General features: G+C 35.2%; 3 protein-coding genes across 6 annotated transcripts in view; 2 read left to right on the top strand and 1 right to left on the bottom strand.

Annotated features, from left to right (window-relative positions):
• The window catches only part of LOC101263675 (2-phytyl-1,4-beta-naphthoquinone methyltransferase, chloroplastic), a 7576-nt gene extending 145 nt beyond the window's left edge, over positions 1 to 7431 (top strand). Inside the window, exons 1-7 of one of the 4 annotated variants that reach the window (XM_004251938.5) lie at positions 1 to 39; positions 135 to 199; positions 3724 to 3814; positions 5216 to 5304; positions 5537 to 5732; positions 6399 to 6498; positions 7138 to 7431. The exon at positions 1 to 39 is cut by the window's left edge and continues 145 nt beyond it. In XM_004251938.5, the coding sequence (XP_004251986.1) occupies positions 1 to 39; positions 135 to 199; positions 3724 to 3814; positions 5216 to 5304; positions 5537 to 5732; positions 6399 to 6498; positions 7138 to 7238 (681 nt within the window). In that variant the 3' untranslated portion in view covers positions 7239 to 7431. Of the gene's footprint in view, positions 40 to 134; positions 200 to 3723; positions 3815 to 5198; positions 5305 to 5536; positions 5733 to 6398; positions 6499 to 7137 lie in introns of those variants that run through there. The other 3 variants (XM_010315692.4, XM_019211656.3, XM_010315693.4) reach the window with 3 other exon arrangements.
• A 23749-nt stretch (positions 7432 to 31180) lies between these two features.
• LOC101263189 (la-related protein 6B) lies at positions 31181 to 43553 on the top strand. The gene is made up of 10 exons (XM_004251937.5): positions 31181 to 31754; positions 40677 to 40758; positions 40862 to 40956; positions 41113 to 41184; positions 41346 to 41425; positions 41525 to 41624; positions 41957 to 42004; positions 42092 to 42160; positions 42579 to 42725; positions 42913 to 43553. Exons 1-10 carry the CDS (start codon positions 31365 to 31367, stop codon positions 43249 to 43251), a joined length of 1422 nt encoding a protein of 473 aa, XP_004251985.1. The 5' UTR covers positions 31181 to 31364; the 3' UTR covers positions 43252 to 43553.
• A 783-nt stretch (positions 43554 to 44336) lies between these two features.
• LOC101262693 (probable uridine nucleosidase 2) lies at positions 44337 to 58403 on the bottom strand. Its single transcript, XM_004251935.5, has 9 exons — positions 58089 to 58403; positions 57729 to 57844; positions 57484 to 57543; positions 50112 to 50297; positions 49670 to 49774; positions 49478 to 49574; positions 47721 to 47828; positions 47497 to 47632; positions 44337 to 44759 (listed from the first exon to the last, which is right to left on the bottom strand). Exons 1-9 carry the CDS (start codon positions 58135 to 58137, stop codon positions 44651 to 44653), a joined length of 966 nt encoding a protein of 321 aa, XP_004251983.1. The 5' UTR covers positions 58138 to 58403; the 3' UTR covers positions 44337 to 44650.
• Between the last annotated feature and the right edge of the window lie 13686 nt (positions 58404 to 72089).

Here is a 72089-nt window from a genome sequence, read left to right as displayed (position 1 = left end):
CAAGCCCTGTTTAACCGCATTGCCCCTGTTTATGATAATGTGCGCACTGCGCTACCTCTCCTCCATTCACTATTCCATTTGTCACTTCCTTCATAGCTATATGTTTATTGTTTGCACAATTTTAATGCTTGCAGTTGAATGATCTTCTCAGTTTGGGCCAACACCGCATATGGAAAAGAATGGCTGTTTCCTGGAGCGGGTAAAACCTATTCCCCTTTCTCCTATTTAATAATCCCTCTAGTTCATATTAGGTTAATTGTTCGAAATAAATGAATTATTCAATGTTTTAGAGAATTGTTGAGTTTTTCTCCATATTTAATATGAGTTTATTCACTACTTTATATTTTCTAAGGAAATAGGTGTGTCATTTTTGTACAAAGAGGGGGTTCGAACCCACAATTCTAGTGTGAAAAGCATTTCCATATTTCCTTCCTTACCACTAAATCGTTAATCAATTTTCTTAGAGGTTCACAAGTTAATATGGGCAATGGCCATAGATAAATGATAAATAGTGCAAAAGTGCATAGAAACATGACGTATACTTATATATTTATTTAATTTTCTAGTACAAATACATGGTCCTACTGGGTTCATTCGAATTCACAAACCTGCACCTAGCTCCCCCTCTTTCAACAGTTCACTTAATATGAACTAAGACAGAGTACTGTTTATGTCCCATTAAACATGATACTGGAGACAATAAATTTCATGTCAAGAAAAATATTGTAACAGTAGTAGTATTCCATTTTAATACAGTGAATATTACAATCTCTATAATTCCTCTTTTCTGAAATAAGTTTATGGCCTTTGAGCTTTGATCTTGAACTTGATTTATATGTGAACTCAAGGTGCTTTGAGTTTGATTTTGAATTATAACCTTGAACTAAAATGTGGATTTGATTTAGTTGTCACAAGTGCTTTGATGACCGCCACGCAGAATAATTATCTCAGGAACAAGTAACTTTGATCTTGATGTCTTGGTATTTGATTTGCCTTCGTTTTTGATCGTTTAGTATTTGAAACTTGTAGAGGAATTATTTAATGTTTTGTAGCTTGTTGATCCACAAGCTTTCTGTTGTTTATTTCTCTGAAGTCTTGTCCCTTGTTTGAATTATGAGTATCCCTATTTATAGTTATGAAAGACAGAGAGTCTGAAACAAATTCAGAGAACTATTCTGCTTTGCATTTTGTGGATTCTAAGGTTGAAGAGAAACAATATATGTTTTTGAAGGCAAAAAAAGTCATATTCAGTGGTAAAAAACAACTGTATTTATAATCTTTACAATTTGGCATAAGGAGAACTTGTAAAAGGATATAGATCAATATCTTGATTTCCTAGATATTTAAGGAAGAAGCATGCAATGGTTGGGCTGGCTGAGTTTCTCTTTCTACTGTAATTTCTGTACAATCTTGGTGCATCATTAATAAATTTTATCCTACATTGAAAAAGAGTTGTGGGGGAGAAGAGTTGTGATGATGACAAACTCGTTTCTTTGATAAGTTGACTTGAATCACTGGCCAATCAAGTTGAAAGTGAAAAGACTACATTTGATTGGTCGGATCATGCCACTTGTACATATCTTACATTTTCATTAGCCTTTGATTCGACTAGGGATGTCACATTATTTTGGCTTGTTCATTTAACTTGATGTGCCTCGTCAATTTACATTTAACACAAGTTTGGCCCCTAGAATAAGACGACATGTTGGCTAACGAAGTGACTCATAATTTGTATCCCAAATAAATGGATTAGCCCAATGAAACTGAATCTTTAGTCAAATTTATATTTTCTGGACTCAAATAGTTTATCAAATTATATTAGTCAACAATATTTATTTGGACTAATACATCTTGGATTTAAAATGTAGTCCATATTTTATGAATTTGAATCCAATTGAATTTAAATGCTTACAGTAACCATTGGATATGACATTGATGTCAAAATTTTCTCTTTGAGTGTATATTTTTTTTTGGGAAAAGGGTCAAAAATATCCCCCAACTTTGATTTATTGTTTAAATTTACCCTCGCCATTATAATAAAGTTAATTTTACCCCTCGCTGTTAAAATAAAGTTAATTTTACCCCTTCCATTACTAAATTCACCAAATTTACCCCTTATTAGACGAATTGACCCAAGTTGACCCGTTTTTTTTTTAAAACCTTATTCCTTATTTTAACCAAATAACCCGACCCTGTTTAAAATAACCCGACCCCATTCTCCCAAATCTCCATTTACAAAGGCAATAGACTGCCACTCAATAGTCGGGAAATTTGAAGGCCCCGAAGGTGATGGAGCTTGGGAACTCTATGGAGGACAAAATCTGTTAAGATGGTGATCCAAAAAATGAACTCCAGTATCTATCTATCTTCGTGTCTCTCAGGTGATTATATGTTCGGAACTGAACTCTACCGAGTTTTTTTTGCTTCTACGCTTTTGATTGTGCACTGATACTACCACTAACTTATTAGTGGAAAGAGATGGTGTTGCTTTCTTATTAAGTAAACATTTACGCAAAGAATGGTGTCTCATTCTAATGATGCAGATTAGCAGAATTAAGGGTGCATTTCTTACTAAGGAAAATATTTTTTTTAAAAAAAATAAATATTTTTAATTTATTAATACAAATATTATTTTAAAATAAATGGAGATTTGAGAGAATGGGTAAATGGGTATAGGAGATTTGGAAGAATGGGTCGAGTTATTTTAAATAGAGTCGGGTTATTGGGTTAAAATAAGGAATAGGGTTTTTAAAAAGAATTTCGGGTCAATTTGGGTCAATCCGTCTAATGAGGGGTGAATTTGGAGAATTTAGTAACAGGAGGGGTAAAATTAACTTTATTTTAACGGCGAGGGTAAATTTAAACAATAATTCGAAGTTGGGGGTATTTTTGATCCTTTTCCCTTTTTTTTTCCATATACATTTATAAAAGTGATTTTTAGATTTAAAAACAATAAATATGTAAACCAGAAAATTGAGTAGTGTTGTCCCAGTAGAGACTGATATTACATAATCTCACCTGTTTCTTTGGGACCATTCATATTTTGCTTAATGAAGAGAAATGCCATATGCTTTCATCTGACAGTATCTTTTGTCCTATTGGTCCTTCATACAATTCGAGAAAAATGGAAGCTTCTTTTCTGTCTGCAAATGTTGCCCATGATTTAAATAGTATAAACAACGTACCCAATGAAATTACACAAGTGGGGTCTTGGAAGGGTAGAGTGGATACAAACATTATCCCTACCTCATGGAGGTAGAGAGGTGTTTCTGAAGGACCCTTGGCTTAAGCATTATATATCTATATTTTGTATATTAAATACTTAGATCGGATGAACCCACATGAAAGAGCTGCATCTCTCACTAGGTAAAGCATGAGATGCTTGTGCATTGTAAATAAATTAATAATGGTCAATATTGAAATAAAATATTTTTTGGTAAGTGAAAACATGCCGGACATTAGGAATGTGTTTAAGTTATCCGGACTAATATGTCATTTTCCTTTTGATAGGCCATGCTTACGATAAACTGTAGTTCGCTGTTTAATTGATGGAAAAATTGTTACAGTGTTAGTGCGCCTTATTTAAATCCATTCAAATGGGAAAAAGAGACAGAGGACAGATGAAATTTCCGCATCTTGTACTCTGTTCTTGATCATATAAATCTTGGATTTGGACTATGTTTACGTCCTAGTTAAGCTGGAACAATTGAACTTGTATTGCAGAGCTAAAGAAGGGGACACTGTACTAGATATCTGTTGTGGAAGTGGGGATTTGACGTTTCTTCTGTCTGAAAAAGTTGGACCCCATGGCAAGGTCCCCTTCTCTTTCTTTTTGCTGTCTCTGGTTTGCTTTTATTCTCTTTTTCATTCTTATGTTCTTCCATTGTGTAATTGCGGTTTTTAGTTACTATTCGCCATTTCAGAAGCAACTCAGTTTTTCATTGACCATTCTGAGAAATTCAATAAGCTGATCTGAGCAGATGGCTCTATGGAATACCAAGATTTCAAGACAGTCAATTTTCCTTTCTTTTGTTAGAAATGAAAACAATAAGAAAAATAGGAAAGATAGGATATGAGTGACTGTGGCGTTTGACTATCACCTGGAGATAAGAAGTTAAGAAAGATAATATTCTTACAAGGAGGAGAGAAAAACTTGTGCCCCATTAACTGTTTTATAGCACCTGTTGTTTTGTTATCAAGAGATCATTTTAACGTTGTTGAATCTTCTTCACTGTTGTGAGAATCAGAAATTTACTTATTTCTGTTCAATTACCTTTTTTTCTAATCGACACCCTTCATAACGTAGCAAATTAATGTGTCTCTTTATGCGTCTGTTTCTGCATAATGAAAATCTCATTGTAGAAAACCGGGGCTCCTACAACTTAGCATAGGAGAAGCCATCTCTGGCATAATTCTTTTAGTATTTTTTACTCATTGAAAAAGGGAAAAACAAGAAATTATTGAATGATCTTGAAACTGGTGATATTGTCACTTCTAGTTTGAATAGCTCCTGATTTGTTAGGTCGCTTTTTTTAGCTGTGTTTTACCTGTTCTCCTCTGGTGAGCATTTATGGAATAACATCATCTAGCAGTTCACAAGTTCTCTGGAGTAGTGTTCATGTTTTACTTATTTCAATTCAGCTTACCCTGTCCTATGTTATTACTGAACTTTCTGAATGTCAAATGCATTTTAATATGTGAAGCACATACAAATTTTAGCTTGTTGCACTGAGATTTTTCAGGGTAATAATTATTATTGAGACCTAAATTGTTGCTTCTTCTAAAGATTATTGGCTTCATGATATTTCTGATGTCAATCTCTTGCCTGATAATTAATGTTTCTTTTTGTTGTCCTTCCGTGATCTTCATGCTTTTGGGTCTTCAGGTTGCTAATGTCCATTGCTTTCATTTGAGTTTAGCTCCCGATGAAAAGAAATCTGCTCTTTACACCTATTTATATGTTCCTTTTTTTGTTTCAAACATTAAATAAAAATCTGCTCGCGGCGGAGCCACACAATTCTTATTTCTTATGTCACTAAATTAAGTGTTTTCTCTTTTATTGACTATATTTTGCAAGCTTTGTATCTACACAAGTTTTTGTAATGTAACTGGATTACATGATCGAAGCAGTTTAGGCTAGTTATCTTAATTTCTGAATTTTCGGATGTCAAATTTTACTGAGTTGGCCTTTTCATTAGTATGTGTGGCTTTGCAGGCGGTCGGTCTTGATTTCTCAAATGAACAATTATTAATCGCTTCGACTCGGCAGAAATTACGTTCAAAGACATGTTACAAGAACATCAAGTGAGCATTGGTAATTAAACTGTCAATATAACAGATAATGTTTGGAAGGTTATTTGCCAACACATTTAGCAAAATCCACTTGTGAAAATAAAATCTAGTCAAGTTCCAAATGGTTTCACACACTACGTTTGCCAGTTAAACGTGTATTATCTTCCGTACTCTTACTCCTTCCAATTAATTTTTTATGTTCCCTGAGTACGGTGAGAGATTAATACATTATGATATTATGAAGGTGGATGGAGGGCAATGCACTTGATTTACCTTTTCCTGACTCCTCCTTTGATGCTGTTACTATTGGCTATGGGTTACGCAATGTGGTAGATAGACATAGAGCTATGACAGAGATATGTCGAGTTATGAAACCAGGCTCAACATTATCTGTTCTTGACTTCAATAAGAGTATCAACCCCTTGAGCACCACAGTTCAGGTAGTTGTTGGCAGGTTAATACTTTTTCTCCACCACCACAAATTGTATGAAGTTATTGGTTTCAAATCTTTTGTTTTATCTGATGTAGAACTTTCTGTGCTTTAAGGATGCATCCCTGTCTTTTTTAAGGATGTAGTCAGTAAATAACTTTTGGTCTATATTCAGAACATGTTGTTAGTTGTTACTTAGCAAAACTGATGCAACAATTGAAACATAATACTCTTGAAGCTTATCATGTTCTTTTAGGGTGTAGGAAAAGTGGGGGCAGCGGAAGGGGTAAATTACTATATGATACAGAAGAGAAATAGTGATCTTCACCCATCATAAGTTGGGTAGTTCAAATGTGACTGGATATCAACTGTAGTAGAGCTCAAGAATATTACTCCACATAATATCAGCAAAGTTTCCATCCACTGAAACTGCATCCACATACATTCTCTGCTCATTCTCTGTACAGTTGGGACCACTTTTCTTCACAAGTTGAAAAGCAAGCCACTTCCCTATCCATCAAATTCCAGGGATTAATCTGTTATTCTGCATTATGGACGATTTCAGAATCTCCATCTCAGATTATTATTTGGCAAACTTCTTAATGTTTTCTTTTTCAGCTTATCATGAGTAGTAGTATTACAACATTTGTCTAATTTTGTTTTGTGTTCTGTTTAGGAAATGATGATCGACAATATAGTTGTTCCTGTAGCGAGTGGTTATGGCCTAGAAAATGAGTACAAATACTTGAAAAGCTCTATCAAGGACTTTCTGACAGGTCTGATCTTTTCACCACTATAGTTTAAGCAGTTTTAATTGATTCACTTTTGCTGTAAGCAGTTCTGAAGCCTTCTGCATGCATTATGTTGTGATATGTTATTTAAATTTTGTATTTAGAAATGAAGTAACATGAGTAACCTCTCTGCCTTAAATAAATTTTATTTTATACACCTCTCAAACAGATAAAAATTACTCTTTCATGCTTTCTTCATTGTCTCCTGGAGAAAAACATGCTATTCAATTGGCATGTATTTCTCAACTCTCTTTTGGTTCAACTTTATTCGTCTCCCTTGCTTTCTTACAAAAATACTTTATTAGAACTGGAGGCTCTATCGGGGAGAAAAATTGAGAAAATAATGGTGCATGAGAATACTGAGCTGAAGAAGAAAATAGATAAATCCTGACTTCCCATCCATCAGCTCTTGTAACTGTAAAAAGTTTTTTTAAAAAAAGAAAGGTAAACGTAAGACAGCAATTAGAGAGCAGACTGAAGTTGACATCAAATTCTCTTACTTGATGAAATGAATAAGAAGAAAAGAACCTTAATTTTGGGAAATTGACTAATCTCTTTACCTTCTTCCAATATTCTTGCCTGTTGTGTCTTTAATACATGGTAAATGGATGATTTGTGATACAGGAAACGAGTTAGAGAAGCTGGCTCTTGAAGTAGGATTTTCCACTGCCGAACATTTTGAGATAGGATTTGGATTTATGGGAAATTTGGTAGCCATTCGATAGAATGACTTCAGGTGCTTCATCTTCCAATTGCCTTCACAAGCGAGAAAAGATGCAGTAAGAAGAGGAATGAGCGGTATTTGCCTATAGATAATAGTATACTTCTTCCATTGATTTCAAGTCATGTTTATTGGTGTACTGAGTATTTCACCCTGACTGACTGAAGATATGTGATATAATATATTCTGCACCATTATTTGTTGCCTGTTTCCTATTCCTTTCCCCCCTCTCTTTTTGCACTATGCTATGAAAGATGCTTTAATAAGTGCTTGCTATAGTTTTCAGAAAAATCTGTTCTGTCGTAGCTAATCCCCTATCGCCCCCAAGGTCTAGCTCAAGTGGCAAAAGGTGGAGGATTTGTGACTTAGGTCACAGGTTCAAGCCCCGCACCATGCAAAGTAAAGTTTGGTATTTAAGTGGAGAAGTGTAGAGGGGCAGACCCATTATCCACTGAGTTTAGAAGGCTGTGATTGGTCCAAAGGGCGGGTCACATACGGACTTCTCGATTATCAAAAAGAAAAACAAAATACTAACCCCCTATCCCGTGCCATTTTGCTCTTTTTTTGGCCCCAAAACCTTGCGGAAAAGAGGGACAAACCGAAACTCCCTGGAAAACAGAGATGTTCAAAGAGAAAATGTATAGCAGATCAATTATTGTGATTCAATATGTAATGTGTGTGATTTTTGTCCCACAAAAGAGATTGTTCAGATACTTAGAAAGGAAGTGTCTATGTTGTTAATTCATACACTCCCTTAATGACATTGTATGTTATAGGCCTTTGGTGTTTCACTATTAGGGGGCGTTTGGTAGGCTGCATTAAAAGAAATAATTCATGTATTATATATGTGGTATAATTTAATACTGTATTTGGTAGGATTGTGAGCTATGTATAACTAATCCATGGATTAGTTAATACATCGTACATGGTAATATGTGATGCATTACTAATACCTTTCATTTGGAGGTATTAGTAATACATAGCATATAATACCATGGGATAAGCACATAAAGACAAAAATATCCCTAAAATCTTTTTAATTTTTATTTTAATTGCTTGATTTTATGTTTTATATTTGTACTAGTAAAACTATTTAAATAAATTAGTTTACGAATTATTTAGAGAGACTTATTTGTAACTAAATATATCTAATTCAAATCAATACAAATTTAAAATGTGAGTTATTTAACATTTACTAATTAAAAGACAAATATATCACTAATTATTCGTATTTTGAACAATTTAAAAAAATTACATACACATTAAAATTATAACTTGCAATTTTATGTGTAAATGTACATGGTTTATTTAATTTTCCAATTGTTGACCGTCTTTATAATTTTAAAAGTAGTTGGTTTATCTTTTTTAAATTTAAAAATTGACATTTTATTAGTGATAAATTTTTAAGATGAAAATTATTTATCCTCAAATAATTCAAGTAGAAAATTGAAAGCATGACAACAAAATTATTCTTCTCATAGCTAGTTAGAATGTCATAAAAGAATTTTTTTCCGATAATTATCAGTGCACTTAAATCTAATGGATGGGGTTCCATATTCATGAAAAGTCAGGTTTGAACCATGTTACGCTTGACCCAATTACATAATAATATAAGGGTATAATTGAAAAAGAGATTTTAAATAATTTGATTTCAAATACAAGCTGAGATTGAAAACAATGAACTAAACACTTGATAAAAATAAATCATACATTACTAATCCATGCGTTATTCATTTTGTATCAAACGATCCCTAAATGCTGTGTTTAATCTGCTGATTAACTTGTGAAATATCTACTTACATGAGACAACTTGCAGAATGATGATGATATTGTCTAGACAAGTATGGGGGATAAGATTGCTGATTGTGAAGAGGTTAAGGTATGTGCCAGTAGGAGGGAATTATCATCTTATGGGGTTATGTATATATCTTGAAAGGGAGGAGTTATGCTATGGCCTATGAGTAGCATAATAGTGGCTGTATGCTGCAAGTTTTGGGAACTGATACATTTTTGAAACAACCTCTCTACTTCCCAAGGAAGGAGTAAGGTTCTACTCTCTTAACACTGCACTTATAGAATTATACTCAATAAGTTATTGTTGGAATGATAGTTTTAGAACAATGAAGCGATTAACTTTCCCAAAAGGTCTTTAAAATCACAAACTGTAGTGATTGCGAAACTACTATTTACTACTTCAACTTCGAAATATGTGGCTACTAAATAGAGGTTCTTAAACAGGGTAAATGAGTGATGGCATGACTATGGTGAGGGGTACACCTTTTTTTTTATACTCTTTCATAAGTTGAAAATTCTAAAGAAAGATATCACCACTTGGAGTAAGGAAGTGTTTTGACAATTTGAATCAAGAACAAGGCTCTGAATAACTATTACTTTTTTGGTCAAAAAGAGATTTATATATAGATTGACACTGAAATATTAAGTTAAACGTAGTACTAGCACTATTAGAAAAGTGTATTTTACATGAGATATTATTTGTGGAAAATTATAGCTCGTAAATTTTCTTGCGAAAATTTTAAATTTCTCAATATTAAAATATATTACTTATAAAAATTATATTCCCAACAAATTTAACAGCTAAAGTTGGAACCATTGTGCACAAAATTAGTTTCTGGGAAATTTATCCGCAGGAATAATATCTCTAGCTAAATCCTCAGGAACATGTATCATTTTTTTTTTGTTAAAAAAAAAAATTCTTTTTAGGCTGTAGGAAAATTCCATTTTGTCCAAAAAAATTATTTTGGGAATTTACCTAGACACTTTATTACCTTGGGAAGTAATTGGGGATTTAGGAATTATTAGATCAATAATCTTTTAGATGATTGGATTCTTTTATACTTATAATTTTTTTTTGGATTATAGATCAATTAAAAACTCAATTAGAACTTTAGGAATTGCAAAGTGATTGTAAGATCCACTAAGAGCTCGTTTGGATGGGCTTAAAAATTGATCAAACTGACTTAAAAAGTTAATTTTTGACTTATTAGAATATTTGGTAAGTATCGTAGTAACTTATTTTAAGTCAAAAATGACTTAGAGCCTATTTGGATAGAATTAAAAGCTGGTCAAACTGACTTAAACGTCGATTTTTGACTTATTAGAGTATTTGACAAATATCAAAATAACTTATTTTAAGTAAAAAATGACTTATTTTAAGCCAAAAGCTAAAAGGTATGTGAGGGGTGCTTTTTTTTTCCAACTTAAACGTCATTTTATGTTGACCGTATACATAATCTTTTTATCCTTAATTCTTTTATTATTTTTTTATTATTATTATTTTATTTTATTATTATTATTATTATTATAATTATTAATATTTTATTATTATTATTGTTTATTTTATTATTCTTTATTACTATTATTATTATTATTATATTGTTATTATTATTAGTTTTATTATTATATATTATTATTATTATTATTATTCTATTATTATAATTATTATTATTTATTTCATTATTCTTTATTATTATTATTATTATATATTATATGTTATTATATATTATTATTATTTTATACATTATTGATTATTATTATTATTATTTATTTTATACATTATTATTTATTATTATTATTATTATTATTTATTATTATTAATATTTTATGCATTATTATTTATTATTATTTTATGATCATCATTATTATTATTATTATTATATTATTATTATATTTCATTAGTATTATAATTTTCATATTGTTATATTAATATTATTTATAATTAATTATTTTTTTCTATTATTTTTTGTTTATTTTATCATTCTCTATTATTATAATTATATTATTATTATTATTATTATATATTATTATTATTATTATTATTATTTTCATATTATTATATTATTATTATTAGTTATTAATACTATTATTTATTATTATATATAATTATTATTATTATAATATATTATTATTATAATTATTATTTATAAACAATTTGTAATAATAAAGAAACATCTGAATGATAACAAAATATAATTACTTATGGATGTAAAATACAAATTAATTTTGTTTCATTTTTTTAAGTATAAAAATCTTAAATTAATTAACTTTTATCATGTCAACAACTTTTAAGGGTATTTCAGACATTTTGATAAAAAAATGTGTTTACCAGCACTTATTTGTCAAACACATCAACAATTTTTTTTAACTTTAGCACTTTTATCCAAACACATAACTACTTATCTTAAAAATAAGGATAATGCACAAGTACCCCCTCAACCTATGCCCGAAATCTTAGACACACTTATACTATACTAAGGTCCTATTACCCCCTGAACTTATTTTATTAATAATTTTTTACCCCTTTTTGGCCTACGTGACATTATTTTCTGGGCCCAATGCTGGTTGACTCTTTTTTTTCAAGATAGTGTCACTTAGGCTGAAAAGGGGTAGAAAATTACTTATAAAATAAGTTCGGGGGGGGGGGGGGGGTAATAGGACGTTAGTATAGTATAAGTGTGTCTTTGGGATTTCGGACATAGATTGAGAGAGTACTTGTGCATTTTCCCTAAAAATAAGTTTCAGCACTTTCAAAAGTATTTTTTAAAATCTACTTTTTTTTTAACTCCATCCAAACGGGCTCTAAGACTCATTTTCCTCCTCTCTAACTCACTTTAAAACCCACTAAAGCTTCTCTCTAAAACTCACGTGCAAAAGCAATGGTGAAAATGATCTGAATTAGTATATATAGTTCTAAGCTCATACAAAGCTCATCTCAAAACTCTCCTAGTGGACCTCATGCTTCTCTCCAATTGAATTTTTCCGAAGTAAAGGATTACAGATCAAAATATTTGCTTGTCAATCTACCCAAAAATCGAAGTTAATCTACAAATTTCAAGTTCTGTGAGTGTCACGCTACGAGCACCCCGAGACGTGGACATGGGACCTAGAATCACAAGTGATCCCAAGCTAATCCTGCTGGCATGATCATGAGCATACTAGAGATAATAAACTGATGCGGAAGGTAAATTATCATTAAAATGAAAAGATAGGAAAATACCCATATACTTTAATTGAGATACATGAAACTGATAAGTTTAATACAAAAACATATTAACTCAATACTAAGTTGAAACTAACTATGCCTAAAAATAGCCTCTAATTGACTAGAAATGTTGGGACAGGCCCCAGCTAAGTCTAGCAAAAATTGAAACTAAAGGACTAAAATACTGAAAATAAACTCATGACTATTGTCCTCAAAAAATGAGGACTCACCACTGATTCTGCTGAACTGGAGATCGGAATCGATCTAAGCATGATCTGGATGCTGAGAACCTAAACCTATATCTCGAGAAGATGGAGCACACGTATGCGTCAGTTTTTGAAAAGTACCGAGCATGTAGGATAGAGTAAAGCTGAAAAAAACATGTTGAAGCCGAATTTAAACGTGATATACTGGATGCAATGACCAAATTTATAACATGTTGAAGCCGAATACTAACTGGACTGTAAATATGGTCAATGCAATAGAGTCTGATTGAACTGAAGGAGATACTAATAACCGATAATAAAACCACATGCGCTAAATGTGGAGTCCGGTGTATACGCCCTATCGAGAGGACCCAATATACCCTGCCAGAGGTATAAAGGCATGCTAGCGTAATTACTAAACGGATGCCTACAAAGGGGACTTACAACCTACTTGGCTAGTAGTTCTGGGACTACTTAGGTAAGCTAAACCCTAGTCCAACTCGGTATTATGCTACTCCCAATGAATTTAGCGGTTAACTGATTATGACTAAGTTTCTGTAAATTCTGGATAGATCAAACTGAACATGCAAACTAAGAATGCAAGAATTAATCTGATAATGATGCATTAATAATTGAGCATGTATATCTGAAGTAACTGAAATATCTGACCTAGCATGTGTAATTCAAAAAATTAAAAAAATTCCAACAAGTACTTGAATATTCCACTAACAATGACTAATAATCAAATGAATTAAACTAACTAAATTGAAGCCATGGAAATGAGGAGGTTTCACCAACTGTTGATGGAAAGAGTTCTTACTGAAGCATCTGCTATCATGGGTATATGAAATGTAAGGTATATAAAACTAACAGAACGAAACATCAAATTTTAATTGAGTACATAAGCTAAAAAGTAATTCATCTGAAAGTAGAGCATGTAAATGTAATGAAAACAGATAAACCTTTACAACAGAGAGAATACAATATATCAAAGGATAAATGCACAAAAATTGTGTAGTGCGGTTACCTCTCCTATATGATTTGCTAATTATTGCATAGGAGCGGAGGTTTTACCCTGTGCATACTCAAAGGGTAGCGGCTGCAGGTTACCCTTGTCATAAAAGATAGTATATTTTACTTTTCTTGGAGAGTTCCTCTAACGGGCAACCATCACTATGAATCTCTTGATGATACAACGTCTAGCCCATGTTTTCACAGCCATCATATAGTTTGTTAGAGCATATGAAAAAAATGAATTTATGGATCCATATTAAAAGCCCTCAACAAAGTTGGGTTAGGAGCCACAAGAACTAGCGAAAGGATCCTATCTGTGCAGTCTGCACAGTTTTTAGGGTTTGAGTTATTTGAACTCTTGCTCAAATTGATGTTCAATACTCCTTCTAAAAACATGCATTTATGATATATATATATATATATATATATATATATATATATATATATAGAGAGAGAGAGAGAGAGAGAGAGAGAGAGAGAGAGTTAATACTAAAAAGTACTTGTTTATTAGGTTACCAAAAATCTTGCACATAACCACGTTACATCATCTAAAGATGTATCTTGAATGTGATCATCTATATTTAGGATAGTACTAGTCCTTTTGAATTGATCTAGTCTTGCTTTTAAAAGACATATTTTGTATCAATTAGTGCAAAGTATGAATTAGAATAAGTTTCTTAGAGCATAGTTCTATGCATGATCTAGAACATGAAAGAAGGTCATTTTTATTAAACTAGGTAAATTATCCGCGCTTCGCGTGGTGGTGAATTACGTCAATAATGTACTTTTGAACATTGATAATATAATTATTTTTTAGTGGGTACAGTCTTACGATAAATTGTCAGAATATTCTACCCAAAGATGAAAGAAATATTTTTTTAATCTTAAAACCAAATTTTTTTAATTCTATGTGTATGCATTTTGTTATTAAGTCTTTATTTAACTATAGTTATTAATCACCAAAGTCTTTAAAAAAATGTAAATTGTTTCATTGTCTATATTTGTATTTTTAAAAAGTGGTACAAACATTTTATTCATTAATTGTGAGATTTTTTCTCCTATTCAAGGCCTCTACATACAGAAACAGAATATTTTACATCTTTTATAATTAATTAACTACTTGATAAGTTAATTAAAATTTAAAAACACATTTCATGGAGTTCGATGGAATAACGTATGCCGCTCAAATTGGATTAAATGATGTTTTGCCAAGTCTACTATTCAAAATCATTCGCAGCCGATGACACTACTTTGATAGCCAAAAGACATGTTTTGTTGTTTATGTTTCGATAAATATGGTTAAATAACTTTTAAAAAAATTGCGACTTTTAATCTAATATTTATATGGATATAATTATTTCTTTACTATTTGATTAATATGGATTCATCCTACTTTGAGGGGTAGTTCATCGACTCCAATCCAAAATTTTAACCCCAAGCTTTTTATCAAGGTTGAGTAATATGCTTACCATCCCATATTCCTTTATTTTTTGCATGTCACTAATCAACTGAATGTTTCTATAAGATAGAAAGTTGAATAACTAAGACTCCAAGGTAGTGTGGAACCACCATAACTTTTGAACACTCAAAAGCCCCTTCTTAGACATCACATGGATCTTTTAGCCACTGAAAACTTTATAAAGATTAAAGTCATTTATTTTACAAGTTTCATTACAAGAAAACTGTGAATTACATGGAGATTTTTTTTGGAAAATTGTATGAAAATTTGTAGGAAAATAAGTTTCATAAGGATTTTCATACTAGTTCCTAGGAAAATCCCTATGTAATTTACACTTTTTTTTAGTGTTTATGAATTCTAATCTACATGACACCATTAGTCTAATGATTACATCAAACTCTTGATTAACATATTTTTACTTCAACATAATGATCAAAAGCATAAATATAAACAACAAAGTTTAAAACATTTACTCAAAAATAACAATTAATAACATTAGCATAAATTAATAACCGTAAAACATACCAGAATCTGTAACAATAGAATAAAACAGATAGAAAAATATCGATCACACTGAATGTACATTGTCCCCTTAAGAAAATTATTCTCTTCTCTAGTACCTAAGGTTTTAAGAAATAGCTAGATCCTCTCAAGATAGAATAATTCTATTTACCAGTGTATTGATACAAAAATAATAGTACAAGTGAGTCACTCAACAAGAGCAAAGTACATGAATAATTAATTGTGTAGAAGAAAAAGAAGTTAAGATTTTTCGTTGTTTTAAAATGAGAGAAAATTCCTCTATTTATAGACAACAAAAGTTTGTGTTAGTAAATTCTTATTGTGCCTTTATAGGAAAAGTCACACCGCTTTTAAAAAGTCACAACTTTTCATAAAAATCACAATTTTTCATAAAAGTCTCAATTCTTCATAAAAGTTGCAACTGTTCATAAAAGCCGCAACTTTTTATAAAAGTCACAATTTTTCATAAAAATCACAACTAGTTTTGAAAATAAATGAATTAAAAGGAAAGTCTCGTCTGTGGTGGTGCCACGTAGGCGGGTCAAGAGTTCTCTTTTATATATATATTAGGTAATTTGTCTGCGCTTCGTGTGGTCATAAATAATAATTGCATAGAACTTGCAAATTATTTTTTCCTAATATCCATGCATTAAAATTAATGGAAAAATAGGTTCTTAAAAAATATTAGAGCAATATTCCATCATGAATTTAATTATTTGTCGTTATCACTTATCACATAACTCAAGAACCTCTACAGAATGAATTAGTCACTAAATAATAAATCATTGGTTCTTTAATCAACATTGAAAGGAAATAAAGAAGAAAATAAGAATATATATACAGAGGCATTCCCTAATAAAAAAAAACATTTAAGTTGCATACATTATACAATTGCCCTAATAAAAAGAAACGTTTAAGTTGCATACATTATACAATTGTGATATATGTCTTAGGAGAAAATTTCAAAAATGTTAACATATTTAAAAAAATAAATTACACTTGAACATAAAAGCAGCTATAACTTTTGAATTTGCATAATGAATTTCTTCAATTGATAAGTGAGAAATTTCATATCTATTGAAAAATAAATAATATGTAAGGTTATGTATAGTAATTTTAATTTATAAAATTCAATATAGAAATCAACCCATGAATTTCTTTAAATGTCACGAACCAAAACGAGCCGCGAGTGGCACCCACACTTATCCTACTATGTGAGCGAACCAACCAATCTAAACCCCAACATTTCAACCATAATAAACAGAATATAATGCGGAAGACTTAAAACTCAATAATATAACCAATAAATAACTTCTAAAATTCAAAACTTATTATTATCCCCAAAATCTGGAAGTCATCATCACAAGAACATCTATCCCCAAATTACTAAATCTAAGAGTATCTAAGAAGCTAAAATAAGTAAAAGAGATGGTCCATGTCCGAACTTCAAGACATCAAGACACGAAGGAAAGAATCCAGTCCAAGCTAGGAATAATAGCTCACCCTGAAGTCTGATTATGCTGAAGTCTGGCTAGAGTTGCGGTTGAGTCGAAGTCGATGGCACGTTTGCTGCACTCCGCAAATAACAAAGAAAGAAACATACAAGTAGGGGGTCAGTACAAGGCACAAGTACTGAGTAGATATCATCGGTCAACTCAAAATAGAAAGCAATATATATCAGATAATAACATAAAATCGACTACCACACTCAACAGATAACAACAACAAGTACCATAACCATTGGCCACAACTCAAGCACATCTATGAGGACTCACGCCTCCATACTATACTCGTTTGGGAAATAGGTTCTTTAAATTGAGTATATTAACATAATTCAAGATTCATTCTTTTTACTATTCTGGTGTCGGAACGTGACACTCCGATCCTCCTCATACTATCCGGGTGTCGGAACGTGACACTCCGATCCTCTACTATCCTAGTGTCGGAACGTGACACCCGATCCACTACTACTATCCTGGTGTCGGAACGTGACACCCGATCCACTACTACTATCCTGGTGTCGGAACGTGACACCCGATCCATTACTACTATCCTGGTGTCGGAACGTGACACCCGATCCACTAATACTATCCTGGTGTCGGAACGTGACACCCGATCTACTAATACTATCCTGGTGTCGGAACGTGACACCCGATCCACTACTACTATCCTGGTGTCGGAACGTGACACCCGATCCACTAATACTATCCTGGTGTCGGAACGTGACACTCGATCCACTACTACTATCCTGGTGTCGAAACGTGACACCCGATCCATTAACCTCATTCTTTTAGTTCATCAAGCCTTCTTTTATACCAAGGCATCAGCATTAACAGAGAGGGTTTTAGGTTTAAGCTTCACAACCTCATCTTTCCAACCCATTACAATTACATAATCACATCATGCAAGCATACAATTAAGCATATAGAAGACTTTACAATACTACCAATACATATCATTCGCTATTAAGAGTTTACTATGAAATAGCATAAACCATAACCTACCTCCACCGAAGAATCGTGATCAAGAAATCTACTTCTCCAATGCTTTGCTTTCCTCTTCGTTTCTCCCCTCTTCTCGTTCGTTCTCCCCTCTTTTCTCTGTTCTTTCTATTTTTCCTTATTCAAACTCTTTTTCTTTTACCCTAATTACCATATAATTAAGTATAAAAGATGGTAAAAGTAACTCACTATTTATTCCAAGGTTGTCTCCTTTAACCCCCAAGTAATTGAATTATTAACATTAAACCACTAACTTTATAATTATAAGCAGAAATAGTCCAAAACGCCCCTTAAAACATTTAACAGAAATCTGACCCAGTCAGGGTTACGCAGCCTATGACGGCCTGTCGTGCCTGCGACGGTCCGTCCTGCTTCTTCCGTCACAAAGTTCAGAGACTCAATTCATTAAAGAGTCTGTGACGGTCCGTCTTGCCTACGACGGTCCGTCCTGCTCTTCCGTCGCGAAGTTTGGAGAGTTGTTCTCAGTACCCAATTTTTTCCAGAGTCTAAGTGTTTTGGAACGAGACACCCTCGACAGTCCGTCGTGCCCATGACGGTCCGTCGTGGGATCCGTCGACTCAGACAGTTATTACAAGAAATAAACTCTACTGCTCAAAACGACTAAACAGGTCGTTACAATAGATTCCAATTTACCCATCGTTCGTCCCCGAACAATCACAAGAAGAAAAACAAGGACGAAAAGGAGTACCTGAATCTGTAAACAGGTGTGGGTATGTTTCTTGCATATCGGCCTCCTTCTCTCAAGTGGACTCTTCAACTGGTCGATTCTTCCATTGAACTTTGATGGATGCAATCTCCCTTGATCTCAACTTGCGGACTTCTCTATCTAAAATGGCAACAGGCTCCTCCTCATAAGACAAATTCTCATCAAGAAGAACTGAATCCCAACGAATGATGTAGTTTCCATCCCCATGGTATATTTTCAACATAGACACATGAAATACCGGGTGCACTCCTGACAGTCCTGGGGGTAAGGCTAATTCATAAGCTACCTCCCCCATGCGTTTCAGAACTTCAAATGGACCAATGTACCTCGGACTAAGCTTACCTCGCTTACCGAACCGCATCACCCCTTTCATGGGCGACACCTTCAGCAAGACTTGCTCACCCTCCATAAACTCCAAGTCTCTAACCTTTCGATCTGCATATTCTTTCTGTCTACTTTGAGCCGCTAAAAGCTTTTCTTGAATGCATTTCACTTTATCTAACGATTCCCTCAGAAGGTTAGTACCCCAAGGTCTAACCTCAAATGCATCAAACCACCCAATGGGAGACCTACATCTTCTACCATACAGTGCCTCAAATGGGGCCATATCAATACTTGAGTGATAGCTATTGTTGTATGAGAACTCTGCTAAGGGTAAGAAGTTATCCCATTGACCACCAAATTCTATCACACATGCACGAAGCATATCCTCCAAAACCTGAATCGTTCGCTCAGACTGACCATCGGTCTGAGGGTGAAATGCGGTACTAAGATCCAACCTAGTACCTAATTCGGCATGCAATGTTCTCCAAAACTTAGAAGTAAATTGCGTACCCCTATCTGATATGATGGAGAGTGGAACTCCATGCAATCGAACAATTTCTGAGATATAAAGTTTGGCTAACTTCTCCGCATTGTAAGTCACCTTGACCGGAATGAAATGAGCAGACTTAGTTAATCTGTCAACAATTACCCAAATGGAGTCATACTTACCCATTGTCTTTGGAAGACCAACCACGAAGTCCATTGCAATTCTCTCCCACTTCCATTCAGAAATGGGCATTCTCTGAAGTGTCCCTCCAGGCCTCTGGTGTTCATACTTTACCTGCTGACAATTCGGGCATTGAGCAACAAAATCAACAATGTCATGCTTCATCCTACTCCACCAAAAATGTTGTTTTAGGTCACGGTACATCTTGGTTGCACCAGGATGTATAGAATACCTTGAACTATGAGCCTCTGTAAGAATAGTGTGAATCAAATCATCGACGCGGGGTACACATACCCTTCCCTTCATCCTCAACACACCTTCCTCATCGATTTTTGCTTCTTTAGCCTCTCCTTGCAATACCTTATCTCGAATCCGGATCAGTTTCTCATCAGTAAACTGTTTTCCCTTAATCTTGTCAAGAAAGGAAGATCTTGCCTCCACACAGGCCAAAAATCCTCCCTTCTCATTTACTCCTAGCCTCATGAGGTCATTAGCCAGAGTCTGAACCTCTCTAGCCAATGGGCGTCTGGAAACCTGTAAGTGAGCTAGGCTTCCCATGCTCCCTGCTTTTCTACTTAACGCATCTGCCACAACGTTAGCTTTTCCCGGATGATACAAAATAGTGATATCGTAGTCCTTCAGTAGTTCCATCCATCTCCTCTGTCTCAGATTCAAATCTCTCTGAGTAAAGACATACTGTAGACTACGATGATCCGTATAGACTTCACACTTAACGCCATATAGATAATGTCTCCATTGCTTTAATGCAAACATTACTGCAGCCAACTCCAAATCATGGGTCGGATAATTACGTTCATGCACCTTTAATTGCCTCGAAGCATAAGCAATTACATTCTTCTCTTGCATTAGCACTGCACCCAATCCAAAATAGGATGCATCACAATAAACAATGAAATTCTTACCTTCCACTGGCAGGGTAAGAATTGGTGCAGTAGTTAACAAGGTCTTGAGTTTCTGAAAGCATTCTTCACACTCGTCTTACCATACAAATGGAACACCCTGCTTAGTCAAATTTGTCAATTGGGAAGCAACGGAGGAAAATCCCTTGACAAATCGACGGTAGTAGCTAGCTAAACCAACAAAGCTCCTTACCTCTGTAACATTAGTAGGTCTTACCCAACTCTTCACTGCTTCGATCTTAGAAGGATCCACCATCACTCTATCCTTAGAAACCACATGCCCCAAGAAGGACACTTAATCTAGCCAAAACTCACACTTGGAGAATTTGGTATAAAGCTTTTTCTCCCTCAACATTTCCAATACAATTCTTAAGTGCTCCTCATGTTCTTTCCTGCTCTTTGAGTATACCAATATATCATCGATGAATACAATGACAAAGAGGTCCAGATATGGCTTAAAAATCCCGTTCATCAAGCTCATGAAAGCAGCAGGGGCATTCGTAAGTCCAAAAGACATTACTAAGAACTCATAATGTCCATACCTGGTCCGAAAAGCAGTCTTTGGCATATCCGTTCCCCGTATTTTCAATTGATGATAACCAGATCTCAAATCAATTTTTGAGAAGGTACAAGCACCTTGTAACTGATCGAGCAAATCATCGATGCGAGGAAGAGGATACCTGTTCTTAATAGTTACCTTATTCATTTGTCTGTAGTCTATGCACATCCGAAAACTTCCATCCTTCTTCTTCACAAACAAAACAGGATCACCCCAAGGGGATGCACTTGGTCTAATAAAGCATTTGCTTAACAACTCTTAAAGTTGGGCCTTTAACTCTCTTAACTCAGCGAAAGCCATCCTATAAGGGGGTATGGAAATGGGGCGAGTACCCGGCTCCAGATCAATACAGAAATCAATATCTCTATCCGGTAGCATACCAGGAAGGTCTGTAGGAAACACATCCAGAAACTCACGGAATATCGAAACCGACTCAATCGAAGGTACTTGAGTAGTATCATCCCTGAGGTGTGCCAAGAAAGCTAAACAACCCTTACTAACCATTCTCTTAGCACGAAGAAAGGAGATAATACAAACTGGAGTGGAAGTGTAGTCACCCTCCCACACTAACGGATCTGGCCCAAGCTTGGCCAACGTTACAGTTTTAGCATTACAATCTAAGATTGCAAAATTTGGAGAAAGCCAAGTCACACCCAGAATTACATCGAAGTCAACCATTTCTAGGATAACCAAGTCTACATGAGTATTGCTCCCCACAAAAGTCACAAGACAAGACCTATACACCTTTTCAACTATCACTAACTCATCCACCGGAGTAGAAACACGAATAGGCGTGTCAAGCAAATCACAATGTAAATCAAAACTAGTAGCAAATGAGGAAGATACATAAGAAAATATGGATCCAGGATCAAACAATACAGAAGCCATGCAATCACAAACCAAAAGATTACCTGTGATGACAGCATCTAATGTCTCCGCTTCAGATCTCCCAGGGAAAGCATAACAATGGGCCCTATCACCTGTCTGTCTGTTGCCCCTGCCATGTTGTGCTGTAGAAGTTCCAGTTTGCCCGCCACCCCGGTTGATTTGGTGACCACCATTACCTCGGCCACCACGTTCTCCAGAATAGAGGCCTCTTCCATGACCACCTCTACCTCTGACTATTGGGGGCTTGTAACTCTGTTTTGGACAATATCTCTTAATATGCCCAATTTCTCCACATCCATAACACTCTTTGGGTTCAAGCATAGGTCTCTGTGCGAACGACGGAGTCTTGGGATAACCTCCAAACTCAGAGAAATGTTGACCGGTCTGCGGTGGACCCCCAGCTACAGTCTGCAGTGAAGACTGAATAGGTCGGGCTGGGTAACCTCCTGCACCCTGTCCTCTGGAGTAAGAACCATTAAACTCACCTCCCTTACGAAACTTCTTAGTTGCTGATGCCATGGTGAAGTCATCTGGCTTCACTCCCTCCACCTCTATCACAAAGTCTACCACTTCCTGAAAGGATTTTGCTGCAGTAGATACCTGTAAGGCTGGAATCTGCAAATCTGACCTCAATCCCTTCACAAAACAGCGAATCCGCTCTTGTGGACTGAAGCAAAGCTGGTTGGCATACCTAGATAATGCACGAAACTTAGCCTCATATGCAGTAATCGACATCCTGCCTTGCTCTAGGCTCAGGAACTCATCTCTCCTCATATCCCTCAAAGTCCGGGGTATATACTTCTCCATAAACAAGCTAGAGCTGGTTGACACTCAACATATGATCGCCACCACATTTTAGCGTTCCCTTGAAATTGATAGGTCACAAACTCGACGCCAAATCGTTCTATTATACCCATCTTGTGTAGTAGCTCATGACAATCAACCAAAAAATCATAGGCATCCTCAGATTCAGCACCCTTGAAGACTGGAGGTTTCAATTTCAAGAACTTACTGAAAAGTTCATGCTGATCACTTGTCATTATAGGCCCTGTAGTCAACCTAGGAAACGTGCCTATTTCCAATGAGGCATCCATGCGGGGAGCCACAGCAGCTGCATGTTGTACTCCCGGAACCTGAGGTGCTGGTGCAGAAAACACTGGAGGTGTCTGGCCTTGATCAGATAACCCGCTAAGATAAGCAAGAACCTGATTAATCATCTCTAGGGTAGGTTGGGGTGGTAATTCCTCACTCTGCACTTGTTGATTCTCCCCTTCCTCACCCTCTCTTAATACTTCCTCAGTCGATGGAGGAGTCACCGCTCTAGTACTAGCTGGGCCCGGTGCTTGTCCTCTTCCTCTAGAGGACGTCCTCCCGCGACCTCTACCACGGCCTCTTGCCACTGCTCCTCTTCGAGCTACAGCCCTAGTGGCTGGATCAGACGCATCTTGTCTTCTCGGTGTTGGTGTTGACGCAGTTGTTGCTCTAGTTCTAACCATCTGCGAAATAGAGTGAAGATGGTCAGATACCAATTAGTATCACCTAGATACCAATTGGATCCAAGTAATAGCACGAAAGAAAGAACAGAATTTTCCTAAAGTCCTATAGCCCCTCAAAGAAAAGTAAAGGCGTCCCCCTACCGTTCCTCAAGACTCTACTAGACTCGTTCTTGTGTGATGAGATCAACGAACCTAATGCTCTGATACCAAGTTTGTCACGACCCAAAACGAGCCGCGACTGGCACCCACACTTATCCTACTATGTGAGTGAACCAACCAATCTAAACCCCAACATTTCAACCATAATAAACAGAATATAATGCGGAAGACTTAAAACTCGATAATATAACCAATAAATAACTTCTAAAATTCAAAACTTATTATTATCCCCAAAATCTGGAAGTCATCATCACAAGAACATCTATCCTCAAATTACTAAATCTAAGAGTATCTAAGAAACTAAAATAAGTAAAAGAGATGGTCCATGTCCGAACTTCAAGACATCAAGACGCGAAGGAAAGAATCTAGTCCAAGCTAGGAACAATAGCTCACCCTAAAGTCTGATTATGCTGAAGTCTGGCTAGAGTTGCGGTTGAGTCGAAATCGATGGCACGTTTGCTGCACTCCGCAAATAACAAAGAAAGAAACATACAAGTAAGGGGTCAGTACAAGGCACAAGTACTGAGTAGATACCATCGGCCAACTCAAAATAGAAAGCAATATATATCATATAATAACATAAAATCGACTACCATACTCAACAGATAACAACAACAAGTACCATAACCATTGGCCACAACTCAAGCACATCTATGAGGACTCACGCCTCCACACTATACTCGTTTGGGAATTAAGTTCTTTAAATTGAGTATATTAACATAATTCAAGATCCATTCTTTTTACTATCCTGGTGTCGAAACGTGACACTCCGATCCTCCTCATACTATCCTGGTGTCGGAACGTGAAACTCCGATCCTCTACTATCCTGGTGTCAGAACGTGACACCCGATCCACTAGTACTATCCTGGTGTCGGAACGTGACACTCGATCCACTACTACTATCCTGGTTTCGGAACGTGACACCCGATCCACTAATACTATCCTGGTGTCGGAACGTGACACCCGATCCACTACTACTATCCTGGTGTCGGAACGTGACACCCGATCCACTAATACTATCCTGGTGTCAGAACGTGACACCCGATCCACTACTACTATCCTGGTGTCGGAACGTGACACCCGATCCACTAATACTATCCTGGTGTCGGAACGTGACACCCGATCCACTACTACTATCCTGGTGTCGAAACGTGACACCCGATCCATTAACCTCATTCTTTTAGTTCATCAAGCCTTCTTTTACACCAAGGCATCAGCATTAACAGAGAGGGTTTTAGGTTTAAGCTTCACAACCTCATCTTTCCAACCCATTACAATTACATAATCACATCATGCAAGCATACAATTAAGCATATAGAAGACTTTACAATACTACCAATACATATCATTCGCTATTAAGAGTTTACTATGAAATAGCATAAACCATAACCTACCTCCACCGAAGAATCGTGATCAAGAAATCTACTTCTCCAATGCTTTGCTTTCCTCTTCGTTTCTCCCCTCTTCTCGTTCGTTCTCCCCTCTTTTCTCTGTTCTTTCTATTTTTCCTTATTCAAACTCTTTTTCTTTTACCCTAATTACCATATAATTAAGTATAAAAGATGGTAAAAGTAACCCACTATTTATTTCAACGTTGTCTCCTTTAATCCCCAAGTAATTGAATTATTAACATTAAACCACTAACTTTATAATTATAAGCAGGAATAGTCCAAAACGCCCCTTAAAACATTTAACAGAAATCCGACCCAGTCAGGGTTATGCAGCCTGTGACGGCCCGTCGTGTCTGCGACGGTCCGTCCTGCTTCTTCCGTCACAAAGTTGAGAGACTCAATTCATTAAAGAGTCTGTGACGGCCCGTCGTGCCTACGACGGTCCGTCCTGCTCTTCCGTCGCGAAGTTCGGAGAGTTGTTCTCAGTACCCAATTTTTTCCAGAGTCTAAGTGTTTTGGAACGAGACACCCTCGACGGTCCGTCGTGCCCATGACGGTCCGTCGTGGGATCCGTCGACTCAGACAGTTATTACAAGAAATAAACTCTACTGCTCAAAACGACTAAACAGGTCGTTACATTAAACTAAGTAGAATAATTATTTTCTGCATAATCAATATATGTATATATGTGTATATGTTAAACTTAACTGGATACAATAACTTTGCAGAAATATAAACAACAAAATTTAAAATATGTACTCAAAACAAGAATTAATATCATAAGCATAAAATAATGAGCGTAAAAAACATACCAGGATATGTAAAAATAGAATGAAATAGAAAGAAAAAAATCGAGTCCACTTAATGCACAATGTCCCTTTTGAGAAAACTATTCCCTTCAAATACAATAGGTTTAAAGAATTACATCATCTCTTGATGGAACAATTTTATCATTCACTTATTGATGTAAAAACAGTGGTGTTAGTAAGTTACTCAACAAGAGAAAAGTACACAAATATTTAATTTTGTGCATGTAGAAGAAGAAGATCAGAAATTTATTGTTTAAAATGAGAGGAAATCCCACTATTTATAGACAACAAAGGGTAGTGTGAACAAATATTTATTGTGCCTTATCAGAAAGGTCACAACTATTTAAAAAAGTTACAACCCTTCAAAAAATTCACAACCTTTCATAAAAGTCGCAACTTTTCATTAAAGTCACAATTTTTTATAAAAATCGCAACTTTTGATAAAAGTCGCAACTATTCAATATAGTCATAGTTTTTCATAAAAGTCACATATTTTCATGAAAGAGAAAGAGTGATTTTACAAATAAATAAATTAAAAATAATTCTTGCTTTTGATGACGCCACGTAAAAGGGCCTATAATTCTCTTTTATATAAATATACGATATATGATATCCAAGCAAGCAACCATTCTAATTATAAAGGTGAATTTGTATACATTTAACTTAGTTTATACTCAAATTCTTATTTAGCCTCTAGAAACCATATTCAAATATAGTGTGGCCACCGTGGGGACTCATGATAATACATAAGAAATAATTCAAATAAGTCACAACGTGTAATAAACCGGACTCGAAAGGTCACTTTTGATTATATAGTTAATTAATTAATGAGTAAATTATTTATTATCAATAATAATAGGCTAAATTTGAAATATTAGAAAAAAAACGATTAGTAGAAACTATTACATTTAATATATAATTTATTTACCTGTGTGGATGCTACGTAAACAGAGAAGTACGAACTGCTCCTCTCATTTAAAGGTTATTTCAGGTTAAATTTTACTGATTTGTATATAGTTGCATTAATTGCTCCTTCACATGCCTGAATTAATTGCCCACATATACAAATATAAGTTATAATAATAATATTTGAGAATTAGATTGATTTTAGGTTATGCTAAATGTACTGTTTCTTCTTTTCCTTTTTAAATGATTTTATAATCCTATCATTATAAAAATTGTAGAAAGTTGATGTATGTTATTAAAAGATTTCCTGAAAAATTAAAGGTAGTTTTTTTGCACTTTTCTGTAGTTAAAGTTAGTGGGTTAGTAACTTGAATTTGATTTTGGATTTTTATTTTTATAGTTATTGAATATAATTCAAGTTTTAATATAGGGATGTACAATTAAAAATAAGGTGTATTATATTATATGAAAATTATTAGAGTTATAGTATTTGGAGAAATAATGACTTAGCCCTAGGATTAAAACTTCAAAAATATGATAATTGGAATGTTAGTTGACATCAAGATTTAGGAACTTGATTATAAACTTGAGTGAATTTTTGGGTCAAGGCTAGACCCATAGTAATATGGGTGTTGTTAGTTTTAAAATTTATCATGGTATTTAATGTGAATAGATTGCTTTGAGTTATTAGTACAACAAAAAGGAAAGACTCGACTCTCATAGTGATTTTTCGACTATTTGAGGCAAGTGTATTTTTAAACACTTGTTAAGTGTATGAAATTCGTGTATTTTCTTGTGGTATGTGTTTGGAAGTAATGGAATTTGGTGGGGTTGACTTGTCCACCTTTATTAATTCTAATGATGAAAAGGGATAATAAAAGGCAATGTGATTGATTGTTTGTGTGTGATGGGTTGAGATGATACGAGTACCAGTGTTATAAAGGCAAGATTTATTACTATAGAAATGAGGATTGTAATCCGAGAATGTCAAAACATATGAGTATTAGTTGATATATTATTGACTTGATTTATTATGTCTGATTCTGTTCTTTACTGAACTCGTATAATTGTGATATTTGAGGTGATTATATGTCATAGAGACATTTGATTTATTGAGATGTTGCATCATCCCCTTTATTTGATATCATATTGTGCACATGCATTGACATGAGATTAGGTATGAGTAAAGGTCTAACACGTGAAGATCGTCCGTGTTGAGACCGAGTTATGATTATTTGGGCACGTGGATATCGTCTGTGCGATGGAGAAGTTATTATAATTTGGGCACGTGGAGATCGTCCGTGCGTAATGTGTTTGATTTATGATAATGTGTTGGGTCATCCGCACAAACACGTGGAGATAGTCCGTGTCGGTATATGGACCTCGTGAGTCGCCCATGGGTCATGAATTCTTGATGTATTTCCGAGGAGTATCATGTATATATGGTTGAGAGATTACTTGGTATTTTGAGGCATAACATTTCATGGTGTCATGTTGCATTGCATTCCATGACATCCTTCATTCTTGATAATTATTGTAATTTATTGATGGTTGGAAAATACTTGATATTTGGCTACTTCTATTTGATGAATGTGACAATCATATTTTGGGGGTATTTTTGAATTTATTATAAAATTTCTATATTTTATTGAAATTGTTGAGTTTTAGGCAAACTTGTCTTGGTGGGATAAGACGAGTGTATCATGTCCATTTTTGGATCACAAGGAGTTTGCAACATATGAGTTGAAAATTAACATTTTTGAAGTGTTTGTCTTCTCTTTTGGAATACATAATCATCTGAAAATAAAAAATAAAAAAACCAGAGATCTCACATAATAGAAACATAGACAACTTAATTAGAGAAACTTAGACATCTCATATTAGAGAAACACAAATATCTCAAATAGAAAAAACCTAGACACCTCATAATAGAGAAGATTATGAACACTTAAGGATCATGAATTTTTAACACAGTATAGGAGCCACAATAACTGAAAAAAGTGCATAAAATTTGAATTGACAACTATCAACCACCGTCTCATCATTTTTTTTTACTGGAAACATGCTTAGAACGCTCATACAAGCTCATAAATGGAGAGGGGAGAGAAGCCTTATTTGATTGTTGAAAATCGTAGAATTCCTGTAAAAGTTATATTCGATTTGCTATCATTGAAAAGTAATCAATGTTAATAGCACATGTTTAATTGAGGAATATTCATACTTAAACTTGGATATAACTTAATTACCTTGATGTTTGGAAGAGAGAAAATGAGCTTAAGAATTATGGAGATCAATTTCATGATAAAAGAGTTATGAAAAATGAAAATAAAATTACACTTTAGACTTGTATAGAAGTTCAGTGTCATTAACATACCATCAATCTTTCAAATCTTATTTATTTTATCTTTGGTTAACAATTTATGGCTCTTTTGCTAGCTAAGAAGAGGAATGCATGTATTAAAACCTACATAAATAATATCACGTTTGATAATTGGTTAGGAGGTAAGTTAATCACACATAAAATTAATAAGATGTTTGATTTATAATTTAAAAACTCATAAAACTATTCGATATATAAGTTATGAGAGAATTCATGTATTACTTTACGAAAGAATGTAGGTTGAATAAGTAATACATAAATAACTAAATCTTGCATTACTAATCTCTACATAAAATAATTTACGAATTAACTCATAATTAATTCATATATTATCAATACATGCATAACTCTAATAACCAACTAACAAATGTCCCCTTAATACACTAAGATCCTTAAGACTTTAAGCTCAAACACAACCTCCTTCTCTCAATTTTAGATAAATTCGTCCACGTCGAGTTAGTCATGCACTAATGCAGAGATATGGAGTGTTATAAAAAGGGAAAATAACACTTGTATCCTAACAAACAACTATTTCCTTATTTTCATACCCTATATGTTTTTAACTATTAATGTGTGTTTGATACTATTAAAGTATATAGATAGTTTGATGATATCAAAGAAAAGAAACATTGCTAATTCTATGAAAAAACTACTCATTATCGTAAGTATATATATATATTTTGATAGTATCAAGGATGAAGAAGTAGTGGTTGGTGAATAGAACAAGAAGACAGTCACATAAAATATTTGGATTGTGAGTCCAATAAGGATAAATATATTGAATTAGGTTCAATTTATGTAGTTTTCTCTTGTAAAAATACTCGTTATATCCACCTTGTTCCCCAACTCATACAATAACAACACCAACTACAATATAATAAAATTGTTGGTAAATTTTCATAAATAAAATCTGAAAAAAAGTAAATATACACCAATCTAATCACTAGCTCGTGAAGAAGGGTCAAAAATACCTCTGAACTATAAGAAAGGTCTAAATATACTCTTCATTCATCTTTCGATTTAAAAATACCCTTCTATTTATTTATTTTTTGGTCTAAAATTATCCTTCCATTCACCTTTTTGCTCACTTATACCATTGAAACTAACAACTGTCTCTTTATTTTATTTATTTTGATAATTTTATTATGTTTCGTTCTCTTTATTGAATGAAATAAAATCTCCATCTCAGCTAGCTAGATAGTTTCCCAATATTTATCCAAGCCAAAAAGAATATACTTCTTCAAGACCTCAATTATTTTTGTTAGAAAATCTAATAGTTTTTTTATATTTATTGTAAATTTTTTTTGGATTCGCCTCCTCTTCATTTCTCTCTCTATTTTTCACAAATTTTTATTTGGATTGAAGACACGTGTCATAAGAAAAAATTAACAGCTAAATTTTAATTAATTAAATTAAATTTTAAATATGATATAAATAATTGATAAAGTTATAATCATAATACTATTATCTTATCCATTGTATATTATATTTATTTCTCTCTTTTCCTATTATTATTTCCCCTACCGACGACCCACAACATCTATATTCTTTTTCTTCTTTCCAATGAGTTGTTAAAAGATTATAGGTAAAATTATTCAATGCCCATTTTTTTTTAAAAAAAAGATAGACTTTGTTTAGGATTTGTGATAACATAATATGTCCCTATAATTGTGGCATTATTAATATTTTTTTAAATACATTAATTATCTAAAACAAATTTCTTAAAAAAACTATAGAAAGTAGAAATTATTAGATATAAAAAATATATTTTATTGGACTTGAAAATATATTGTTTTGATTTATTGAAATGAAGAAAAACTCAATAGAGATCAATTTTTATCTTATTTAATAAAAAAATGATCCATAATAAGTATTTTAAAAAATAAAATAAAGAAAGGATTGTTGGTTTCAACGATATAATTAAATAAAAAAGGTGAATGAAAAATATCTTTAAACTAAAAAGACTATATTTTTAAATTAAAAGATTAATAAAGAGTATTTTAAAATTTTTTCCAATAATTTAGAATATTTTTGACGATCTTCCTAATAAAAATTTATAAAAAAGGTGTGAGGAAGTCAATGATTGGTCTCTAAAGGGAGAGTATAAATTAGTAAACGAACAGATCATCGAAATATCCTCTCCACTGTTTCTTTTCTCCTCTTCTTCTTCTTCACCTTCAATTTGTGTCGCTTGGAACCCTAGATGGCTATGGAAGAAGAATATTCAGTTTCTGTAGATTCTCACACTTCATCTTCTGCATCTCTCACTTACAATATCGATTCCTCTTCTTCTAATACAAGCAAACTTAACGCTCAAGCTCCTGCTTTCCTTCCTAGAACATCTTCTGGACGTGTCTATGCTACCCGTGCTGCTCCGCTTCATCAGATCACAACTCATATTGCCATACAGAATCAGTTCCTTTATGCCCCTCAATTGTCACTACAGTCTCCTCAGTCGCCTTACTATGGCGGTGGTGGTGTTGCTAGAAGATTTGTTGATCAAGAGGTTGCTGCCGCTACTACTGCTGATGCCGATATTTCAGCTAAGAATGGTGGGTTAACTGAAGAAGCTGCTCAGAAAATCGTTAATCAGGTATTTATTTTGTATGTTTTAGTGCTTGTTAAAGTTGTATACTGGTAAATTTGTTGATATATTGGCAGGTTATTAATGAATCTAGGTGCTATATTAAATTAAGAGGAGAAAACACTCATAATATATTCAATTTGGATTATTACACATTATTGATATTAGGGTTAAATGTTAGAATTTCATTTTTTTCTTTAATTAAAACCTTAACTCCGAGATCAGTTTCAATAAACTTTGGAATAAACTAAAAGATACCCAAATCCTAAATTGATCTGCACATCAGATATCACTAAGAATGGAGAGTAAAAAACTTACTTTAATGAGAAAACAAAATTAATTAATTAAATTGGAGCGGACATTCCATCATATTTTACACTAATAGCTTTGTTTTTTTCAGTGTTGGTAAGTTGGAGATGCATTGACAGATAAATTTAAAGAAGTTTCAAACAAGCAATTGGATTCACTTTTTTACAAATTCAGCTTTTGATTTATAGATATTAAATACAACAAAAGGAGGAAATATAAAGAAGGGAAAAAGCTCCAATATGTCATTGAACTGTTAGAAAAGGCTCATTTATGTCATCCGTTAAAAGTTTGGTTCATCTATGTCATTATTGTTAAAGAAAAAACTCATTCATGCCATTATTTTTTGACAGTGGTTTTGCAAAACCATTTTTAACACTTGGCCAGTTATAGTTCGGCCACGTTGTAAATCGAATTTTTGATACATGTGGATTATACCAATCCCTTTTTAGCATATGGATCAGCTGCCTTCTTCTTTCCTCCTTTCTTGCTTTTGGAAATTCGCTTGTTCTTACCGATTGCCATGGTCGAGCTTTAGTGATTGACAATGTACCGAAATGAAAAAAATAAGCTATAAAATTACATTGAAAATAAATTGATAGAAGAAGATGATAGTGGAAAAATTAAGTTCATGGGTTAGGAAATGTGTAAAACTCATCCGATTGCCCAAGAAGTGAAAGAGGGTCGAGAAGGATCTTTGGGTTATAGGTTTTTTTAAAATTTGGGTGGGTCTTTACTTGGGTGAGTTATTTTAATTCAATTTTTGAGAATTTCAATTTTTTTTAATATATAAAAAAATAACGACGTGGCCGTGGCCACGTGTTAAAATGGTTTTGCAAAATCACTATTAAAAAATAATGGCATGAATGAGCCTTTTCTTAAACGGTAATGACAGAGATGAGTCAAACTTTGAATGGATGACATAAATGAGCCTTTTCTAAAAGTTTGAAAGCATATTTGAGCCTTTTCCCTATAAAGAAAGAAGAAATTTTGAAAAACTCGATACTGACATGGTGCACATGTTTCTTTTTTAATGTTCATCTTATATACCTCTTAACGATTAGTTACTCTTCTATGTCTTAATTAATTACTCCACGTTGACAACAACTTTCACATTTCGATCAATAATTTTACACGTGATCATGCTACGGAAATTTACTCAAGCACCTTTATTTTCCTAAGTCAATTCGTTTACTTCAAACTTTGTACTTCACAAAGAGGTACACAAGCTGGCTAGAGCTCATAAAAGCAAAATGAATATGTTCCTACTTCGATCTATTCTCACTGTTTACCAAGAAAAAAATTTCGGATCTATGACATTGCTTGGATAGAAATCCACCAGAAAAATCATCCACATAACCATCAGTTTTCACAAACCAGGAGATACAAGATTCTAGAAAACATATGTAGAATGATGCATACCTTTACCATTTTTAGAAATATGAAAGTTGTTTATATATTAGTACAAACATTTTGTAGCTATCATTCTTAAAATTAGTTTTAATCTCTAATTTTTGGCAAAAGAACAAAACATTAATTAAAATTAAAAGGAAACATGTCAGGCCATAAGGAGAGATGGAAGATTGTCCCTGCTCGCATCTGGTGGACAATATGGAAGGAAAGGAACCAAAGTTGTTTTGAAAACAAGAGTATTCCTTTCCAGAGCTCAAAACTGAATTGCCTTATAACCTTTTATTTTTGGTGTAACTGTGTACTCCCCAGAAAGGTGGAGGATATTACTCACTTTTTAGATAGTTTAGGAGGAGTAAAGGTGATAGATATAATTGATTTTGCTAACTTTAAACTCCTGATGAGTTACTACTGAAATACACTATTGGTGTATTTTGTCTATAAAATGTCAACTTTCTCAAAAAAAAAAAACTTATTAAGCAACATAAGACAGTGAAACACTACCACTTCCGCTGCTTGAAAATATATCCTCACCAGATCCAATCAATAGATCGTGATAGATAGAAAGATGCCAGGATAAGCAATCGTCCATAGAATAGGATACAGTTGAGTATTTCCATTAGTATGCTTTTAAGAGATTAGCCACCAAAAAAAAGAACGTTGGGAGACACTTACACTCTTTTTGAAAAAAGAACAAAAAAATTGCTGACCATCTTGTATCATTGATAAATATTGGTCACAGATAATTTCTTGTGTTCAGCCTTAGCAGCATCTCCAAATCAACTAATTTTCTTCACTCTATGAATTTTTCTAAGCCACGTTCTTTCTTATTTTCTTCATTTGTTTTGTTGGTTTTCTTTATTCTCACAAGAAGCAACATCTAAATAATAAATGGCGAATACCTTTACTGTTGAGTAGTTACAAAAGCCATTTAATGTCTAGTTATTTATGATTTGATGAGGCAACTTTGGACTTTTCAACTGAAAACTTCTCAAATTGCAATATCTAACCGTAAAAGAGCACCAAGTTGGAAAAATGAAGATAAGAAAGCAAAAAAGGGGATAAAAGATCAATAGGATTTTTTCTCTATGAGATGTGCCACATCACTGTACTATTGCCCTCCTTAATATTACTAGTCTCTGGGCACATCGTGGGTGTAACCCCAGCAGTATTAAAAAGTGTGTTGAGTTATAAATAAGTGATAAATGTTAATCCTATTTAGATAAGTCAATAAAGGAAGAAACCATACCCCCAAAAAGTCATTTGATGCCTCAAGTAGTTTCATATATATGGATTATGTATTTGTTTTAGGAACTCTGACATAGTGAATCCGTTGACTTGTATTCACATTATTTGCAATAACATTTCTATCCATCCGTCACCTTTAGAGTTATTGAAGGGAACACGTGGAAAGATCAGTTTGAATGTTGCAAACTTCACATTTTCAAATATCAAAAGATTGAACATTTTGCTCTATACATAGACAAGTAGCTCTCTCCTTACAATCAAGTGGCTTTCATTCCCAAGAAGTAGGAATAGGAGTTAATGGTACTGTCCATCAATAATCCATACAAGACCTTAATTGTATATGAGGTTGAAGAAAAAAGAAAAGAATAAAGTGACGCGGTAAAAGTAGTTAGAGCTGCTGGATATTCAGTACCGATAGATAAGAATCTGATACATTTATTTTTGCTATATAGTTAGTGACATGGCATGTAACTAAAGAGCACTTTCTCCTGATCATTCATTTAAAATTTAAAATGATACAGACTACTAATTCATCTTTGAATTGATTTTAATAATCAAATTCTCAATTAAGAACGAGACACCGTAATTGTTTGATGACAAGTCACTGTAAATTTATTTTCACATTTTGAAAAATTACTTGTCGATAGGCTTATTCTAACCTGAGAGTCTTTATCTCTGTAAAATGCATAAGTTATCTGTGGAACTCTTGAAAGCATTCATGTGTATTCAGGGTATTTCAAAAAAATGAAACTGCTAAGTGCTAAGTCATTTTGTTTGTGATTGTATATTACTAATGAAGAATATTACCTCATTGAAATTATCTTATTTCAATGAACACGTATCCTTTTGGCTTAAATAAATCATAAAGGGTTTATATACTTCCCATATATAAGGAGAAGTCTCGATGAAACTTAATATGAATGGAATACTTAATTAGTCATTGATCGAATGGCTGCCCATTTTTCCATGATTTTTGTTTCATTTGTTATAAAGAATTAAAATGCACTATAAAGTACCAACAAATTTTTCTGATCTAATTGGTAGTCGTTACAGAATATTCATGGTAATCATGAACTTTCTTTATGCACTAGGTCAAACGTTTAATTTGTTAACTATACTCGTATAGAAATACCACAAGTTCTCAAATATTGCCACAAACATTATATGTAATTCCATATATATATATATATATATATATATATATATATATATTCCCTACATTTCCTACTCTTTTTTGGTGCCAGCAACAAGGTCCAAGAAGGTCTGAATTATCCATGTTTTCATGCTGATTCTTTAATTCTATTCCTTTTTAGATCAATTATGTGTGAATCAAATTCTTTTTTTTAAAGGTAACTATTTGTATATATTTGTCAATACAACATCTAGGTTGTGCTGAGACCATATTTACAAGTGAAAAAGAAGAACAAGCTGTTTCATCAGCCTAACAAAAAACAAGGGTGTCTATCATTGAAGCAGTATCTTCATGTATCTCTGGTTAGCCCAAAAACGGATAAGTCTAAAGCAGTTCAAACTTAATCCTATGAACTGAACTGCTAATGTCTTCAAAACATCTGGAATTTCTCTCTTTTCAGATTGTCCACCAAATTCAAGTTGGAACAATCCTCCATCTATCTTTGTGTGTCAATCCCGTACATGCTTCTTCCCAGCTGAGCAAGACCTTAATAATCTTTCTTGGCATTGCCCAAACAATGCCTCTGAGTCTAATGAAGATCTTCCATAGCATGTGAATCAGATTCTACTCATATATTAGTCTTGTGGGAAGAAAACTCATGTCCTTATTGCCTTAATTGGCTTAGATTTCTAAAGGCATTGTACCCGCTTTGCAACTTTTTACATTTTGTTTAATGATATGCAGTGTTATAAAAGGCGCGCTCTAAGCACTTAAGCCCTGAAACGAGGCTCAGAACGTGTTGAACACTTCGCCTCACTTTATGTGCGCTTCAATGTCGTCATCAAGGTTCTAAGGAAAGCTTTTCCTTGCCAATGAGCCTTTTGTGAAGAAGTGAAACTAAATAATTGATATTTCACTTAACCATAAGTTCTTTTCAGTTTCTTTGGTCATATATTTGTCATTCATGTTTATAATTATTAATCTTGGACTAAACATATATATTTGTATTCTTTTCTCCCTTTGCGTCTTTTTTCATTAAAGCTCATGCTTTATTTGCGCTTTGCACTTAAAGCCCCCATGGACCTTAGAGCTTTTTTGCGCTTTTCGCCTTTGATAACACTGATCATATGCCAGGTAAGAAATGCATGCAATTCAGTGCTATCAAAAGTGAAAAGCGCAAAAAAGCTCTAAGGTCTTTGAGTCCTTTAAGCACAAAAAGCAAATAAAAAGTGGACTTTATTGAAAAAAGGCACAATTAGAGAAAAATTCTGAATATGTAATGTATAGTTCAAGTTTAATAATCACAAGCATGAATAATATGGATAAAGAAACTGATTTTTTACGATAAAGTGAAATGTCAATTATTTAGTGATACATCTTCAAAAATTACGCTCATTAGTCATTAGCATGGAAAAATATGCCTTAGAGCCTTGATGAGGACACATAACTCAATTATGTTTTGCACCTCACTTCTGGGTTAAGAGTGTTTTTGATAATATTGATGCAATTTAATTACAGGAGAAACACTTGCTCAACTTAGAGCCTGTTTGAATTGACTTAAAAGTTAGTGAAACCTACTTTCAAGTCATTTTTTAGCTTTTGGAAGTGTTTGATAAAGTTAAAAATGACTTTAAAAAGGTTAAAAACCAAAAATAGGTCTTCCCTTGCTTTTTATCTTTTTGACTTAAAAAGACATTTATGTTGGACTTAAAAGCTATTTTTTTAAGTCAATACAAATGCGCTCTTAATCAATCACTTCTGAGAAATAACATCACTCATCCATTTCTTCAATTGGATGACGTCGATATCGAACTATCTCCACCTCACCATCTACATAACAAACCCGAATTAAAAAGAGAGACAATAATCAAAATCCTTTATCAAAGCCTAGAAGAGTGGAATAGGCATAACTAAGATATCATGATTCTTTTTCCGTTTCAGTGGGAGTCAGGAGCTTCTAATATGCTTGATTCTTCCTTTGTCTTAGCTTGAGAAAAATGCTAGAAGCTATTTTTTTGGTAGAACTACGTATAAAGATAAGGAAACCTTGAAAAAATGCCTCATCTTCACCCCTTATTTATCTAGTTGCAATCCTTACTTTTGGTAGATTTCTTTTTAATGCATCATTAAATGTTGAATGTAGAATGACCATTCATATAAAAATCAGTTGGTTCTTATTGAACTACCTTTTCCAACCCCTTTAGATTCTCCGTATTCTGAACATAGTATATTATGGTTAATCAATGGAGTGTTGTATAAAAGGATAGTACATTTTAAAGGGTATAAATGTACATCAACATTATAAGGATACTTCGGTAAATTAACTTTTGGTCCCCACTTTTAGTATGATATATTCCAGTTGAGTTTTTAGTTAGTACATTTAATTTGTAGACAACTTTACAAGTTGGAGGCGAGAAAAGTCTTTACATTCATCTATTTGATGCTGACATGCCGCCATCAATGCGTGATCTGTTCTTTCATGAGTGCCCTTTTTATCTTATTTATGTAATATAACTTGAATGGGAATTACCTGCAGAAGAAGGTATGCTTAAGGCTTTGAATATTTTGTGGAATCAACCTACTTGATTCACTTTTCACTTGTAATATTACACCCGTAATTGATTTATCTTTATCTCACTTTTTTGGTAATGAAAGGAAGTAGAGAGATATGTTTCAAGTAATTCTAGGATGGGTTGGCCGGAATTCTCTTTAACTGTTGCTGTTCGCTTAAAGGATGACTTTAGTCATTCCCTAGCAAATACTGAACATATCTTCTTACCAGGCACTTCTGTTAATTGTTTTCCTTCTTATCACCTTTGCCTTTGAGAATGGGACATGGTATTAGCCTTTAGAATGGAACCATCTTTTGTTAGTTTTTTGGTGCTTACTTACTTTTGTATATGATGCAAACCTAATTATAGATCTGCTCAGTGCCTTGCACATCTGTAATGCTCCATTTACACTTCCATAGTGATGTTTCTCAATCAAAAAAACGATTACCCTTGTCAAAAAGAAATTTCCCCACCCTTAAAGAGGTCAACAATAGTATTTGATATTTTCACGGACCTGTATGTTACCAGTGTTAAAAAAAATATTTTCAGGGACCTGTGGGTTTTGGTCTTGCTTGGTTGATGTTCGTCGTGATAATGAACATGGGAAATCCATCATATAATGTAAGGGCAATGGATAGTGGCATTTCAACTAGCGTGTCTGAATGTTTCATCAATTAATATAAGTCAACTTAGTGAAACCAGAACCTAAGTTGCAGGGACTCTTCACTTTCAATGTTGTACCGTGTCAGGTTCTCCAAAATTACTCTACTTTGGAGAGTCCAACATACAGTCGTTGACATGTATGAAAAGTCCAAGCATTAGGCCAGAACTAAGTACAAAACTAATATACCCTTCAATTCTGAACAAGTTGGGTCAGCTAGCTATATAAATACTAACTTACCATGTTTCTAATACAAATTTATCCAAGGCCAGCATTATGCAAAATAAAAATATAAAGGGTGGGCCCATTATCCCCAAGTTTTGAAGTCTTTTTTGGTCCTAAGGTTTGCCCCAAATGGATTTCTCAGTCATAAAAAAGATTCTCTATTTTTTCTACTGGCAAAGATTCTCTATTAGGATTAAAAGACTCCTAAAAAGCATAGACCTAATTAGCATATTAGCATGACTAATATATATTCCCTACTAAGGCCTCATTTGTTTGCACTTAATGGAGGTCTAAATCTTAATCATTCAGATTCAGCCTATTAAGTACATTTGGTTTTTAGGTCTGAATCTGGATCATTCAGATTCAGCCCATTAAGTTCATTTGTTTTATTTTTTAAAAAACCTCTTAATGGGTCTGAAGAGGTCAGAATGAATCAGATCTGTAGGAGACTCTTAACAATATTCAGACTCATTTAATAAGTTATCAAATAATAACATCACTTCTCTGCTTTAAGCGTGCTTTTTTATCTCATAACTAAAAACTTTCTTTATCTCTTTGCTCAATCAAACACCATTTTTTTCCTCTTGAATTGGTAAGTTTTCATAAATCCTTTCACATTTTTTTTATATTAATAATTTTCTTGTATTGATTGTGTCAAGAACACTGTTGGTTTATTAGTATTTAGCAAGGTTTTTGAATGAAAAAAATTATACTCCAAATCATGATTATGAAAACTTTTAAAACTTTTTTTATCAAAAGTGATATATTTTGTTGAAATGAAATTTTTATGATATTTTATTAATTTAATGTTAATTTCACATGCACATTCAGATATTGAAAACAAACAAGATTAATTATTTAGTGTTCAAATATAGAGACCACGTTTTAATACTCAAACGTGTATTCAGATCAAAACACCTGAATCTTAATGCAAATCTTAATATTCAGATATGTATTCAGATTCAGACCTCTTAATCTTAACGAAAACAAATGAGGCCTAATTGGTATTACTAATCTATTTTGACCTATCTAACACTAATTTATGCATTAGAAACAGAATAGTCTGAGGATTATGTCTTGATGAGTTTTTTCTAGAAGTTCTACTCGGAAAAAAAATATCTAGAAGTTCTACTCGAAACTTAAAAATAAATGCTGTGAAATTTTTAATTTTATTTCAAGTGTTTGTGAAAAGATTGATAAGATGTATGAGGAAGGAAGGAACTGATGGTATATTGGACTATATACTTGCACCTTTTCAAATTTGTTTGGGATAAGCTGCTGGAAGCTTGAAATGATGCCGTGAAAATTTTCACAAGTACTTGTAAAATTCTATTAGCTATGAAGTTCGCTTTTCTTTGTTAACTCAGCTAATTCAGGTGCATTCTTGTTCTCTACAGGTGGAGTTCTATTTCAGCGATCTAAATTTGGCAACGACCGAAAATTTGATAAGGCATATGATCAAGGATCCAGAGGGGTATGGTGAGTGCTCTTATTCCCTGCTTGACTAATCATGATTTAATTGGTAATTTGAAGTTGTTATTTTTTCATGGTCTTGCTTGTTTATACTATTTCTTTGCTATAGTACCAATATCAGTGGTTGCATCATTCAAGAAGATTAAAGCTCTAATAGGTAGTCATGCTCAGCTTGCCGAAGTTCTACGCTGCTCAATAAATCTTGTGAGTTTTCTTCATCTCCTCGCTGTCTTCACATCTCTCTCTCCACCCTTGAAAGAACTCACTCTTTGTGCTTCCCCTGTGCAAAATTTTGCAACAATTTCTGTCTTGCAAATGTTTTCTTTCTGATATTTTGCTATTTGACTTTTCTGTTTTTAGGTTGTTAGTGAAGATGGAAAGAAAGTTAAACGGAAAAATCCTCTGACTGAAGCTGCCCTAGAGGAGTTGCAGGTATGTTTCGTTCCTATAGTAATAGTGGTTTACAACAAGAATAATTAATGAGTGCGTGAAGCATTTCATTTTTCCATTCAATGGTTCATCTTTTCAGTTTGTAGGTTTTGTTCTTTTAGTGTCTGGTTATCATTTGACCAATCATGTATTTTCATTTTTAGTCTCGCATAGTGGTTGCTGAGAATTTGCCTGAGGACCACTGCCACCAGAACCTCATGAAGATTTTTTCAGCAGTTGGAAGGTACATTGGTTTGCTATAGTTGTATACAGAGTAGTCTGAGAATTCTGCTTAGAAAAAATATCCAGCCTTTTTAAGACTCTGCATAATGAATTGTGCCAGGGTAAAAATGATACGGACCTGCCACCCTCAGCCTTCAAATGGTGGGGCTTCTTCAGCATCTAGATCAGCAAAATCAGACAGCACGATGTACAGTAACAAGGTAAACATCAAATAATTTGATATGTCAATAACTAAACTATGCACTAGTAGGACATTTTGAAATTGCTGTTGGATTTAGATTAAGAAACGATGGTTATGAGTTGTTGAACTTCTTACTTGGGAACTAAATTTGGATAATGTACACTGCTAATGCAAAGTAACTTACTATATCCACAAAAAGAAATGTGAAGTAACTTGAGTGGAAAGTGGAAAATTTCCTATTGTTACCCAAAAAACACAGATATCTTCCGAAGAAACACCATTTTCTGTCTATATTGGTACTTGGCAATGCAGTTGCTCGTTACTAGATCTAAATTAAATAGCTCAATGCAGTTGCATGCATTTGTGGAGTACGACGCTGTAGAATTGGCTGAGAAGGCGGTGAGTGATTTCTACTGTTTTTTCTTAGTTACACCTTGGTTATCTCTACCTCTGACGTCGTTTTCACTATGCAACCTGGTTTTACAGGTTCTTGAGCTAAATGACGTGGATAACTGGCGAAATGGTCTAAAAGTCCATCTGCTGCTTAGACGCGCAGTAAGTCCTGATTATTCTGTTCCCTGTTGATTAAATTTGAAACCATGTCCTAAAAGTGGCTTAGTCTCTAACTTGTCATTTAGCGAAAATAAGAACGACTAGTTTTAACTTTTATATCGAATTACTCATATATGAAAGATCATTCTATCGATTCTTGAGCATTCAGGTGGTGCTGGTCCATATTTGAATTCTAAGATTCAGCTGTCCATACTCTTGAGGTTATAGGGTTTGCCTCCTCCATTCTGATTAAATTACAGGGCTAGACTCCTCAGTTTCATGAGGGTACAAGATTTAGTTTCTGAATAGATGCATTTAGGATAACTGAAGAGTTCAGTACTTGTATTCTGCAATTTTGATCTGTTAGGTAGTTGTGCATTTTATCCGCTAGGTACTTATGCATTTTGATTGAATTGTACAGGCGAAATCTGGTCAAGCCCGAGTGAAGAAGGTTGGTCATGAAAGTGATCCAAACTCCAAAGAAGATGATGATGTTGCATTGGAACTCAATGAGAAACATGATGGAGACTCCTCTCACCATGTTGACGTGCAGTCCAATGACGTTGCAGTAAGTGATGTTGCCATGCTTCTAATTAACCAGGAGATATTTCTGTTTCCTTTTCCTTCCCAGGAAACTGCACCAAATAAATTCTACTGAGACGGGTCTTCTAAAAGATACCACCCTGTTTTGATACCACACTTAATGATTTTTCAGTTTAATTCATTATGGCTTCATTTAAATGTCACTTGGACAGGAGGAGCATGGCCGCGTTGGGAAGAAGAAAGGGAACAATCGTGGTCGGGGTAAGGTACAGGGACAAGGACCAGGACAGACGAGGGGTCGAGGACGTGAAACTCCCCAGTTTCGACAAACCAATCGTGGAGGGCGTACAGGGGGTTCTGTAACAAAAGTGAATACTGGAAGTAGTGTGGCTAGTGCCCCCTCGAGTACTGGTGGTGTTAATGTAACAGGCCAGCCTGCAGTAGTTACTGACCAGTCAGGTGGCAAGCAATCTTCTGTGCCTCGCATGCCAGATGGCACGAAGGGATTCTCCATGGGTCGAGGGAAACCAGTAGCTGTAAGAACTGAGTGATGATGTTCTAGTTTCGCGGAACTTGTCTCTGTTCATGCAAACATTTCCCAAGTATAGAGAGGGCAATGTTTCTTCTTTCTTTGCGATATTGATGGCAGAGTTTTGAAGACTGCCGTCAAATCAGTGAAGATGATACATCTATCGATTTAGCAGCAAGAGTCAAGACTCGAGAAGTTATATGTTGTTTGTTGTTAAACCAAAAGAGCCACTCTAAGTCCGTGACACTGTGCTGTGATTTAGTTTTGGAAAACTGAACCTAAAATTAACATAAAGCAATACAAAATTGATAAAAGGTTATTTCAGTCTTGAGTGTTTGGGGATGATATGATGTGGATGAACAAAGGCATAATAGTACACGGGACAAGTATATTTATTTGTTTAATTTTATAAAGTACACACTCAAAGTTAGAAGACAAATGTTGATTGAAGTCAAGTTAAAAAATACGTTTATGTTTGGTAATTCTTCCATATATATAATAAAATTGGTATACCTTTTTTAGGATGCCCTCAGTATAGTACACGCACATTTCTCATTTCGAAAGGGCAACTCAATGCACATTTCTCATTTCAAAAATATTATTTATAGGTTAATTAATATTCAAGTTATAAGTAAGGAAAAAACAGGGGAAAAAAACGCAATGTTTTTTTTTTAAGGTGACGTGGTATTGCGACTTACAAGACTACAAGACTCAAAAATTCATGAGCCAACTATTTAAATCCTATAATTAACGGAAAGTGACAAAATATTGCCCTTTTGGTATCAAAATATATGAGTTGTCCTTTCGGAAATTTCGAAAAAATTTGTTGCCTTTTGATTCCGGACTAAAAAAATGAAATTGACAGAGATGTGTCCAAACATGAACAAGTTCATGTTTTAAACAGGCTGATCACAATAAAATGAGACAACTTGTTCAAGAGTAATTCAGGAGGGGTTTATAGTTGAAGATCCTAATTTATGTCAACCAGTAATTTAGAAAACAATGTCTATTACTTCTGTCTCAATTTATGTGACTTTTTTTCCTCCGTCTCAAAAAGAAGATATATTTTTCTATATTACGTAATAATTTAACTTTTAAATGATGATATTTTTTTTAAAAAAAGATGTTTATTTTTCTAAAATGATGACTGTTGGGTTCTGCAGATCACTTTATTCAAAGGGAGCTTCAGAAACTATAGATTTTATTACAACATCTGTGGAGATGGCATAGAAGCTTAAAACAAAATGAAATTCTTCTTGGTGATCGACTATATCCCATAATCATAGTATGAAGGTAATCTTCTTATCATCTTCCTCTTCACATCAGAACAGAATTCAAAAAAATATCAACGATTCAAGCACAGAGTTGCAATCTGCAGCTGGAGTATGTCAAATAGCTTCTCTTTCAGCAACTAGATTCTCCTAAGAATTGATGAGCCGTTCCATAACCAATTTGAGAACTCTAGGAGCATCAACAGTTACTGCCACTTTTACTGAGGGTTTATCAGACCATTCACTGACTTCACCAAACCTAATTTGTTCAACAGTAAACATAATAAGTACTGCTTATCAATCAAATATCCCTCAATTCCAAATATTACATGTACAAAGATTGATAAATTTCCTAAAGCATCAAACAGAGAGCAAAACACCCGTGTATAGAGTATTTTAGTCATTTCAGACACACTTGTGTAATCCACAACATCAAGACAACATATCTAAGTTCTTTAACCCAGAGGTCTAACTGAAGGGCAGCAAAAAGGTCCAGTTGTAGTAAGAATGGAAAAGATAGATGCAGAAGAGATCTTTGGGTTTGACAATTTTCTTTTCCACAATATTCCAATCCAAGAATATTGTAACAACCCAACTCCTCTTTTTGGGCATTTGTGTGCCAAATCATGATCTGAGACCCCTTGTATAAGTCAGTAATATCATTTTGGACTTGTCGGCATGGTTTGGATTAGGACCTGAGGGACTCGGGTGAGTTTCGGCACTATTACACCACATTCACAATTGCAGATTTTGGATCAACTCCTACCACGAAGAGGAGTAAAGCTGGTCACCACTAACTCGGCCTGGGCTCGGCAATCACAAAGGAGACCTTCCAGATAGCCTAGTTTCCCTTCAATTCGAATGCGACCAAGATGGTCGTGAGCTGCGAATGTGAAGACTTGCCCATCTCATCTTCACATGTCTGAACCATTTAAAACTTGCTTCCCCATCTTGTCCTCCACCGAAGCCACTCCCACCTTGTCCTCGATATCCTAGAATGCACACATATCCATCACAACATCCTCATTTCCACAACTTTCATCTTCTAAATGAGAGAGGTCTTGACTAGCCAACTCTCTGCCACATACACCATAGTTGGTCTAACCACCCATCTCTAGAACTTCCCTTTGAGTTTTGGTGTCACCTTCTTATTACACTGGACTCCGGATGTGAGCTTCCACTTCATCCATCCTGCATCAATACAGTGAGTTACATCCTCGTCATCTCGCCATTTCCTTGGATAATAGACCGAATATACTTGAAACTTCCTCTCTTTTGGATGTTCCAAGTATCAAGCCTCACTTCGATGCCATCCTCATGTGTTACATCATTGAACTTGCACTCCAAGTATCTTGTCTTGATCCTACTCAACCTGAATCCAAGATCTGTCTCCAAATCTCCAGCTTAACATTAACTTCACTGAGAGTCTCGTCAATAAGAACTATACCATCCATAAATAACAATTTCCTACACTAGTCTTGCATATATTGGAGTCGTGGAGCAAGGAAAGTCAAGGAATAAGTTGCTTATGATGTAAGTAAAACTTCAGTTTCTTGTTTAGCTTACTTTTCAATAAAGCATGCTATTTTAGTTGCTTTGATGCATTTAAAATTATTAATTATCTAGTTCATGTGTGAGGCAAGTATGAGCAAGATAACTATTTCTCAATATCCAGTATTGGCCACGAAGACTTAGCTATGTATATGATATCCATCACGTTTATTAGGTTGTTCTGAACAGTTGATGATATTTGAGCACGTCTATTATCCATTGTCATTTTCATCATGCCTATTCAACTGTACTTGATATCTGAAATATCTGATTTAACAGTTGTATCTACTATTTGAACTGTATTACTTGTGCGTTAGACGTTGGCATAGTGATGTTACGCTCCTTTCCTTTTAGCTGAGTGCATTGTGCCACTTAGATTTTACTTCTCTCATCATTTGTCTCGATGATATTTTCTTGCAAACACTGTCTTCTCTTTTTAGTTTTTGCAGCTCCAGCCTGATTGATATTTCAGAGGATGGTCTGCTTCTTTATAAAGAATTCGAAGGTAGTCAAGAAGATACTCATGTTGTTTTCTTGAGAGGAATGGTCATACAGACATTGAGTCGATATTTTTAGAGGCAGACCTAGTGTTGAAATAGCCGGATTCATCTGAACCCAATGCTTTGGGCTCCAACCTTGTGTATATTTGTGAAATCTAATAGAGTTGGTATATACAAAGCGAACCAAATACACCACTTCAAGAGAGAAGTGGATGTAGTGACATTTACACCTCAAGCCATTAGAACTTTAAACTTCCAACTCTTAGATCTTAGATCTTCCCCTGAATATTCTCCTCACTCAACTCATCCTCTCCTTTCTTCACTCTAGGATTGTCACTTTTCTCTTTCTTTTGTCTCTCATCCTCACTTTCCTTTTCACTTTGATCCTCAAGGATGATTTCACTTGACCTTCCTTCAGAATAATGAACATATGAGAAAGAAGATTTAGGTGAACATAAAAGTTGGTTTCCTCTCTTGACCATAACATAATTATTACATCATATGGAAGAACATGAGCATCAGACAGGCATACAAAGATATAAATGACATTCAACCTTAGGTACATCACAACAAACCTCCCTATGAGTGTCTCCTTTTGGGTTCATAGAACTAAAGCGGGCTTGAGGACAAGATCCTTGGAGGACCAAAAATGAGAAGAGTTGAGGAAGTTTTCCTTTCCTGATATCCCTTTACTGAAGGAAGTTGGATCCTCAAAGTACTATCCTGTACTGCTATTCGAAGATGGCAAGTGTCTAGGTCCAGCTGGAATTGTCAGCCAATGACATAACCATATGATACTGATGGTGCTAGCAATAGGGAGAATAGTAGATGTGCCCAACCATACTTTTGAAGGGCTGGGAAGAGAAGCTTTGTTGCTCTGGAAACACGCACACAAAAAAAGAAGGGAGGATACACTTGTTCTTCTAAAAAAATGCAATAGATTACCTCTTTTGTTTGTTATAAAATAGAGTCAGACCCCTTGTGATGCCATTTGTTTGGACACGAACCACACCTTCTGTATAGGTGATTAGTGAGGGATCAACAGCAGCAAGCAGAGCAGTTGGATCATGAAGGTAAACACCTATGTGGAGTCCCAGTTCCCGTAAAATCAGAACAATTAGCACGCGGCAAATAATGTACTAAGAAAGCCAGTTTGGAAAGAGACAGACCTTTTGTGCTGTATGCCTCGTGGTGATAGCCAAAATAGACACCCAAGATCTTGTCAAGGTACTTGGCATACTTTCCGTTAGACTTTGCCAACTCGTCTCGATCAAAATCTGACAAGGGTAAATAAATATAAATAAGAAAGATAATTTTGTGGGAAGTGAAATAAAATGGTCCGGAGGAGCTCAAATTGTAGCATCTTTGTTCAGAAGGGAGGAAAGAAGAAGAAAGTACAAAGCACATCAATAGAATTTTCCTCTATATTTGTTATAAAGCACATGCAGCTTTACTTAATTAAATATCCACGCATATGTATTTGCTTATTATTTAGCTAATGCTCAAGCATTTGTCAAGACACAGGCAGAGGGATCAGGTAAAATTCTTCTGAAAATTTCTCTCTGCTCTTTAATTCATAATGCTCCTATGTTACTATCTCTATTTCCAACAACAACAACATACCCACAGAAATCCTACAAATGGAACGTGGGGTGGTAGAGTGTACACAGACGTTATTCCTACTTCCGGGAGATAGAAGGCTGTTTTTGAAGGACTCTTGGCTCAAGTACAACAGATCAAAGTAGGTATGAAAAGGAAAAATGACAATGAAGAAAATATAGCAACTAATAAGGAAACAGTAACAACAGAAAAATTACGATAATTAAAAGACAATAAACAACAAATGATGATAGATACCAAAAGCAAGAAATTACAAGAATAAGGGTAATACTACGATAAACACCACCAAGCCTAAATCTGTCGAAAAGCAAGACAACACTCCACTATCCATTAGCCTTCTACCCTAGTCCATGACCTTCACACCATCATATTTAAGATCATGTCCTCGGTAAGTTGAAGCTGCACCTTGTCCTATATTTGTCTCTCCCATATATATTTTTGGCCTACCTCTATCTCTCCTTGTACCCACTATCTCCAACCTCTCACACCTCCTCACTAAGACATTTTTGCATCTCCTCTCCTCTTCACATGCCCCAAACCATCTCAACCCGTCCGCATCTTGTCCATCACGGAAGTCATTCTCATCTTGTCCTGGATATCCTCTTTCTTAATCTTATCGCTCTTAATATTTCCACACATCCATCTCCATGACTTGTATTTTCTGAACGTGGGAGTTCTTGGCTGGCCACTCTCTGTCCCATACGACAAAATCGGTCTTACTACCACTCTATAGAACTTACTTTTCAGTTTAGGTGGTACCTTTTTATCACACAGCACCCCGGAGGCAAGTCTCCACTTCATACACGCCGCACCAATATGATATGTGATATCATCGTCGATCTCCCAACTCCCTTGGACTAAAGACCCAAGATACTTGAAACTATCTTTCTTGGGGATAGCCTATGTGTCAAGCCTCATTTCCACGTTTGCCTCATGGACCAGCATTTTTATTTGTTGAATGCTGACACTTAGTGATGTTATACGAAACACGAAAAGTAGTTTATTTAGAATTATTTCTCAATTTTTTCTTTTTCTTCCTTAATTCGCCATCCTACAACTGTGCTACTATCTCCAAGTAACCAAATATCTTAAATAGTTTAAGCAGACAATGAAAAATGGAAACTTTTAGTTGCTTTTGCAGAATATTTTCAGAACTGACATGAGGATGGTCCAGAATATATAACCCATTATTTCAAGTTGAATGCAGGAAATGTAAGAGGAACAAGAATATGGTAGTGTAAGAGGAACAGAATATTCGAAGTACCATACGAACTGGTTGTAATAACGTAATCAATCGAGAAAGTACCAGTAAGGACAACTTGATGTGTAACATTTATTCCAACTGCTAGAACATCAGCACCGCTAGTAAATACAATATCAGCAGCATCTGGATCTCCAAAGATCTTGTGCAGATGAGCAACAAAACAAGCATAAATATAACATAGAGAATACACCTGAAAATCTAAAGCATGATTTTGGATGTATCTTAGCAACTTACATTCGCCTCAGCAGCTGGATTGACATTTCCGTTTACAGAAAAGGCACCACCAAGAACAACAATTTGTCCAATGTTTTTAACAAAATCAGGATCTGATTGAATGGCCTGTTTCAGTATGCCATTTTAGTGAACAGATTTCTATCAGGTTATATTATCAACTCATTCCATTCCAAATTATGAGGCATAAATTGACTGAGCACGGAGCATAAGAAAAGAAGGAAGTTTTGGTATTAAACATGCCATAGCATTTGTGTGACTATTATAAGACTTCTAAAACTTGGTGTCTTAAACATGCCATAACATAAGTGTGACTATAAAGGGTTAGGTTAAGTTGTTACCGAATTTAGAAACTGTCATTATTTTCGAAACAGACTAAAAAAGAATGATGCCACATAAACTGGAACGGATCAAGTAATATTTAGCTGGAAGATAACATACTTACTAGTGCTATATTTGTCAAGGGACCCAAAGCTACAACAGTAATCTTTCCGGGGTATAGACTGGCTTGTTGAACAAGAAAGTCAGCAGCATTCTGTTCAATAGGTTTTCCATTTGGTGCAGGAAAGTTTTGGTTTCCAAGTCCATCCGTGCCATGAACAAAATCAGCAATTCGAAGTTTTGTACCTTTCTTCACATTAAATTAAACAAAGTAAGCAGCATATTCATAAGGAAAAGACATTTCTAAGTCTGCTTTCTATTCTGACTATTACTGTTTCCCAAAAGAAAAGGTTTGCTGCCTATTTGCTAAATGAACACGTAATCAGAAGAAAAGCACATTAAATTTTAGAAAAGGATCCAGCATACACTTCACCATTTCTTTTATCATATCCCCCCCCCCCCCCCCCCCAATGCCTTATTCTGTGGATATGTTTTGCTGCTAAGTCAGTAGGTTAGAAATAAATTCTGATGCTATTTTAGAAAGCAGTTTCCTCTGAGCCGCAACCTTCTGGTTTTCCTAAGAGAGCATCTTCAGTTCCACGTGTTATATGGAGCAAGATCGCTATTAATACATGGAGAAAGCTCTTGAAAGTTACCTCATATACTTGGAGTATGGAAGAAACATCCTAAAGTATTACTCACAAACTCGCTAGGCAAGATTTCTTGATACGATCCGATACACAAACCGCAGCGGAATATCAAGTAACAATAATTGAAAGAAAAGTAAAGATAGAAGTCAATCAAAATAATCGAGAATAACCTGAATAGTAAAACAAGGAGAAATCTAGAACCCTAGATGAACGTTTCAGGCAACAATCAGTATACAAGCTTGATCGCTTCCAAAGAACAAAAAATTAGAACCCAAGATATTAAAAAAACAAGAAGAAGATTACCCTCAGAAATCCCAATTCATGAAAACAGGCAATCATGAGTCTAACTCAAACCAAGAGATACAATAGTGTCTCAAATGGAGTTCTCTGATCTCAAAACTGTTAGGGAAATGAGGAATATCACAAAAATATTCAGTCAAAATAATGGGGAATAAAATGGGAAAATAACAATGCCAAGAATTTTACGTGGAAACCGTTTTGAATAAGGGAAAACCACGGGCCAAGATGAGCAATTAATAATCTATAATAAGGAATTTTACACTATGTAGTCACAAGTACAATACTCAAAGTGACCATTACACACTCAAAAGACATAACCCTCTTTGATTTTCCACTCCACAAAAATATCGTTCACACTCTATTTTTTTTCAAAAACTATTTTCTTATAGTCTATAGTATACCTCACTCTGCTCTCACGAGGTAGTGGGCCCTGAGTGGACTTTAACTAGGAAAGTTGCACATAAGCTGATTTAGAGGTCCCTATTTACAGACATGCACTATGCCCATTTTTCACCTTGTGTTAATTGGCCGATAGCCAATTTCAACAAAGATGTGCCCATTTTTCCACGTATTAAAAGTGTGCTCAATATGCTGCAAATCTTACTAAAGAAGATTTTATTTAAAGATAGGATCTGGACCCCATAATCTCCCCCTCCAATCTCATGCACCATGCACCTGAAGGTATCTTCTCAAAGAGAGCTCATGCCGACAAGTTCTCTACACAGGTTGAACTTGACTTTTGATATCACCTTGGTTAGCATATACGCAGGATTTTCACTTGTGCTAATCTTTTTGACGTGAAATGATTCACTCTCTACTTGATCATGAATCCAATAATATCTCACATCTATGTGTTTTGTTCTTGCATGGTACCAAACTATCAGTGTTATTAATGGTGCGCTTTAAGCTGTGAAGCGAGCCTCAAAACATGTTTAGCGCTTTGTCTCGCTTTATGTGCACTTCATTGTCGTCATCAAGGTTCTAAGGCAACTTTTATTTGCCAATGAGCCTCTTATGAAGAAGTGACACTAAACAATGGATATTTCACTTTATCATGATTTTTTTTAAATTTCTTTGGTCATATATTTGTTATTCATGTTTATAATTAGTAATCTTGGACTTGACATATGTATTTGTGTTTTTTCTCCCTTAGCACCTTTTTTTCATTAAAGTCCACGCTTTATTTGCGCTTAAATCCCCACGAAGCTTAGAGATTCTTTTTGCCTTTGATAACACTGCATGGTACATGGAGTTCTTGCTCAAGTATATTGCACTTTGACTGTCACAATCGATAAGATACTCCATCTGTTGCAATCCAAGTTCTTGAAGGATTCGCTTGAACCATATTATCTCTCTGCTAGATTCAATAGACGAAATATACTTTGCTTCAATTGTAGCCGTGCAACATACTCCTGCAACTTCGGCTTCCATGATATAAATCCCCAAAAAAGTAAACAAATATCCAGGAATAGATTTTTTGTTATTAAGGTCACCTAACACATCAAAATTTGTATGGCCCTTCAAGATAGGATTTGATCTCCAAAACACAAGCACTCATATGAGTTTTCCTCTTAGATACATGAGTATGCACTTCACAATGCTCTTTCCCTGGAATTTCAAGAAACCTACTGACCATTAAAATTGTGATCAATCTTGTCATTATCAAAAAGGGGGTCATTGTTAACTCCTTAGACTTAGTCGTTTTTGAAAACAGACAATTAACATGTTGATCTTAATTTTTCGAAGGTCACAAATTCAAAAAGGAAATTATCTAGCGCGATTTCAAGAAGGAAAAGAATATTTGCTTAAAGCTGCAGAGAACCACTAGAAAGGAAAGCCACAATCTAAGGAACAAAATAAGGAAAGGAGTATATGTTTAATCAACACATAAAGGAAAATCTAAAAGAGGCAGAACACTTGCACACTTGGCAGAGGTCAAAACAGAATCATCAAGAAAGGGAAGATCCATGAATCAAGCCGTAAGTAAAGAAGTCTGTTGATCATCCCAGGAAAAGATCAAACCAGCAGAGGAAGCGATTTACTACATTAATACACATCAACCAAATCGCCTCGATCAAGGACGCCCTAAACTAATCCTTGATTGATATAAATCCCTTGTGTTTTTCCTTACAAAGAGCACAGGTCATCATCTATATAAATCGACCCAGAATTATAGTGTGAAGTATGCAACTTCACTTGAGCTTAGCAAACAATTGTCTTTTGCCTTTCATAAAACTTTGTAAACACGAGAGTGATACAATTGAAAAGAAAAGAGAAAAGAAAGAATCTGAGTGTAGGTATACAAGTAGAGGTAGTGTCAAGGTAAAAATCTGATTTGCATAATTGTTGTAACACAAAGATCTCTTCAAAGCTCTTAAGAAAAACCCTTGAAACCCAAGGGGACTGGACTAGGCACCACATTGGTCATCCGAATTAGGATAAAACCTTGTGTCTATTATTAACTGCTTCCTTCCTTTATTGTTTATCTTCCTACTAACTTGCAAGTGAGTCGACTATCAATTATTGGTAGTTGCTAAGTGATTTTTTAATTCACCCCCCCCCCCCTCTTGAATATCAACTATATCATTTTCCCTCTTGTTGTAGGACACATCTTCTTGTTCAACTTCATATGACCAACAAGATGTGCGCTAACAAGCTTAGCCTTCTTTATGTTGATGTGCTCAAGTACACATTCAATGTATTTCTATTGTGACAACAAAGTCTCTCTAAGATGAATAATTCTCATGCCCAAAAATTTGCTTAGCAGGACCAAAGTCTTTCATAACAAAAGACTTATACAACTCTTTCTTCAACTCATCAATCTTGAAAGTATTTCTGTCCATAATTAACATATCATCCACATATAGAAAGAGGATGATAAAATTATCATCAGAATTTGTTTGTACAAACACACAATGATCTGAGGAAGTGTTTTTATAGCTTGCTCCCCCATCATAGATTCTAACTTCTTGTACAACTGTCTAAGAGTTTGCTTTAGGCCATACAAACTTTTTTTAAGTTTGGACATATAATTTTCTTTACCTTTCACATTGAAGCCCTCAGGTTGTTCCATATAAATCTCTTTTCTAGGTCACCGTGAAGAAAAGTCATCTTCACAGCTAATCCAAGAACTATACAGATGGAGGACATTTTCAACATGAGAAGATATTTCTTCAAAGTCAATACCCTTCCTTCGGCCAAATAGCTTAACAACCAATCTAACTTTGTACCTGAGCTTCAAGTTATGGGGTCCAAATCCCATCTTTAAAGGAAGAAAATCTTTTTGGCAAGATTTGCAGCAAATTGGGCACACCTTTGTTGCAATCGACTACTGACCTTAATAAGAAATTCGGTCAAAGAAAGGGTATTGACTTTGACGATATATTTTCTCTTAATCGTGAAAATGAATCCATTCGTAGAGTTCTTGGTTTGGCTGTTAGTTTTAATTTAGAGATTGAGCAAATGAATGTGAAGATTGTTTTTCTTCATAGTGACCTAGAAGTAGAGATTTAAATGGAACATCCTGAGGGCTTCAAGGTAAAAGGTAAAGAAAATTATGTGAGCAAACTTAAAAAGAGACTCTATGGCCTAAAGCAAGCTCCTAGACATTGGTACAAGAAGTTTGAATTTTCTATGAGGGAGCTAGGCAAAAAGAAGACTTCGTGAGATCATTATGTATTTGTACAAAATATTTCTAACGATGATTTTATCATCCTCTTGCTATATGTGGATGATATGTTAATTATGAGCAGAAATACTTGACGATTTGAAGAAAGAGTTGTGTAAGTCTTTTGCTATGAAAGACTTGGGTCATGCTAAGCAATTTTTGGGCATGATAATTACTCGTCTTAGAGATGAAGGAAGCCTTATTTGTCATAAGAAAAACACATTGAACATGAACTAGAGCGCTTCAACATAAAGTATGTTAAGCTTGTTAGGACACCTCTTACTGGTTATATAAAGTTGAGCAAGAAATTATGTCCTACAAAGAGGAAAAAGAGAGTGTGAAATAGAGTTCCATATTCCTTCGTCATCGGAATTTTAATGTATGCAATGGTATGTATTAGACCTGATATTGCTCGCAATTGGTGTTGTTTGTGTTGTCAGCAGGTTTCTTGACAATCCAGGGAATGAGCATTGGGAAGTTGTGAAGTGGATACTCAGGTATCTGAGAGGAAGTTTAGATGAATAACTGTGTTTTGAGGATCAAATCCAATCTTGAGGGCTGTACATATGTTGATGTGGCAGGTGACTTTGATTATAGAAAATCTACTACTGGATATAAATTGTGTGCTAGCACACTACCATATCTTCTCTTTTGCCAAATTTGATCTCTGTTGGCTTCTTTCCACCCAAAGCTTCTGCCTAACTCTGCTGCACCACAATATCTTGCACTCTAGTTTGCCATAGTAAAGTCATCATCGACATGGTGGAAGTGAAGGGGGGTGGCTAGGCCATTGCCCTCCTTCACCTCTCCACATTAGTTAAGGTTATGTGCTTTGTGTACAAAACAATAAAGATAATAATCCAACTCCTCGTGCTCCTTGCTCCTCCCAAAAGAAAATTACGGACTCTTTTTTAGTAAATACCATATAATCACTAAAAAAAGCTCATATGCTCAATTCACTTCACTTTTACCTCTTTTATTCAGCCATCCATTTTGCTAGGTTTCCCAGCCTTTTTCTTCTTTTCCTCTTTGTTCTCCTACCTTTATCACTATGGCAAATTTGCTAGAAGTACTAATCAATTTAATGCACTATTAATTGCTATTTACAGTTTTTAATTAATGAAAGACCGCAAATTAAACATGATAATAGAAGTACTTAGCATAGAATATATTCATTTTGTTGATTATTAGATTTTCAATCGAAGTATTCGGCTGTGACCGGTGACATTCTTCTGCTGTTTTATCAAAAATTAATGATCATATACTATAAATTTAAAGATTTGAAAACATGTTTTCCATACATATGTCAATGACTTATTTCTCTTTTATTCTATAACTTGTGTTTGCCCCTCCCTTAAAGCACCTCCCTGGTTGTCCCCGCCTATTTCAATCAAATGGTTTGACAACATAGAACTTATCAAAATCATTCTCTGGGCTAACTGGATTACCAACTGTAGCTTAACTACATACTCTAATACCACTTGTTATACAACTAGGCTCAGGCTGCCGCAAAAGCAATTCTCTAACATGGTTAATCATATTTGACACAATCATATGAAAGTTTTAAAGACTGATGAACACAAAATATTACTGAACAAGAGAGACAGAAGGATACATGATGGTTCAGCAAAAGTACGCTTACATCCATGACAAGATAAAATGCATTATTATATATCGTCATTATGGCTGGGGAACACTGCAAGTTGGTATGACCAAAAAGCACTAAGGAGGAACTAAAAATTACAAGAAAAAAACACAGAAAAGCTGATATATTCTCAAAGACTCAATGAACTCCAATTACTGAGAAATATCATCTACCATGTCTCCTACACCAAAACATTAATTCTGAAGACATCTATTGTTTACAGAAGACATGACTTTTCTGAGTTTCAAAAACATCTCTCATTTCTTTCTAACCAGATAGTCTAAAAGATGCAAACAGAGGGATGGTATGCCAGATTTTCTTCAAATTTTTATGACTTTCTTGTTTCAACAAACATTTCAGCAAGCCTCTCATACTGTATGAAGTTCACCAATTTACTCCACTACAATTAAGGAAGAGGTCCCAAAATTGTTTGTATGGCTGCAGTGGAGGAGTCCAAAAAGTAGTGATCCTTTGATTAAAGCAAACTGAAAGCATTGCAAAGGAATGAAAGACACCTCAATGTTCTTTGCATCTTTTTCGCTAACAGCATGGAAAAATAATTTTTTCATGCCCCAAATGATACCAAAGTGCTTCACACATTTTCATTGTTCATCTGTCTTCCCCACTTTTACTGACTATAGTTACATTCCTAACTACCAAGTGTTTCTAATACCAAACTCTGCCTTCACTTATTCCTTCTTTTAGCTTTGGTCCTAGATCTGAACATTCGAAAGAACCAGTCTAGAACTATTTCTTTTACTTTTCTTCTCAGAACCACTTACATGTCCCATGATAAACAAGCTCAATGTCATTGTAACTTTAAAAAAAAGTTCAATGTCCTTGCTTTCGACATTTTTCTTTTCTGGGAAAGGGTAGTACAGCATTGTTTAATTTTTCCTCTTATTCCTTTTCTCTTATTATTTTCACCAGCTCAAAAAAAGTTTCACCTGGGAAGCAAAAGGAAAGGGGGGAAAGAAATAGAGAGACAGAGTATGTACCAAGGCAAGTATATCTAGTGTGGATCATCATAAAAAAACCAAACATGAAACACCACAGTAGAGCCAAAGACTTGAGTCCCCTTTAACAAGTAAACAAATGACAATAACAACTAAAAAGCTCGGAGTACGGAATCAGCTAAGGCAGTTAAAATGAGCAACAGAGCAGGATTACATACAGTGATTGTAACATGAGAGCCTTCAGCCACCGGAATATCTGTCCTCCCAGCTATATCCAACTGAATCATTTTAAGACCTCAAATCAATAACTATGAGCATAGCAGATACCGGATACACCACCACAATAGCCCAACTAAGGAGCAAAGCTAAGTCAGTAGTCTTTTACCTTTCAAAATTTACACTTGCAACAAAAAAAAACAAGGGACAAACATTTAGCAATTATCCAAGAAAATGAGAAATTCACCAGATGTAAAGCATTTCTGGTAGCTAGAGTTGTGTAGACATTTCCATATATCGTTGTAAGCCCGATCACCTCAACTTCAGGAGATTCCAATGCCACAAATATCGCCATTGCATCATCTGAGAATATTCATAATAGTTCAATTAACTCAACAATAAAATTCACAAAAATATAATCTTGGAAAGCTTAATTCAACTGAAAAGAGTTTCTATAGGAAATGGAATGCAGAATTCAGAGAAAAAACGAAAACCCAGATAAATTTTGACAAACTCCACTATAATAAAGTAAGTAACAAACAACGCCAACTAAAAAATTGGGTATATTGAAATCTTTCATTCTACTATGTTAGTAAATAGAAGATACCAATTCCAGGATCAGTGTCAATGATGATCTTCTTGGGTTCTGTAGCCATTTTGTGAATCTGAATTGGAAGTTGAATGGATCTGGGATCGGGATGATGATGATTGATGAATGAAGAGGAAAGTGGAAACTTTTTTTGATATATACAAACTAAAAATGCTCAATTCTCTGCATCTTCTATGTATGGAATCTTTGATTGAGAGTTGGATAAAATTGTCATTTACTGTTTTTTTAAAAAAAAAATTATTTAATTATTTATATAACTAAAAAATGGGATCACTTTTTATGGACTCGTTGAGAATGATTCTGATCTAGTTCTCATTTAATATCATGGAATCATATATTCATATAAAAGAAAATCTTAGGCCCGACTATGTAGCACCACCAGAAATAAGAATTCCTTTTTAAATTTATTTATTTCTAAAATTAGTCTTCTCTTTTCATGAAAAGTTATGACCTTCATGAAAAATTGCGACTTTCATGAAAAATTGCGACTTTTATGAAAAGTTGTAACTTTTTGGAAGAGTTGTGACTTTTATGTAGAGCTGCGACTTTTATGTAAAGTAGTGACCTTTTTGAAGGGTTGTAAGTTTTTCAAAGAGTTGTAGAAAATTCCTCTATTTATATAGACAACATAAGATAGTGTGAACAAATATCATTCTTGAAAGTTTTCATGGAGTTTAATCTTTACTATAAGTCATAGTTATTCATCTAACTATGGTAATTTTTTCCCCTATTTTGGTGACCTTTTTATAGATATGTTAAAGTGTCAGCTCATATAAACAAAGCAAGTTGATTTCAATTGCAATGCGATATTACGACTCTCAGACCTCTTAGTGTACAACTTATAACGCTATTGAAATGATTGATGGTTGAATTCATCTTAAGTAAACAAATCTTTTATTTTTTTCATTATTATTTGTATGTTTTTTTGAATTCGAATACATTAATTATGCTTCGTATAAAGTGTTTCATTTCTCAAAGTTTTATTCCTCCTATTTCATGAAGATGAATTTTTTAGTATAAATCATAGTGATTCATTTATCGATTGCAACTTCTTTTTTGCTATTTTGATGACTTTTTTTTAATTATCTAAAAAATTTCAATGAGGAAGATTGAAAATTTATCTTCTCTTTTTTCCCCTTTTACAGAGTTTCTTCATGTACTTTTGGGAAAATTGTTAGTGGGTTGTGTTGGGTTTTAGCAAGTGTGAATGGAAAAAAGAAAAGAGAGAATATGAAAAGTGAGGGAACTACTTTGGAGGGAAAATGAAAAGTCATTTCTCCCATATCGGCAAAAGCAATGGAAATTGTTGTACTTATAGAAGGAAACACTTCCATTACTTCTTAAAAGAGCTAAGAAGAAGATGCCCCCTCGCGCCGTCGTCGTCGCTCGCTCGGCTTTGGATTTGGATTTGGCAAATGATGTGATTGATTGATAAATTTTTTGGACAAAATTTATTTAATCAGTTTTTGTTAATTCAAATAAATCCTGTTAATATTATCTACATTCCGAAAAGTTGATACTTTTTTGAAAAGTCGTTACTATCCAAAAAGTAGTTATTTTCCTAAAAGACACATTTTTTCGAAAAGTTGTTATTTTTTCCAAAAGACACAACTTTCTGGATAAAATGGGTCTGAACAGATTTCACTGAACAGACATGTTCCTTGCTGAAAATGGCTATTAAAGGAAGTCAATTTTTGATTTTTCAAACACTAAAATTTTTTCTTTCTCTGCATTTATTTTTCTCTCAAATAAAAATCAAAGTGTCGATCGACTGAGTCTGTGTGACTTGTTGTTGTTCTTAAGTTCGTTGAACAAGTTTGAGGTACCGCTATTTCTTTAACAGGTTTAATCCGTTTTATCTTGGGAGAAATTAATCCATAACCTTGGGTACAGTGAGGGGATTAAATTTCTTAAGGACACACAGTAGTTTCTGTGGACTCGGATTAATTCTTGTATTTTATATTTTTTCTGCTTCATCTTATTTCTGTTTCTGTTTATTAACCTTATAAATACAGGTTATTGTAAGAATAACAATCTTAAGAAATTTAACAGTTTCTGTATTTGAGGTTTCTGGAGATTAAAACCTTTATGGTTTTCTACTCTGCTTGAATTTTTAAAAAATTCATTCGATTAACGATTAAAAGAACATAAAAACTTTATCGTTAAATCAGAAACAGTTTGTGTAAAGATTTGTTCTTTACTGTTAGTATTTTAAATACTTAATTTATCTGCCATTTGTGACAGAAAAAAAATGACTAATTCAAGTCAAACAAATGCTGGAACAGTAAGCGCTGCAACAACAACAGTTGCACATAATCGTTCAAATGCTGCCTTAGCACCGGCTGAGAAACCTGCAAAGTTTTCTGGAGTCGACTTTAAGAGATGGCAGCAAAAGATGTTCTTCTATCTCACTACGTTGAGTCTGCAGAAGTTCATCAATGAGAATGTTCCTGTCACGACCCAAAACCGGGCCGCGACTGGCACCCACACTTACCCTCCTGTGTGAGCGAACCAACCAATCTAAACCTTAACATTTCAATATAATATCAACATAAAGTAATGCGGAAGACTTAAACTCATTAATATAAATCAATAATCAACTTCTATAACTCAAAACTTATCATTCCCCAAAATCTGGAAGTCATCATCACAAGAACATCTATAATCAAATTACTAAACTAAGAGTATTCTAAGAAGCTAAAAATACATAAGAAGCTAGTCCATGCCGGAAGTTCAAGGCATCAAGACTTGAAGAAGAAGATCCAGTCCAAGCTAGAAGCATTAGCTCACCCTGAATTTTTGATTTAGTAAGACTGACTTGAATTACTGTTGAGTCGAAGATGACGGCACGTTTGTTGCACTCCACAAATAAACAAGAAGAAAACAATAAAAGTAGGGGTCAGTACAAAACACGGGTACTGAGTAGATATCATCGGCCAACTCAAAATAGAAAACAGTATATATTAAGCAATATCATAAAATCAACTAATATCCTTAGCATGCAGCATTTACAGTTACCATAACCCTTGGTTACAACACCAAGCACATCAATGAGGACTCACGCCTCCTCATCATACTCATTTGGGAATTCAGTTCATTAGATTGAATATATTAACATTTTTCAAGATTCATTATCTTTATTCCCCTCGTGTCGGTACGTGACACTCCGCTCCTCAATATACTATCCTGGTGTCGGAACGTGACACTCCGATCCTCATATACTATCCTGGTACCGGAACGTGGCACCCGATCCATATTCTATCCTAGTGTCGGAACGTGACATCCGATCCATATTCTATCCTAGTACCGGAACGTGGCACCCGATCCATATTCTATCCTGGTGTCGGAACGTGACACTCCGATCCTCATATACTATCCTGGTACCGGAACATGGCACCCGATCCCCTAATCTCACTACTTTCGTTCATCAAGCCTTCTTTTATACCAAGGCATCATCATTAACAAAGTAGATTAGGGTTTTCTTTTCAAGGTTTGGAATTCAATAGCTTCATCATGCTTATTTATTCATAATTACATAATCACATCATTCATGCAAGCATACAATTAAGCATATAGAAGGTTTACAATACTACTAACACATATCATTCGCTATTAAGAGTTTACTACGAATAGCATGAAAACCATAACCTACCTCCACCGAAGAATTGCGATCAACAAGCTATCTTCTCAAAATCCTTGCTATCCCCTTCGTTTCTCTCTCTCTCTACTCGTTCTCTTTCTTTTTCTGTCTCTCTTTGTCCTTTCTTATTTTTCTTATTCCAACCCTCTTTCTTTTACCCTAATTAGTATATAATTAAGAATAAAAGATGGCAATAATGCCCCACTAATTAACTTAAGGTTACCTCTTTTAACCCCAAGTAATTAGACTTATTAACATTAACCCACTAACTTTATAATTAAGGCGAGAATAGTCAAAAACGTCCCTTAAAACGTATCAAGAAATCCGACCCAGACTGGGATTGCGCAACCTGCGACGGCCCGTCGTGCCTGCGACGGTCCGTCCTGCAGGTCGTCGCAAGGGTCAGAGACTCAATTTCCACTGAATAATCTGTGGCGGTATGTCACGCCTGTGACGGTCCGTCCTGCCATTCCGTTACGAAGTTCAGAGAGTCGATTTTCAGTACCCAATTTCAGATTTTCTAAGTGTTTTGAAACGAGACCCTGCGACGGTCCGTCGTGCCAATGACGGTCCGTCATGGGGTCTGTCGCTTCTGCCAGTTTTTCCAGAATTGAAGTCTGCTACTCAAAACGACTAAACAGGTCGTTACAATAGATACCAATTTACCCATCGTTCGTCCCCGAACGATCACAAGAAGGAAAAACAAGAGCGAAAAGGGGTACCTGAATCTGTAAACAGATGTGGGTATCTTTCTTGCATATCTGCCTCCTTCTCCCAAGTGGCTTCTTCAACCGGCCGATTCTTCCGTTGCACCTTGATGGATGCAATCTCTCTTGACCTCAACTTGCGAACTTCTCTATCTAAAATAGCAACAGGCTCCTCCTCATAAGACAAGTTCTCATCAAGCAAAACTGAATCCCAACAGATAATGTAATTTCCATCCCCATGATATCTTTTCAACATAGACACATGGAATACCGGATGCACTCCGGACAGCCCTGGAGGCAAGGCTAACTCATAAGCCACCTCCCCTATCGCTTAAGTACTTCAAATGGACCAATATACCTTGGGCTAAGTTTACCTCGCTTACCAAATCGCATCACCCCTTTCATTGGCGAAACCTTCAACAAGACTTGTTCACCTTCCATGAACTCTAAGTCTCTAACCTTTCGATCTGCATATTCTTTTTGTCTACTTTGCGCCGCTAGAAGCTTTTCTTGAATAGACTTCACTTTCTCTATCGAATCCCTCAAAAGGTCAGTACCCCAAGGTCTAACCTCGAATGCATCAAACCAACCAATGGGAGACCTACATCTCCTCCCATACAATGCTTCAAATGGGGCCATATCAATACTTGAGTGATAGCTATTATTGTATGAAAACTCCGCTAAGGGTAGGAAGCTATCCCAATGGCCACCAAACTCTATCACACATGCACGAAGCATATCCTCCAACACTTGAATCGTCCTTTCAGACTGACCATCGGTCTGAGGATGGAACGCAGTACTAAGGTCCAACCTAGTACCCAATTACGCATGCAATGTTTTCCAAAACTTAGAAGTAAACTGTGTACCTCTATCTGATATGATGGATAGTGGAACCCCATGCAATCGAACGATTTCTGAGATATAGATCTTGGCTAACTTCTCTGCATTGTAAGTCACCTTTACCGAAATGAAATGAGCAGATTTAGTTAACCTATCAACAATCACCCAAATGGAGTCATACTTACCCATTGTCCTTGGAAGACCAACCACAAAGTCCATTGCAAGTCTTTCCCACTTCCATTCCGAAATGGGCATTCTCTGAAGTGTTCCTCCGGCCTTGGTGTTCATACTTTACTTGTTGACAGTTTGGACACTTGGCAATAAAGTCAACAATATCACGCTTCATTCTACTCCACCAAAAGTGTTGTTTTAGGTCACGATACATCTTGGTTGCACCCGGATGTATAGAATACCTTGAACTATGAGCCTCTGTCAGAATAGTGTTGATCAAATCATCGACGCGGGGTACACATACCCTTCCCTTGATTCTCAAAACACCTTCCTCATCGATTTGTGCTTCCTTAGCCTCCCCTCGCAATACTTTATCTTGGATTCGCCTTAGTTTCTCATCATCAAACTGTTTTCCCTTGATTTTGTCAAGAAAAGAAGATCTTGACTCCACACTAGCCAACAATCCTCCCTTCTCATTTACTTCTAATCTTATCAAGTCATTAGCTAGAGTCTGAACCTCTCTAGCCAATGGGCGTCTAGAAGCTTGAAAGTGAGCTAGACTTCCCATGCTTCCCACCTTTCTACTTAAAGCATCCGCTACAACATTCGCCTTCCCCGGATGATACAAAATAGTGATGTCGTATTCCTTCAGTAGTTCCATCCATCTCCTCTGTCTCAAGTTCAAATCTTTCTGAGTAAAGACATACTGTAGGCTATGATGATCCGTATAGATCTTACACTTAACCCCATATAAATAGTGTCTCCATTGCTTTAATGCAAACACCACCGCAGCCAATTCCAAATCGTGGGTCGGATAGTTACGTTCATGCACCTTTAGTTGCCTTGAAGCATAAGCAATCACACTCTTCTCTTGCATTAGCACTGCACCCAAACCCGAATAAGATGCATCACAATAGACAATGAAATTCTTACCTTCCACTGGCAAGGTGAGAATGGGTGCGATAGTCAACAAAGTCTTGAGCTTCTGAAAGCTTTCCTCACACTCATCCGACCATACAAATGGAACATTTTGCTTAGTCAAGTTCGTCAATTGGGAAGCAATAGAAGAGAATCCCTTGAAAAATCGGCGGTAGTAGCTAGCTAACCCAACAAAGCTCCTTATTTCTGACACATTAGTAGGTCTTACCCAATTCTTCACTGTCTCAATCTTAGAAGGATCCACCATCACTCCTTCCTTAGAAATCACGTGCCCCAAGAAGGACACTGCATCTAGCCAAAACTCACACTTAGAGAACTTGGCATAAAGCTTTTTCTCCCTCAACATTTCCAATACCATTCTCAAATGCTCTTCATGTTCCTTCTTGCTCTTCGAGTATACCAATATATCATCAATAAATACGATCACGAAGAGGTCCAAATATGGCTTAAAAATCCCGTTCATCAAGCTCATGAACGCAGCAGGGGCATTCGTTAGACCAAAAGACATCACTACAAATTCGTAATGCCCATACCTCGTTCGAAAAGCAGTCTTTGGCACATCCGTTGCCCGTATTTTCAATTGATGATAAACGGATCTCAAGTCAATCTTAGAGAAGACACAAGCACCTTGTAACTGATCGAACAAGTCATCAATGCGGGGAAGAGGATACTTGTTCTTTATGGTTACCTTGTTTAGTTGTCTGTAGTCTATACACATTCGAAAACTCCCATCCTTCTTCTTCACAAACAAGACCGGAGCACCCCAAGGAGATGCACTTGGTCTAATAAAGCCTTTGTTTAACAACTCTTGAAGTTGGGCTTTTAACTCTCTTAACTCCGCGGGAGCCATTCTGTAAGGGGGTATAGAAATGGGGCGAGTACCCGGTTCAAGGTCAATACAGAAATCAATATCCCTATCTGGTGGCATACCAGGAAGATCTGCAGGGAACACATCTAGAAACTTACGGACCACCAAAACCGACTCAATCGAAGGTACTTGGGTAGTGTCGTCCTTGAGATGTGCCAAGAAAGCTAAACACCCTTTACTAACCATTTTCTTAGCACGAAGAAAGGAGATGATACGCACCGGATTGGAAGTGTAGTCACCCTCCCAAACTAACGGATCTGTCCCAGGTTTGGCTAACGTCACCGTTTTAGCATTACAATCCAAGATCGCAAATTGCGGAGAAAGCCAAGTCATACCCAGAATTACATCAAAATCATCCATTTCCAAGATAACCAAATCTACATAAGTGTTGCTCCCCACAAATTTCACCAAACAAGACCTATATACCTTTTCAACTACCACAGACTCACCCACCGGAGTAGAAACACGAATAGGCATATCAAGTAATTCACAATGTAAATTTAGACCATTAGCAAATGAGGAAGATACATAAGAAAATGTGGATCAAGGATCAAACAATACAGAAGCCATGCAATCACAAACCAGAAGATTACCTGGGATGACAGCATCAGATGCCTCTGCTTCAGACCGCCAGGGAAAGCGTAGCAATGGACCCTCTCACCCGTCTGTCCGTTGCCCCTACCATGTTGTGATGTAGTGGCTCCAGGTTGCCCATCACCTCGGCCGTTCTGGTGACCACCATTACCTCGACCACCACGTCCTCCAGAATAACGGCCTCTGCCATGACCACCTCTACCTCTAACATTTGGAGGTCTGTAACTCTGTTTTGGACAATATCTCTTAATATGTCCAATCTCCCCACATCCATAGCACTCTCTGGGTTCATGCATAGGTCTCTCAGAGAAGTGTTGACCGGTCGGAGGTGGACCCCCAACTACAGTCTGTAGTGAAGACTGAATGGGTCGAACTGCGTAACCTCCGGAACCTTGTCCTCCAGAGTAAGAACCATTAAACTCACCTCCCTTTCGAAACCTTTTTGATGTCGATGTCGAGGTGAAGTCATCGGGCTTCACTCCTTCCACCTCTATCACGAAGTCTACCACTTCTTGGAAGGATTTTGCTGTAGCCGCTACCTGTAAGGCCGAAATTCGCAACTCTGATCTCAACCCCTTCACAAACCGGCGAATCCTCTCTTGTGGACTGAAACAAAGTTGCGTGGCATATCTGGATAGTGCGCAAAACCTAGCCTCGTAAGCATTAACCGACATCCTACCTTGCTCTAGGCTCAAGAACTCATCCCTTTTCCTATCCCTCAAAGTCCGAGGGATATACTTCTCCATAAACAAGCTAGAGAATGAGGCCCAAGTCATAGGTGGTGCCTCTGTCGGTTGACACTCAACATGTGATCGCCACCACATTTTGGCGTTCCCTTGAAACTGATAGCTCACGAACTCAACACCAAACCGTTCTACTATACCCATCTTGTGTAGTAGCTCGTGACAGTCAACCAGAAAATCATAAGCATCCTCCGATTCAGCACCCTTGAAGACTGGAGGTTTCAATTTCAAGAACTTACTGAAAAGTTCATGCTGATCATTTGTCATTACAGGCCCTGTAGTCAGACGAGGAAATGTGCTTATTTCCAATGGAACATCCATACGAGGAGCCATAGTGGCTGCATGTTGTACTTTTGAAACCGGAGGTGTTGGCGCAGAAAACACGGTCCGTCATGGGGTCTGTCGCTTCTGCCAGTTTTTCCAGAATTGAAGTCTGCTACTCAAAACGACTAAACAGGTCGTTACAGTTCCTGTTATGTCAGATGAAACTTCGGCTGATGAACCATTCTTGGTAACAGAAGCATGGACACACTCAGATTTTTTGTGTAAAAATTATATTTTGAGTGGTCTGCAAGATGATCTGCACAATGTGTACAGCAATGCCAAAACCTCAAAAGAACTCTGGGATGCTTTAGAAAAGAAGTACAAAACAGAAGATGCCGGAATGAAGAAATTCATTGTGGCAAAATTTCTGGACTATAAGATGATAGACAGTAAGACTGTCGTCACCCAAGTTCAAGAATTGCAGGTCATAATCCATGATCTCCTTGCTGAAGGTATAAATTTATTTAATGCCTATGTTAGAAATATTAAGTTTTCCCTTAATACTCACATAACCTTTAATGTAGGATTGATTGTGAATGATGCTTTTCAAGTGGCTGCAATTATTGAAAAGTTACCTCCATTGTAGAAGGACTTTAATAACTACTTGAAACACAAACGCAAGGAGATGACTGTTGAAGATCTCATAATAAGGTTGAGAATCGAAGAGGATAATAAGGCTGAAGAAAAGAGGTCACGTGGTAATTCAGCAATATCTGGAGTAAATTTTGTTGAAGAAGATTCCACAAAATTAAAGAAAAGAAAGAAATCATCTGGTCCAAAAAGCAATCCTCCTAAGAAGAAATTCAATGGAAACTGCTTTAATTGTGGTAAACATGGTCATAGGGCAAATGAATGTCGGGGTCTTAAGAAGGACAAGAAAAGAAAGATCAAGCAAACTTGGCTGAATCCAAAGGAGAAATGGATGATCTCTGTGCAATGCTTTCAGAATGTAACTTGGTTGGAAATCCAAGAGAATGGTGGATAGATTCTGGTGCCTCATGCCATGTTTGTGCCAACAAAGAATTATTTTCATCATATACTCCAGCACTTACAGATGAAAAATTGTTTATGGCAAACTCCGCTGTTGCAAAGGTGGAAGGAACTGACAAAGTCCCATTAAAGATGACATCAGGCATGGTGGTGACTTTGAATAGGGTCTCATATGTTCCAGAATTGAGAAAGAATTTAGTTTCAATTTCAGTTCTGACCAAAAATGGATTTAAATGTGTATTTGTTTCTGATAAAGTAGTAGTAAGCAAAAATGATATGTATGTAGGAAAAGGCTACCTTAGTGATGGCCTTTTCAAACTCAATGTAATTGCAGTTGATATGAATAAAGATTTTGCTTCTTCTTACTTGCTTGAGTCTAAATGTTTATGGCATGAACGTTTGGGACAAGTTAATAACAAAACCTTGCGAAAACTAATTAACTTAAATATTTTGCCAAAATTTGAGTGCAATAAATCAAAATGTCAAATTTGTGTTGAATCTAAGTATGCTAAGCATTCTTATAAATCTGTTGAAAGGAATTCAAATACTTTAGAATTGATTCACACTGATATTTGTGACATGAAGTCAACACCATCACGTGGTAGGAAAAAAGTATTTCATAACTTTTATTGAAAATCAGTTAGATAAAAAGATCAAAATGATCAGAAGTGATAGAGGTGGAGAATATGAATTTCCACTTGCAGAAATATGTTTAGAAAATGGAATAATCCATCAAACTACTTCTCCCTACACTCCTCAGTCTAATGGAATTGCAGAAAGAAAAAAATCGAACTTTAAAAGAAATGATGAATGCATTACTTATAAGTTAAGGTTTACCACAGACTTGTGGGGGGAAACTATTCTTACAGCAAATCAGATACTTAATAGAGTGCCTCACTCATAGACAAATGTAATTCCATATGAGAAATGGAAAGGTAGAAAACTCAATTTGAAATATTTCAAAGTGTGGAGGTGTCTAGCCAAAGTCCAAGTTCCTATACCTAAGAGGGTAAAAATAGGACCTAAGACTGTGGAATGTGTATTAATTGGATATGCCACAAACAGTAAGGCATGTCATTTTTTGGTTCATAAGTCCGAACATCCGGATATTCATGATAATACGGTAATGGAATCAGATAGTGCTGAATTTTTTGAACATATCTATCCGTATAAAACTAGACTTGAGTCATCTAGTGGGGGATCTAAACAACCCAGAGAAGAACCAAAAGAGAATGAACAAAATGAAGAAAGTCCAAGACGCAGTAAACGTCAAAAGACACCTACTTTATTTGGATCATATTTTGTAACATTTCTTCTTGAAAGTGAGCCTCAAACATTTAAGGAAGCAATGTTGTCTAGCGACTCAACCTCTTGGAAGGAGGCTGTTAATAGTGAAATTGAATCAATCTTAAGCAATCATACTTGGGAGTTGGTTGATCTTCCTCCAGGGAACAAACCCTTGGGTTCAAAATGGATCTTTAAAAGGAAGATGAAAGACGATTGAACTATTGACAAATATAAAGCAAGACTTGTTGTCAAAAGTTTTAGACAAAAAGAAGGTCTTGATTATTTTGACACATATTCGCCAGTGACTAGGATTACATCAATTCGGATGTTAATTGCACTAGCTGCAATATACGGTCTTGAAATTCATCAAATGGATGTGAAAACAGCCTTCTTAAATGGAGAGCTTGAAGAGGAAATTTACATAGAACAACCTGGGGGTTTTGTAGTTCCTGGTAAAGAAAAGAAAGTGTGCAAACTTATTAAGTCACTTTATGGGCTAAAACAAGCACCAAAACAATGGCATGCAAAGTTTGACAAACCATGTTGTCAAATTAATTTAAGATCAATGAATGTGATAAATGTGTTTACATTAAAGATACTCCAAATCAGGAAGTTATTTTATGCCTATATGTAGATGATATGCTTATAATGAGCAAAGACATTGCTAATATAAAGGCTACAAAGCATATGCTTGCTAGTAAGTTTGATATGAAAGATTTAGGAGTTGCTGATGTGATATTAGGAATTAAAATTCTTAAAACTCCTAACGGGTCTAGCATTGTCTCAAACTCATTATATTCAAAAGATACTTGAAAAATTCAAATTTTTGAATTTTAAAAGGGCAAAGACTCCAATTGATGTAAATCTTCATCTTGCAAAGAATAAAGGCGAAAGTCAGTCTCAATTGGACTATGCTAGCATATTGGGAAGCTTAATGTATGTCATGAATTGTACACGACCAAACATAGCTTGCGCTATCAGTAAACTGAGTCGATACACAAGTAATCCTAATCATAATCATTGGTTGGCAATGAAGAGAGTTTTGGGATACTTAGATGACACTCAAAACTATGCTTTACATTACAATAGATATCCAGCCGTTCTTGAAGGATATAGTGATGCAAATTGGATTACTGGGTCAACTGAAACAAAATCCACAAGTGGATACGTTTTTACTATTGGTGGAGGAGCAATATCTTGGAAATCATCCAAACAAACATGTATAGCTCGCTCTACAATGGAATCTGAATTCATTGCTTTAGACAAGGCAGGTGAAGAAGCTGAATGGCTCCGGAATTTCTTAGAAGATATTCCATTTTGACCCAAACCAATGTCCCTATATGCATACATTGTGATAGTCAAGCTGCAATAGGAAGGGCTGGAAGCATTATGTATAACGGCAAGTCTCGTCACATAAGACGAAGACATAACTCTGTGAGACAAATACTCTCTAGTGGAATTATCACAATTGACTATGTGAAGTCAAAAGATAATTTGTCGGATCCACTTACAAAAGGCCTAAATAGAGAGGGAGTTGAGAAATCATCGACGGGAATGGGACTATGGCCAAGAACAAGTCATCGTGGTGGTAACTCTACCTAGAAGACTGGAGATCCCAAGATCTAGGTTCAAGGAGATAAAAAAAGTCATTGATGACGATTCAACATTGTCAAAGGGAAAAAAATTATTATTATTATTTTATGGTCCATTCTCATGATGTGACAATTTTTAGTAACAGGATAAAGACATAAGGACTTTTTAATGGTTTCTAAGTTTGATACAAGGAATATCAAATGGTGTATCTATGGGATAACACATTTAGAAATCACCTATGTAAGTGTGAAGTGTAAGCGGCTTCAAGGAGAATCCGGTAAGGCAAGTTCTTTAACCACTTACTATCCAAGATGTGTTCATGGCTAAAACGAACAAAACAATGAGAACTAAGAACAGTTCAAGGGTTGATTGTGTGACATATGTTGTCTAGGTATACACCAAAGCTCGACGGTTCAAAGATATCAAATCTATCGATTGACCGAGTATATCCGATATATGTTCACTACGGAAAGTTTAAAGGGAAACCTACTTATCTAGATGCGATTAACCTTTACCTACAAGATACACAAGTTTTTTCATGCATATGTTTTAACAATAGCCTTCCCCATTCATGTGGGGCATTGTTGGGTTTTAACAAGTGTGAATGGGAAAAGAAAAGAGAGAACATGAAAAGTGAGGGAACTACTTTGGAGGGAAAATGAAAAGTCATTTCTCCCATATCGACAAAAGAAATGGAAATTGTTGTCCTTATAGAAGGAAACACTTCCATTACTTCTTAAAAGAGCTAAGAAGAAGATGCCCCCTCGCGCCATCGTCGTCGCTCGCTCGGCTTTGGCTTTGGCTTTGGATTTGGATTTGGATTTGGATTTGGATTTGGCAAATGATGTGATTTATTGATAAATTTTTTGGACAAAATTTATTTAATCAGTTTTTGTTAAATCAAATAAATCCTGTTAATATTATCTACATTTTGAAAAGTTGTTACTTTTTCGAAAAGTCGTTACTTTCCAAAAAGTAGTTATTTTTCTAAAAGACACATTTTTTCGAAAAGTTGTTATTTTTTCCAAAAGACACAACTTTCTGGATAAAATGGGTGTGAACAGATTTCACTGAACAGACATGTTCCTTGCTGAAAATGGCTATAAAAGAAAGTCAATTTTTGATTTTTCAAACACTGAAAATTTTTCTTTCTCTGCATTTATTTTTCTCTCAAATAAAAATCAAAGTGTCGATCGACTGAGTCTGTGTGACTTGTTGTTGTTCTTAAGTTCGTTGAACAAGTTTGAGGTACCGCTATTTCTTTAACAGGTTTAATCCGTTTTATCTTGGGAGAAATTAATC

The sequence above is a fragment of the Solanum lycopersicum genome, chromosome 12 (genome assembly GCF_036512215.1).
Source record: "Solanum lycopersicum chromosome 12, SLM_r2.1".
In the NCBI taxonomy this organism is placed as follows: Eukaryota; Viridiplantae; Streptophyta; class Magnoliopsida; order Solanales; family Solanaceae; genus Solanum; species Solanum lycopersicum.
The sequence above is the reverse complement of the archived record's forward strand: the minus strand, read 5'-3'. Positions and strand labels throughout refer to the sequence as shown.

Bases quoted from the DNA above. Each gene is read 5' to 3' on its own strand.
- LOC101263189 (XM_004251937.5), top strand. From the start codon at position 31,365: ATGGCTATGGAAGAAGAATATTCAGTTTCTGTAGATTCTCACACTTCA. The intron at 40,957-41,112 runs GTGAGTTTTCTT...TTCTGTTTTTAG, and splicing joins TACGCTGCTCAATAAATCTT to GTTGTTAGTGAAGATGGAAA. The intron at 41,625-41,956 runs GTAAACATCAAA...AGCTCAATGCAG, and splicing joins GCACGATGTACAGTAACAAG to TTGCATGCATTTGTGGAGTA.
- LOC101262693 (XM_004251935.5), bottom strand. From the start codon at position 58,137: ATGGCTACAGAACCCAAGAAGATCATCATTGACACTGATCCTGGAATT. The intron at 49,775-50,111 runs GTAAGTATGTTA...ATACTGAAACAG, and splicing joins CCTTGACAAATATAGCACTA to GCCATTCAATCAGATCCTGA. The intron at 44,760-47,496 runs GTAATCTATTGC...TGAACAAATTAG, and splicing joins TTTTATAACAAACAAAAGAG to GTTTGGTGAAGTCAGTGAAT.